Below are 72,089 nucleotides of genomic sequence, written 5' to 3' on the forward strand. Positions count from 1 at the left end.
GGAAGCACATAATAGCATATTTGAATGGACAGAGGAAAGAATTATCAATGTGAAAGACAGTACATCTGAAATCAAACAGATAGTAGAACAGATAGATAAAAAGATAGAAAAATCTAACAGGGACTTAAGGATTTGAATGACAACACAAAATGGACAAACATACACATTATAGGCATCCCAGAGGGAAAAGAGGAGAGAAAGAGAATAAAAGGGGTGTTGGAGGAAACAATGGCTGAAATCTTCCCAACCCTATAGAGGGAGATGGATGTACATGTCCAGAAAGTGCAGTGCACCCAAACAGTATAAATCCCAAAAGGCATACTCCAAGATATATACTTGTCAAGCTCTCCAGTGCTCAAGACAAGGAGAAAATACAAAAGCAGCAAGAGAAAAGAAAACCATCACCTACAAGGGAAGCTCAATAAAATTAAGTGCTGATTTCTCATCTGAAACCATGGAGGCAAGAAAGCAGTGGTATGTCATAGTCAAGGTGCTAAAAGAAAAAACCTTTCAGTCAAGAATTCTCTATCCAGCAAAGCTGGGATTCAAAAATGTTGATGAGTTCAATATATTCACAGATAAACAAAAACTAAGAGAGTATGCCAATAAGAAACCTGCCCATTAAGAATTACTAAGGGACTTCTACAGGTTGAAAGGAAAAAAAAATAGGAAAGAGAGAGTTGGAGGAGAGTGTAAGAACAACTAAAAAGACTAAAAGAGAAATAAAAACAACATATGACATACATAAACCCAAAGAAAATATGGCTAATATAAGGAATTCCTTGAGAGTAATAACATTGAATGTTATTGGGTTAAACTCACCAGTCAAGAGACACAGTTTGGAAGAATGGATAAGGAAATATAACCCATCTATATGCTTTCAACAGGAAACCCATCTTAGGCCCAGGGATGCAAGGAAGCTGAAAATGAATGGTTGAAAAACAATTTTACAAGCAAACAATAGCCAAAAATGGGTGGGAGTAACTATAATAATATGGGACAAAATAGACTTCAAATGCAAAACTATTGTAAGAGACAAAAAGAGACACTATATATTAATAATGGGATAATCTATCAAGAAGAAAGAACAATCATAAGCATTTAAACACCTAACCAGGGTGCCTCATAATACATGAAGCAAACACTGGAAAAACTAAGTGGAGAAATAGATGTCTCTACAATTATAGTGTGTGTGTGTGTGGGGGCTTTAATACACCATTAGACAGAACATCTCAAAAGAGAATCAATAAAGAAACAGAGACTTTGAATAATACGTTAGAGGATCTGGACCTAATAGATACATATAGGACATTACACCCAAACACATTCTTCTTGGGCACACATGGATAATTCTCCAGGATAGATCACAGAACAACTCTCAATGATTTCAGAACGATTGAAATCATACAAAGTAATTTCTCTGACCAGTGGAATGAAGCTGGAAATCAGTAAGGGATAGAGAAACAGATTATGCACAAAGATATGGAAATTGAACAACAAACTTTTGGACAAACAGTGGGTTAAGAAGGAATTTGCAAAAGCAATCAGTAAATGAATGAAAATGAAAACAAAATGTATCAAAACATATGGGATGCAGCAAAAACTGTACTGAGAGGAAAATTCATAGCCATAAATACCTATATTAAAAAAGAAGAAAGACCTAACCACACACCTGGAGGAATTAGAAAAAGAACAATAAACTAACCCCAAAGGAAGTAGAAAGAAGGAAATAAGAAAGGTTGTAGAAAAATAAAATGAAACTGAAAATATAAAAGCAGTAGAAAAAATAAACAAAACAAAAAGCTGATTCTTTGAGATCAATAAAATTGAGAAACCCTTAACTAGACAAACAAAGAAAAAAAGAGAGAGGATGCAAATACATAAAGTAGGAAATGAGGAAGGAGATATCACCACTGACCCCACAGAAATAAAGAGTAACGTAAGAGGATACTTTGAAAAATTATGTCAACAAGATGGATAATTTAGAAGAAATGGACAAATTTCTAGAAACAGCCAAGCAGCCTACATTGATGAAAGAAGAAATTGATGAACTCAACAGACCAATCACAAGTCAAGAGACAGAATCAGTCATCAAAAACTTTCCAACTAAGAAGAGCCCAGGATTAAATGGCTTCAAACATGAATTCTACCAAACATTCTGGAAAGAACTAATATCAATTCTGCTTAAATTCTTCCAAAAAACAGAAGTTGAGGGAATATTGCCTAACTCATTCTATGATCCCTTTAATAACTTAATATGAAAGCCAAACAAAGATGCCACAAGAAAGGAAAACTGTAGACCAATCTCTCTAATGAACATAGATGTTAAAATCCTCAACAAAATAATTTCTGCTCATATTCAACAACACATCAAATGAATTACACACCATGACCAAATGGTTTCATCCCTGGTATGCAAAGATGGTTCAACATACAAGAAAATCAATCAATGTAACACACCACATAAACAGATTAAAAAAAAAATCAAACAATCATCTCTATAGAAGCAGTAAAAACATCCAAAAAATATTACACCCTTTCCTGATAAACACTACAAAAGATAGGAACAGAAAGAAACTTCATCAACAAGATAAAGAGTATATATGAAAAACCCACAGTTAACATCATATTCAATGGAGAAATCCTAAAAGCTTTCTCTCTAAGATCAGGAACTAGACAAGGATGCCCACTTTCACCACTCCTATTTAACATTGTGTTAGAAGTACTTGCTTAAGCACTGAGACAAGAAAAAGATATAAAAGAAGAAGAAAATTGGAAAGTAAGAAGTAAAAATTTCACTGTTTGCAGATGACATGATCCTATATGAAGAAAGCCCTGAGAAATTTACATCAAAGTTTCTTAAGCTTATAAATGAGTTCAGTAAATACTCAGGTTATAAGATCAATGTGCAAAAATAAGTAGCATTTCTGAACACCAATAATGATCAATCTGAGGAGGAAATCAAGGAAAAAATACCATTTAAAATAGCAACTAAAAGAGTCAAATACCTAGGAATAAATTTAACTAAAGATACAAAAGACTTATACACAGAAAACGACACAACACTGTTAAAAGAAATCAAAGAAGACTTAAATATATGGAAGAATATTCCCTTTTCATGGATAGAAAGACTAAATATCATTAAGATGTCTATCCTACCCAAACTGATTTACAGATTTAATGCATTCCCAATAAAATTCACCACAGCATTTTTTACAGAATTGGAAAAAGTAACCACGAAATTTATCTGGAAGGACAAGAAGCCCCAAATAACCAAGAACGTATTGAAAACGAAAAATGAAATCAGAGGAATCATACTACCTGAATTTAAAACATACTATAAAGCTGCATGGTATTGGCACAAGGATAGACATACTGACTAATGGAACAGAATTAAGAGTTTTGATATAGATCCTCGCATATACAGTCAACTGATATTTGACAAGGCCACCAATCCCACTCAACTGGGAGAAAATGTCCTCTTCAACAAATGGTGCTTGGGTATCCATATCCAAAAGAATGAGAGAGGATCACCATCTCACACTTTATATAAAAATTAATGCAAGGTGGATCAAAGATCTAAATATAAGAGCCAAGACCATAAAAACCTTTCAAAGTAATGTAGGGAAGCATCTATAGAATCTTGTAGTAGGAAATGGTTTTGTGAACTTCACACCCAAAATTATAAGCAGCAAAAGAAAAAAAATAGATAAATGGGACCTCCTTAAAATTAAAACCTTTTTTTCTCAGAGAAGTTTGTCAAGAAAGTGAAAAGGCAACCTACCCAATGGGAGATAATATTTTGTAACCATATATCTGATAGGGGCCTAATATCCTGCATATATAAAGAAAGCCTACTCCTCAAAAATAAAAATAAAAATAAAAAGACAAACAACGCATTTAAAAAATGGCAAGTGATTTGAACAGACACTTCTTCAAAGAAGAAATATACATAGCTAAAAAGCACATGAAAAGATGCTCAACATCACTAGCTATTAGGGAAATGCAAGTCAAACCTATAATGAAATATCATCTTACATCCATTAGACTGGTGGCTATTAAAAGAACAGAGTGCTACAATTGTTGGAGAGGATGTGGAGGAATAGGAACCCTCATCCACTGCTGGTGGGAATGTAGAATTGTGCAGCAATGTATGGCTGCTCCTCAGAAAACTAGCTATAGAATTGCCACATGATCCAGCAATTCCACTGCTGGCTATATACCCAGAAGAATTGAAAGCAAGGATATGAACAGTTATATGCACACCAATGTTCATAGTGGCATTATTCTCTATTGTCAAAAATTGGAATCACTCCAAATGCCCTTCAACAGATAAATGGATAAACAAATTGTGATATATACATACAGTAGAATATTCTTTTTCTTCTTTATTTTCTTTTAAATATTACACTCAAGAAATATGAGGTCTCCATATACCCCCCCACCCCACCCACCCCTCCCACATCAACAACCTCTTCCGTCATCACGGCATATACACTGCACCTGGCGAATACATTCTGGAGCACCGCTGCACCACGTGGACAGTGGTCCACATTGTAGTCCATACACTCCCCCAGTCCACCCAGTGGGCCATGGCAGGACACAACACGTCCAGCATCCATCCCTGCAGCACCACCCAGGACAACTCCAAATCCCGAAAATGCCCCACACCATATCTCTTCTTCCATCTCCCTACCATCAGCAGTCACCATAGCCACCCTTTCCACATCACTGCTATAATTTCTTCCCTTACTAATCACAATAGTTACTACCAAGCACCAGCTGATGATGTAACTAGAAAAAGACCTTGAATAAAGTGGTCAGTGGAATATTACTAAGCTTAAGAAAGAATACAGTATTAACACATAGGTTAACATGTGTGGGAGGAGGGGCACCCGGCTTGCCTCAGTGGCAAACAGTGCGGCAAGAGGTGACACCGCCTCTGCCCACTGGGCCTAGACAAGGTGACCACGCCTGACTAGGCCTTTGCTGCTAACGGCTAGCCAGCACCGCCCTCCCCCTTCCTATCTCCTGCCTAGCCCAGCTCTCATTTCCCCTCCCCCCTCCCTTAAACCTAATCTCTTAGTACGCTGTTTGCCCAGCAACAGCTTCAGCCTATCAAGAGTTAGCACATACTCTACTGGCCAATCACTAGCCCAATGCCAGAACATTGCCTTATATGGAAACAGCATTTGCCCTAGCCAATCAGAACCCGCCACACCACTCCCCAATCCTATAAATCTGCATCCCCTTCCACAATAGACCAGACTTGTGCCATCAGCCTGTCTCCGTGACTCCTTCCTGGGTCGTGCACCCTCCACGCCTTCGGAGCCCCCGAGGGAAGCCTCAGCGGCTGTACGAGGCTTTCTTCCCCACGCCAGGGACCTCTCTCGTCCCACAACGGGATCCCACTCGTCCTGCAACAGGGACCCCGCTCATCCCATAACAGGGACCCCGTTTCGTCCCTCAAACATGGATGAATTTTGAGGGCCTTATGTTGAGTGAAGCAAGCCAAGCACTCAAGCACAAATATTATATGACCTCAATGATATGAATTAAGCAAATTGAGCAGACTCACAGAGCTAGAGTCTGGAAGACAGGTTTACGGGAAATAGAAAGGGAGAAGAAGGCTGTGAGCCAATGTTCATATGGGCAAAATCTATGATAAGGTGGAAGTGTGTAGTTATGCTCAAGAAGGGTGTAATAGCCAAAAGAAGGGTGCTGATGCAAAATACAAGAAATCGTGTAGTGTTTATAAAGGGTATTTATTTGGGGTATGAGCTTACAGATACCAGACGATAAAGCATAAGTTAATTCCCTTACCAAGGTCTATTTTCATGTGCTGGAGCAAGACAGCTGCCAATGTCTGTGAGGGTTCAGGCTTCCCAGTTTCCTCTTTTCCAGAGTCTTGCTTCTCTTTCTTCTATGAGCTTACTTCCCAGGCCTCCAACTTAAGGCTTCAGCATCAAACTCCAGTATCAGAACTCCAACATTAAAAACCCTTAACTCTGTCCTTTGCTATGCCTTTTAGCTGTGCCCTACTGGCAGAAGAGGTTTTCATAATTAATTAATCATGTAAGCCTATGAGTTTGATATAATCTAACAAGCCCAGAGAAAAAGATCATTTTACAAACATAATCCAGTATTTCTTTTTGGAGTTCATAAATTATATCAAACTGCTACAAGGGCTATGACCCTGGTGCAGTGATGTTATTGGGTTAGGCAGTGCAGTTTTGTCTGGGGGGTAGTTTGTGGAGCGGTGCTTGGATTGTCCATGGAACTGGGGGAGGATTAGAGCAGGAGTAGGGGAACACTGAGGATTGGGGGACACATAGGTGAAACTACAATGTTGGGAATGCTCTTTTGGCAATACGGCAAGGTAGGGTTGCTGGTTTGGGGTATTGGATGTGGGAGCCATTCTGGACAAGCACTCCTACAGCAGACTTCTAGGGAGTGTGTGAGTGTTCATTTTGACATAATATGTTGTGTCAATGGGTGGAGATCCACAAAATGAGTGGGAAGGTGTTAGACTCCCATCCTGGGGAGGCCTGCTGTGTTTTCAAATAGAGTGGGCAGGAATCTCTTGAGACCATGGGTGGTGCCAATAGGGGAGGACAGAGCAGTGTGTCAAGCCCTCAGTAATTATGAATCTGCTCCTGCAGGGAGTGGAGCCTGGTGGTTGCCATGGGTCCCAGGGGGAGAAGGAGGAAGAATAGAATAGATGGAACGGGTGGCATTTTGAGGGTAATGGAAGAGTTCCTCATGATTTTGCAATTTTGCAATGATGGATAAAGGCCATATTTAAATTTCATCAAAATTTGTAAAAGTGTATGGTCCAAAATGTAAAACATGATGTGGACCATTGACCATGGTTGGTAGCTGTGTTTAAATATTTGTACATCAGTTGTAGCAAGTGTACCATTCACATGCAGAATGTTATTGATGGGGGCGGGGAAAGAGGGAGGGTGTTGGATATATGGTAGTCCCCTGTATTCTGAACATGACTTTGCTGAGACCTAAAACTTCTTTGAAGACAAAATGAAAAAAGTAAGACACTGGAGGAATAAATGGAGATGACTGTTGCTGTGCATACAGGACAACAGATCTTACAGTGATGAAAGGCAAAATGTCAAAAAATTTTTTTTCACATTTTTTCATTAATTTTTATTATCCCAAATTTTTTTTAAGTTTAAAAATTTTTTAAATGATTTTTGTATCTTATTTTAAACCTATAATTATTATTTCATTTTCTTATTCAAAGTTTTTGGCTATTTGATTGGCTTCATTTTTGAAGAAGTTTTGGATCACAGAAGGGTTGCATCTGTGGCAGGGGAGGGCCATTTGTGTGAGGTTTCAGTGGTGGGGGATGTATGGAGGATGTTCACCTGAGCATACATATAAGGCATATAAATGTGTTCAAATGTTCATGGGGTATTGTCACAGAGGGTGAAGATTCACACAGTAACCAAAGGAATATTGAATTCCCATCCTGGGGTGCTCTGCCACATTCTCTAATGGAACAGTAGGAACTCCCAGAGTACGGAGGTGATGGCTGGTGAGGGAGCATGGTCCATTGACAGGCCCTTGATATTGATGACTGTACATGTGAACCTTTACTCTTGAAATTGAAACTTAACCTAGTACTATCAGATGTCTAAATATTACCTCCTGAGAGCCTCCTTGTTGCTCAAATGTGGCCTCACTCTAAACCAAACTCAACATATAATGCAAGAACTTCCCCTCAGTATGGGGCATGGCTCTCAGGGATGAGACTCGCTGGCACTGAGGGATTGCTACCGAGCACCAACTAGCAATGTAGCTGGAAAAAGACCTTGGGGGAAAAGATAAAGACAAATGCATTTATATGGCTAAGAGACTTCAAATTGAGTGGGGAGGTTATGCTTATGCACGTCTCAGTAGGATCTTGTTGACTGCCAAATAAGACACTACCCCAAATAGCAGGGCTCCTGAGGACTCTGGAGACATGCAAGCACTAAGGTCAGGGCAGATAACTCATGAGTTTGGTTCCTTACCAGTGGGCCCTCCTTTGGTGTTTGTGCTCCCCAGTGTGACAGAATTTGACTTAGTTGTAGTTTCCTTACACATGACTCTTCTGGCCCTTCTATTTGAACCTATAGTTGATGCTGGAGTTGATAGGTATACATCCAGGAGTCAAAACTTTGAACTGTCCATGTGCCAGTTGGGCCCTCAGCCTCAAAGGAGTTGCATTGTCCAGTTCTTTGGACTCACCCAGGACAACTAACAAGGAGTTTAGTTGGACAACCATCATACCCAGGAACTGAGAGAGTCTCCAATGGCAAGCAAGAGTACCATCCATCAGCCATATGGGACTGAAGCCCCCCTCTCAATTAGAGTTGGAGTGGGCATCATTATCCCAGGATCCTCAGGATTGGGGAATGAACTATGGACTAGAGTAGACTTACAAGTATTCTACTATAGACTTATTGTGATTCTAGCAATGAAAGAACTTATATCATTGAAGTGGAGGCAGTGGCCACTGGAGGTTCTGAGGTCAAGGAGAGGGAAAACAGGTATAATATGGGGGCATTTTTGGGACTTGGGAGTTGTCCTGAATGACATTACAGTGACAGATATAGGCCATTATATTTCTTGCCCAATCTAGAGAAGTGTGTGGAAGGGAGTATAAACTGTAATGTAAACTATAAACCATGCTTAGTGGCAGTGCTCCAAAACCTGTTCATCAATTGCAATGAATGTACCCCACTAATGAAGGGTGTTGTTAATGTGGGTAAATGTGGGCAGTGTGGGACAGGGCATATGAGAATCCCCTATATTTTTTATGTGACATTTATGTAATCTAAACATCTTTTAAAAAAAGACATGAGGCAAAAATAAATAAAAAGAAATGAAAGAAAAAAAATACAAAATTTCCCCTTGAAAAAATAAAAATACATCCTAAGTGTAGTATACATAATTGTATTAGTGGCTAAAGTTTCCTTATTCTGTTATCTTAGAAGTTATTCAGATAGCCAAAGATTACCCATTAATGAATTCAATTTAACATTAGTAAATATTTAAGTTAACTAAAGGTCTTGGAAATGATATTTAATCTGATACACTTTAGAACATAATTAGTATTCATATAAAAGTGTTTCTTAGGAATATAATTTAATTTCAAAACATAATTTTATATATTATTAATTTTAAATATTTTATGGAAAATACTATTAACTTATCTGAGCACTGAATAAGTATAAGGACGTTAAGATTCATATTAACTATAGGAGCACGGGAAAAACAAACCTAATCTTATAAAAATAAAATAAAATGTATGCTTGTATTATATACCACACTAAAAAGGGGTGATACATATAACTGTTTTTAAACCAATTTTACATACCTCTATGCTTAGTAAAAAGATTCATTTTGATTAGATAGGTACTTAAATTCTCATAAAAAATGTTTCTGAGCTTATACTTTCTTAAGAAAGATACTTTTTTTCTTAAAAATCTAGTACATTTCCTAAAAATCTAGCACATTTCTGGGATTAGTAAATTCATGCAAGCACCTAATCAAAACAGAGCTCCTTCATTTTGAAATTATTTCCAATCTGATTTCATAATACTCTCCACAATAAGAAAATATTTTGCATTTAAACAAGGAGAGGAATGGGATTTCTCCACAACAGAGACACGGACACATGGAGAATGTACATCTTCCGTGCTACACATGGACTTCGGTGGATTTAGCAGGAGGTCAGAGGTAATCTTAAAATCTCAGAATGTACCAGGCCAGAGCTCAAAGAACTTGTCCCCTTTCCAGTGGGTATGGAATCATTTTTAATTCCTCTAAGTCCACAGATATATAAACAGATAAACAGATGAAAATGACTAACAAACTGAATGAGATATGGACAGACCTGGTCAAGAACCAGAAACAAAACCAAAACGACACAGAACTAGAAGGGGCGAGGGAGGGTAGGACAACAGAAAAAACAAGAGCCTGCAAAGAGAAAGTTCTTGTGGCACTTGGCCTTCATTTCTGGAACAACAACAGCAACAAAAATACCTGCTTAGGTTTAAAATAGCTAATGAGATGCATTTCTCAAAAAATGTACTTCAATTTCCTCTGGCAGCTGAGTCAATTTAAGTTATGTCAATGGGACGACCTCCAAAAGCATAATTTTCAAAAAGTTAAAAACATGAACCTCCTATAAATACAGAATATAACATATGCCAACATTTACTTAACTTATTAAATTCTAAATCCAACAGAATGGGAAACCTGATTGAAAAACCTGCATGAACTGGGGTTTGTAGATTTCTTTAAGAACAGCATACTGAAAGTGTTTGCTAAATTAAAGGCAAAAACTGGTGGATATCCTACTGGGCAATGAAATGATAAGATTTTGAGGTATCTTTGCTACCAAATCATTTTCATCTCTACAAGACAGCAAGTGAAACCAAAACTCCCTTAGAGAATCAAATAATCCTTGCATATGCCATTAAACAAGACTCCAGTACGATATTCAGAAGTATGCAGTCATCCTTTTGCTTATTTCCAAGTTTTAGATAATTTTTCTTAACACTGGACAACTAGCATAGAAATCTAGTCAGATCCTCATTTTTCTATGATAGACTAATATGTTTTAATTGTTGATAATAGGAATTTTGTGTGGCCAAGGATTTAAAATTTTACTTTTACTATCAGTCCATATTCATTAAAAAAAGTAGAAATTTCTATTGTACACTCTATAAAAATTGGGGGAAGACCTGGGAGTGAGAATAATTTCATCCTAAACCATATCTTATCTCCTAATAGCAAGACCTCCAGGGAGTGACTGGAAGGCAGCCAGGGCAAATAACTTTGGCTTCAGTCTTTTTTTTGCCATTTTAGCTGTTACTAATTAACCACCTCTGGAAAATGTGTGCCAACTTAAATTCTGTGCTAAAATGTTCATTGCTACTGTGTAATAAATCTGTCCCAAATGCATTTATTTGCAGAAAATAAAGCTACTACCATAAACAGATAATTTTAATACAGATGGTAATGGAATGATATTTTCCTAAACTTTAAATGGTCAGTTAGAAAATTTGTTAAATTTCTCACCCAATGCACATAACTTACACATACCTACACTCATATCCACCCACACAAACCAACTCAAATTCTTTCTAAATTATGTTGGCTATTTTACTGTTATTTGAGTATGTCTGTCCCTATTGCTGAGGTATGGGCATAAATTTCTGGTGAACATCTGTCATTTGTTTAATTAGATGAAATATTAGTCATGAGTTTACTCTGTGTTTCATTTTAATCTCCTTCTACCTGGTTTGACATGTTATACAGAAACGTCAAAAAATTTCCCCAAAGAGTCCCTAAAACACCTGCAAACTGTTTGAGCTTGATTGCATGGCAGCTAATGTTGATTGCTGCAAGAGCACTGGTTGGTTTTCTCAGACTTTGTAACTGACTCATAAAAACTGGAGTTGAGGAACACCGATGAGGTCACTCTTCAATGGTGTCATTATCGTTTCCACAAATGCATTTTCTAGGTTACACAGTTCAAAGGATGCCACTTAAACATTTTGTGGGACAGTTTCCATCTTATTCAAAGGAGTATTATTCTGAGGAAGTTCTCCTCAGGTTACTAAAATGTTTCTTTAACTGCTTTTCTTTCAGTTATTTTCTCCTCAACTTTCTCACATCTTCCTTGCAGATATTTTAGACTTTTTAGTATGTGTAAACTGCCTCCTTGTGTCTTCAGGTGTGTAGCATCATACACAGGAAGAAAAGAAACTAGTTTCAGACCTCAGTCCATATTCACGTGGGCAGGTAGTTGCTTATTCAATCTCAAATATTTCCAAAGAAAGGAGATCTGTCCACTTGACACATTGACTCATCAGAAATAATAAATAGGTATAGTTTTAAGACACTAGGTTTTGGCTGGCTTATACAATAATTGCTAACTGATATATTTGCCTGGGAGAGATTACAGTTTCAGTGTTTAAAGCACAAGTTAGTAAGAAAAAGATCATCTTTCTTGGCTTTTGTTTTCAAAAGTTCAAACTCTCTAAATAGTTTAGAGAAAAGTAGGGGGAGGCACTGCTTGAACAAAAATAGAATGCATTTCAAGAATGGGAGATTCTCCAAGACAGAAAATGGAATGTTGATTTCAGATCCTTTGCATAACACAAGTTCACTCTTCACTCCCTTGTTTTGCCCTAGGAAGTAAAGGTAATTGTCTAGCAAACACAAGTGCTCCTAATCCTTTTTTTTTTTTTTTTAAGATTTTTATTTATTTATTTAATCCACCCCCCCAGTTGTCTGTTCTCTGTGTCTATTTTGCTGCGTCTTGTTTCTTTGTCTGCTTCTGTTGTCAGCAGCACGGGAAGTGTGGGCGGGGCCATTCCTGGGCAGGCTGCACTTTCTTTCGCGCTGGGCGGCTCTCCTTACAGGTGCACTCCTTGCGCGTGCGGCTCCCCTACGCGGGGAACACCCCTGCGTGGCAGGGCACTCCTTGCGCGCATCAGCACTGCGCATGGGCCAGCTCCACACGGGTCAAGGAGGCCCCGGGGTTTGAACCACGGACCTCCCATGTGGTAGACTGACGCCCTAACCACTGGGCCAAGTCTGTTTCCCGAGCGCTCCTAATCTTGAGGAAATTCCCATGCTCAAGCGAAAAACAGGCTCTCCAGAGCTGTTAAACCTCAAGGCACTAGGCAAGCTTGGTCAAATTGTGCTTCAGTAGTTAAACCGGTATGGACTAAAACCCCAAGAGGGCTTCCTGAGTGTTTGCAGTGGTGAAAACCCTGAGCATTCCCATTTACTGGGCATGGAGGAGGAGTCCCCCAAATTACAAGATGGCATTTTTTTTGCTAGTCAGATGTTCTGGGGATTCAAAAATATGTGGAGCAACTGAAACTTGCACACATTGTTGGCGGGAGTAAAAATTGGTAGTCACTTTGGAAAACAACTAGCATTTTAAAAATAAAATTAAACATGAACTTACTATATGGCCCACAGTTGTTCTCCTAGATATTTAGACAAGAGAAATAAAACCGGTGTCAGGAGAAATTCTCATACATGAATTTTCATAGCAGCTTTATTCAAAATATACAAAAACTAGCCATAACTCAGGTGTCCATCAGTAGATGAATGCATAAGCTCAACGTGGTATATCCAAGCAATGAAATACTACTTAGCAATAAAAAGAAATGAGTCACTAATGGACACAACATGGATGAATCTCAAAGCATTATTTTAAGTTAAGAAAGCGAAAGACAAAGATACATATTCTATCATTTTGTTTATAAGAATTGCTAGGGGTAGAAAGCATATCAGTAGGCAGCAAAGAGGGGATTTGATGAAAAGGAAAATGAAGAAATATTGTGATGGTGGTGATATGACTGTTCATTTGTAAAAACTCAACAAATCATACACTTAAAATGGGTGAACTTATGCAACAGTAAACCTGATCAAAAAGAGAAACTTTTTCTTAACTGAAAAGAAGTCACAACCATTTCCTGTCAAAGTTTATGTTAAGTATATAGGCTGAATCCCAAAATAAATCCACAGCAAGCAATAAAATCAGATAATTTGTGATTTATCAACTTATTTATAGTCCTAAATTGCAATTATTGGTATATAACTATTGGCCAACTGTAACACTTCTTAAGCACATCACTTAGTTGCAGAATAAAATTTAATAAGTAAAACATTTGACCTAAATAAGTGATTAAAGAAATGTAAGAAGAAATTTAATAATAAATATATCATGATTTTCCTATAAATACCAAATATTCACTGTTTAATTTTTCATTTAGTCATTTATTTGATTAGGATTTATTCTGCACCTATAGTGTGCAAAGCAGAAATCAGCAAGGTAAAATTATTGTCATTACAAATAAATGAAAATAGAGACAAGTAAGCATATGCTTAAAAACAATGATTTTAAGAAGTGCCACATGGTAAACTGTATAATAGGTATAGTCAGAAGGTCTTTGTGAATAGGGAAAAAGGAGCATTAAAATCTCTCACAAGGAGCAAGGCGTTGGTTTGGTAGGGAGGGAAGTAGACAAAGATTGCAAAGAGAAGGCTACTGGTTGCATTTCATTTTGAATCTTAAGAATGATGATTTAGACTCCTGTTGACATTAGAGAGAGGCATTTGAAGCAGAAGTGTTAAATGTAAGTAAAGGGCCTTGAGTGACATGTTATATACTCTTAACTATGAAATCAGTTTGAAAGAGGAGTTTTATGTCAGGAACAGGGAGAACCATCTATTTTTCCTAGGTTATTTATACAGCTTATATTCCAGGCATTATTAAATGGTGGCTGCTATGAGATAAAGTCATTAAACAATTATATTTAAATTAGAAAAAACCACATTAGAAACCCAAGAATAACTGAATAATTTAAATCCTGCTGTTGTGTCCGCTAAAGGCAGAAGACTACGTCATGTTCTTAAGTATGGCTTTTCAACTGACTTTGTGACTCACTGCAAATTTGAACTAAGCATGAGTCAGGAGAATTGGAGTGGTTTTTAAGCCTCTTCGAAATTGCAAAGTGAGTACTTCTAGCTGGAGACTTACAAATGACCTAATTTTTCTTGTTCCCTCCAAGGAGGGACTTTTCTCCTGTGGTTAAATGGCATGGCTAATGTGGGACTGCATGACTATTGTGATAAAGTGGCATCTCCCATGATAGTCATTTTTCTGTTGGACTTTTTCCATTGATTTTGTACTGATCCTTTTTTGATTAATGAGATACCTGCTATGAATTACAAAGCATTTTTAGGATGCCTTCACATGTCTGTGAATTATATCTGTGACTTAATTTTTGTCTTGTCTGGAGTGATCAGGGACTCTTTGGCTTCTCAAAAGCCTCTCAACACGGAAGCCTCTCTGAACACTGTGTGGAGGTGTTAAGTTGTCCTGAAATAGACTTCTTAGAGAAAGAACCAGAACAGAATGTTCACATAAAAGTGCTAGGTTGGATAATGATCATTTTTAGCACTTATATAGCAGTTTTCATTTTCCAAACACTTTACAATCTACAACTAAATAAACCTTTCACCATTCCCATTAAATAGATAAATAAACATTATTATCTTAGAATTCTGTTTGGGGGAGAAAAAATGTCTTTGCTGGTTTATAACTGCATGAGGAAATTATTTCAGAATAATGATTCCAAGTCCTGAGCTTATAAACCAGTTTCCAGCTTTAGCTGTTCCAATATTCTTTTCAAGGGAACTGATGAATCGTACTAGTGTTAACCATTGTGAAAGTGCAGTCAAAGCCATTTTGCTCCAGCATTGTAAGTTCAAAGTTGCTATGAGATGAGTGCCTGGGAAGTTTCCATTATAGGCCAACTTGATAAAGGAAAAATTGAAAAAGAATACCTGAAATCTACAGAGGGAGTGAACTACCTAGGCTGGTCTCAGTTAGTGATCTCTCCCTGGTTAACATTTATGATGCTTCGTTGCCATATAATTAAACCCTCACAAGACCTGGTGGAAAATAGCATGCTGCTTGCATTTGGCTAGCTTTTGAGATAAAAACTCATTCAACGGCTAGAAGTAAGTTTATTTCCTTTCTTGTTATTCTTACAGGGGCACTCCATACCTGTTCCAGCCTTAGGGAAGATTTTTAATGTGTGTGTTCTGCTTGCTGAATTTTGTGCTGTGCATTTATTTTTTTTCTGAAAAAAAAAGTCAATAACCTCTTTCTATCTAAAGAGACATGAACATACTTTTCTGCAATTGAGTAAGAATTTGTTTACGAATGTTGATGTGGTACAGAAAAAGCCATTAGATGTCATCTTTTATATTTGATGACTTCGTTCTAAAAAACTTTGAAGTACAAAATCAATTCTCATTTATTTTCTTTCATTAATGTGAAAAGCTATCTTGAAATGTATATAGTAGTGGTTGAATGTGTGGATTCTGACATCAGATAGCTTCACCAAGATGTGTGACTCCTCCAAATCTCTGCTTCTTGTCAGTTAATGATATGAATAACAATAACTTGCCTGGGTAGGTTGTTATGAGGATTAAGGAGATGAAAAATTTAATGTGGGAACACAGGGCTGGTTCTGCAGAAGGGCTCAGTAAGTACTTTACTTTACTTACTTTACTACAACCACCACCACCCCACCATTATCATCATCTAGCAATGTTACAAGCACTTTAAGAACAGAAAAGAAGATGTGTGGAGGAAAAGAATATTATCATCTAAATTTCATATTAATTGGAAGCTGCAAAATTCATCTTGGTTTTGCTTGACCTTTCTATACCATACAGTCATCTCCAGAACTGGTTTGGTCACAATCACAAGAGAATCATGGCTTTCTAGAATTTAGGGAGACCTCAAAGATAGTATGCCAAGTTAAGAAAGGCTTTACACAGAAAACTCAAAGAGAACTCAGGTTTATTTTATGTAAGTGCAGGGAATAAGGAAGGAATGAATTTCCTGAAATTCTGGAAAGTTCTAAGATCAAGAAGTAGGTAGAGAGGAACTTCAGATGATGGCAGCTGATAAAACAGATGCCTTACACCCTCATGAACTTCAGGTCAAGATAAATCTGCCGATTAGTAGAAGTGGTAGAGCAAGTGCAAGAGTAGCCTGTGAGCAAGGCAGAGGCTGGCGGTGTGAAGGTGGTCAGTCTCCATCTATATGATGGCTCAGGAAGAGCATGGACATTGTACAGGAGCCTCCGGTCTCTGGAAGCTCAGCAGAGACTGGGCAGGAACAGTGGACACCACTCTGGTTAACCTGAGATGCCCCTTTGCCCTTGGTCATCTTTCAGAAAGCCATAAATAAGGTTCTTGGTGATCTTCCAGAGAGCCATAAATAAGTAGGCAAGGAACTGAACCTGTCCATTTAGGGATAAACTCAATGAGTTTTCACCAAAGATGAATAAAGAGCAGCATGGAAGAATTCAGGTGGCAAAATTTACTACCTTTCAGAGATTCCAAGAAATTTGGGGAACTGAGGTAGAAAATGAACTTTACAAGGATGTGGATTTTTGAGTAAGCAGGTAGGTACTTAAAATTACAAATATTTGGGATTAATTAATTTATTTAAAAATTTTTATTGAACAAAACAATTAGGATCATGTCCAAGAGATGTGTATTACAATTCTACTCAGAAACAGTAATAAATTTAATGTTGTGCATTTAGGAGCTGAAATAGATCAAGATGCACATAAAGGAAATCAGATAGGTCTCTAAAATAGTCTTAGTATCTGCGTTCCTTTACAAGTCATCTTCCAGAATGGTAAGACTTTTAAAAAAAAATATTAGTTTTTGTTAAATTACATAAGAGATAAAGACTCATAATTCTAATTTAACAAGGCTCAAATTATGGATAAACGATTAGAGCAAAACATAAATATCGCTTTTTACTTATTGTCATCTTCCCCACCTGAGTTACTCAATGTCATTATTTCTGTGCAGTGTCAATCTGTACCTGTGTACAAATATATACAAACATACAGATATGTACATGTAAATAAGATCACACAGATGTGTACATGGTAAACAAGATCATATTAAAATATGCACTGATCACCTAGCAATGTGTTTTGTAGATCTTTTCATGAAATATATTTAGACATTTACAGTGTTCCATAGAATCTTTGCACTATAATTTATTGAACTGCCCCTCTTACTAGAGAGTACTTAGGTACCCCACTCCCCTTTTTGCTACTTCAACAAATTATACAAAAACATCTTTATACACACATCTTTAGGTACATATAATGTGGAATTGCTAGCTCATAAGCTAAAGAGAGTTTTAATTTTGATTGATATTGTGGAATTAGCTCCTAAAAGACTTTACCAATGTATAATTACACCAGCAATGTTTGAGAACTGGGAAGGGGTAGATATTATTGGGAATCTGAAAATGCATCTGTGTATTGTTACCAAAAGATAATCTAATTGCAATGACAAATCTGTGAAGTAAACAAATACTGCAAAGACTTAATAATGACTTTTTTCAAAGTATTTACAAGGTTGATTTAGACATGCATTGTTTTTGATCAAAATCTTCTTTGCAGAATGAATGCTCTATAGCAGGGGGTCTTGACAAGGGATCCATGAGCTTGAATTGAAATTTTGAAAAAAATCGAGTGTGATATGTTCATTAAATAATACACTGTATAATGTGGACTTAATGAGGGGTCTGTGGTTTTCACCTGACTGGCAAAGGGGCCCATGGAACAAAAAAGGTTAAGAACCCCTGCTCTACAGGCTCCTGCAATACTTTTCTCTATCTTACTTATAATAAGCTTTACTGTTTTATAAACATATCTTTAATAGCTTTTCCTTTTCCTACCTTTTTAAATGAGAAAACCAAGACCTAGGGGGAGTAGCTGAAATGTACAGAAGACTTTATTGACACCAGAAATAATTCCAGGAAATCCCATCAAATGTCCAGCAGAATCTAGCAATGTTAGCGATTGAGTGAACAGGTCTCTATTTTCATATTTTAAGGATTCTTTATAAATTGGAACATTTGCGGGGATCATAATGGAAGCAAAGAGTGAAAGGGACACTGAGATATGGACAGTACCATTAGATGTAGCACGTAGAAAAACAGGGAAATAGTATGAATCTGAATTAAAAAATTCAAGAATTATGAAATAGACTTAAGAAAAGCAAAGTTAAAAAGAAGTCCTTTAATAATTAAAATGCAATCTGCAGTTACATTATGGCATGATTCACCAGGATGGCTTTAAGTCAATGATGGATAGGAAGGATGACATTGGACTCAGTGGAGACTCATCCCAATTCTCCATACACCAGCAAAAATCCCCTTGCTTCCAAGAAACCAAGAGGACAGATGGAAACTGATGAAAGGATCTATTAATATCCATATTAAATATATCATAAGGAATTAACTATTGTTATTTTGATTTAAGATCATTTACCTATTTTCTTTACATAATGCACAATTCTGTGATATGAATAGCGGGAAGTAGTAGTGTTTTCCATTAACAGATGAAAAAATTGAGGCTTGGGAAAGGTATTGCTTAGACCAGTTATATCATTAATTAACCATACATGGAAACAACTAAATTTAGTTGCTGTTTTTTTTATTCTGAATTGTATGCTTTTTTTCCCCCAATACAAAACCCTGCCTGCTTGACAAAAGCAAAGCTTTTGAGTCAATCAATCAGTTTAAATATCCCCAAATGCCATTGCATGACCCCATTCTTTCCTATAGAATTGAGTTTAATATAACTTGGGTCATCTTTGCACCTCATCACAAGGGACATAGCTATTGAAGTTCAGAAAGGACCTCATTAAAAAGCAGTGTGCCCGGAAGATAGCTAACAGAGTAGGTCACAGGAGAGTTAGCTTCACAGAGTAAGGACTCCAGGAGACAGAAATCGCTCCATTTTTGATAAAAGCAGAGAGCATATCTACTTATAACTCAGGTGGGGTTGTGCAGCCAGATTTGCTTAATTGTCTGATTGTGCATTTTACCCTTGAGGTTTGCCTGAATACTTACTTTCTAGGAGCAATAATGTATCTGCTTGTCCTTTGGGCAGAATGGCTGTTTTCTGAACTTAATTTTGTCTGTCTTGAGATTTTCAGCTATTTTACCATGTTTTGCCAGTTCATAGTGTGTAACCACTGAGCACATTTTTGTGTGTGTGAGTTCTGAGAGATTCCAGAAAATCCCGTGGAATGGGGAATTGGACTCTTATCTAACAGTGACTTATTTTGGAAATGGAGAGGGGTCATCTTGGCCCTGACATCATGTCCCACTTTTGCATGCTTTGATCCCCATGTGCTTGTTGAGATACATTAAAATGACCCTAAAATCTCATGGTACACTGATAGAAAACTAAATCCCTAGGTTCCCTCTTCTATACAACTGAGATTTGGCTGGTGCTCTCTAAGGTCTCTTTGAACCCTAAATCACCCTTGTTCCATTTCTTCTTTCCAATCATGGTATCTCACATTATGTGCATCTAAGAGAAGGACTCAATAACTTCTTATGAATAACAGTTTCTTTGAATGAAAAGTTTAAAATATTTTAAAAATTTTCCCTCCTTCTTTTTTCCTTCTTTCCTTCCTTCCTCTTTGTCCTGCATATTCATTCAACCATTCATCCTTTTGTGCATTCAGTAAATACTTTTTTTTTAATATCTAAGAAGTTTTATTTTATTTTTTCTTTCTTATTGTCTTTTTTTTTTTTAAAGATACATAGATCACAACAAATGTTACATTGAAAAATATGAGAGGTTCCCATATACCTCCGTCCCTCCCCAACATCAGCAACCTCTTTCATCATTGGGGCACATTCATTGCATTTGGTGAATACATTTCGGAGCATTGCTGCACCGCATGGATTATAGTTTGCATTGTATTTTGTGCTCTCCCTCAATCCATTCAGTGGGTTATGGCAATACTTTTTGAGCACCTGCCCTGCACCATCATGTCTTACGTAGCTGGAGGTCCAGGAGCTGGTACAATATCCTAGTAGAGAACAATAATAACCATGACCAGAATTTTATAGCTTACAAAACCCCTTCAATGACGTTTCTATTTAATCCTCCCAACAAATTTTTAGGTAGATTTTGTTAATTCCATCTGGAAAATTTTTAAAAATTGCAAAACAATAAACATGTTCAGGGTCACTGGGGAGTTAGCAGCAAAGCCAAGACTTGTGTACAGTCTAATTCCAAATTCTTGGCTTTTCCCTCTACCATGTTGTCTCCCCACAGCAGAGGCAACCAGAGCCATGACCAAATGTTGCCAGCATTTTCTCTAGGTAAAACTATATAGGCCATGCATTGTCAAGAAAATTACATTGTTTCTTCTCCATTTGAATTTTACTGAAAAGAGGACTGCATATTGGTCTGGTGTACAGAGGAATGTAGTTCTTCCAAGCTGGTTTTGAAAGCTCTTGCTAGCAAATAGCTGTGTTCCTGTCCTCCTGTGAACTTACCAGATGACCCTTCTCTCCCTCTCACCATTGGCCCCATGTGGACACACTTAGCTCAGATCTTCTCCTTCAGTTTCTTAGTTTTTAAATAATTTTTCTACACACCAAGTTGGTATAAATCACTCATTATTGAGTTTTCCTTTCTGGGCAGGCTATTCCTCTAAACTTTAATCCCAGGAATGGGCAGTGGGGAGGTTCTGGATATGTATTGTCCCCACTAAGCACATGTGTCAAAGCTAATAATGCTCTTCAGGGGTTGGAAGAACCTACACTGTTTTCTTTAGTAAAAAGGAGAGAAACTCTTGGTACTAGTTAGTTCTGTATCAGCAGACTTGCACAATTAAATTAGTGTTGAATCTTTTTCTTTTTTTTTCCCCATTATTCTTATAAGAGTTTTCTAAAAAGTCTTACCTGATTTTTCCTTTTAAAATCAAATAGGGCATTTTAAAATGTGAACTATACTTTTTGGAATGGTATACATACTGTAACTATATGAATTCCTGTTAAAATTCAGGTGCAGTTGTTTTGCCTTTTGAATATACTCTAGACCTGCATTGTAAAGTGAGTTTTAATAGTTACTTCTCAACACTGATTACACATTAAGAACACTGGAGGAGATTTTCTTTCAACACCAGTGCCCAATTACTCTCCCAGAGATTTATATTTAACTGGTCTGGAGCAGGACCTACTATTCATGTGTTTTTAAAGTCCCACAGGTAGTGCTTTTGAGAAGCCATGATGGAGGGCTTGTGATGAATGCAGAGTTCTGCTGACTGTGGCATATCTCTGCCCTGAGCATGAAAATCCTACCAAGCCCATTTTGCAGACCAGAGTGTTAGTAAGAAATAGTCTGAAAGGCACTAGTTTCAAATTTAGATATCTCTGCCAGTGTTTCTCCAAGTGGAGACCAAAGTCATACTCTTTCAATGGTGACTCAATTGCTAGTTTCTGAATCAGAATATTGGAGATCAGGGTCTGAAGCTTCACACTTTCAGTATTTTCTATCAGTGATTCTAATACATATGAAAGCCTAGAAACTACTTATGCAGTCTTTACCTGCAGCCAAAGGATCCTTTGTGCTTTCCTAATGTCTCAAATCCTTTTTAATCTAGAGAAGCCCCTGTCTTTTTTTATAAATGACTTTGACCAGCTGGAAAAATCAGACAGGTTGTCAGATAAAGTGCTGTGCCTTTTGAATTTGATTAATCAGGTTTTTTGAATTGTCTTTTAACGTATTCCTTCATTTCCCTATATATCTTGTAAACTGGAAACCAGATCCATAGGCTTATTTGAGTTCAGGTTAGGTGCTTTGGGCATTCATACCTCCGAGGTGATGTGGTAGACTTCTTATTACATCATATCAACAGGCACATCGTGTCTGGCTTCCCCAGTGCATAACGATGTTGTATTAGACCCTGGGTTAAGGTGGTAATGGTCAGGTCCTTCCATTGTTAAATTGAGTTTGTCCTTTTTGCTCAGCAGTGATACTTTGGTACCACCCAAATATCCTCTTCCTGATCACACTTTCAACTAAGGATTTAGAGTCCACTTATGAGTCACTTATTTTATCATGGTTGTAAAATGGTGATAGTCTAACCCTATTATTTCTTCTATTTTATTATCTATTTTTCTTCTGCAAAGAAAGATTCTTTTAGAAGGTAAGATTGCTGTCCTTTTGTTCAAACCCTTCCGATGACTTCTCTCTCAACTCAGAGTCCTCCAAAAATTCTTTATAATGGCTTCCAACACTCCTTCCCCACAGTAATCCTCTTTCCTCACTGATTTTATCTGCTCATACTCTCTTCCTTACCCTCCCTCTTCCATCTCACTTACTGAAGGTAATAAGCATTTACCAATGCCTTGCTGTTCTCTCAGCCTGGAATGCTTCTCCCTAGCTTCTTTCTACCTTTAGTGCAGGGTTCTTCTCAAATATTACCTTATCAAGGAGTCCTTTTATCACGCCCTTATTTAAAATAGCAATCGTTCTAACACACTCTCTCTCTTTTGCCCCACTTTTTCTCTGTAACAATCTTCACTGTTGACTTGCTATATATTTTAATTATATGTTTACCTCTTTGCAGCTTCAATGAGGATTAGGGTGTTTCTAGGTTTTCCTCATGGATTTACATCCCATAATACCTGGCACATAGTAGCTGCTCAAAAATGGTAGGTAAATTTATGTTTCAAGTGAATAGCAATGTTTACAGGGGATAAATAGCATAATCAGTGGCACTCATAAAATAAGAAATGAGAAAGGAGAACTGTCTTGAAAGCTGTCACCTGGCAGCTGGCCTCACATGAACAGTTAGGCTATGGTGTTGTCTTATTGAATAAAAACAATTTCAAAGGATATAGCAACAGAGAAGATCACTCTAAGACCATGAAGGAGATGAAAAAAGTCTCCTCCATAATCATATATCAGCCTAGACATGGGCATGGTGCAAAGCACTAAAATTACTAAAAACCCTCTCTCCTAATTAACAGGAGTAATTGCTAATCCCTTATCGACCATCCTTTAGTTCTGCTCCATTCCCCTCTCCTTTTAGATATAAAATATTAAGTATTAGTGTCCTATGGCTGTGTTGTGGAAGCACCCACCACAAACTGGGTGGCTGAAAACAACAGAAATTTATTATCTTGCAGGTCTGGAGGCCAGAAGTCCAAAATCAGTTTCACTGGGTTGAAATAAAAATGTTGGCAAGATCATGCTCCCTCTGGAGGCTCTAAAGCAGAATCTATCCCTTGCCTTTCCCAGCTCCTGTGGCTGCTGGCTTTCCTTGGCTTATTGCTGCATCAGTCCAATCTCTACCTCAGTGAGTACTTTGCTCTCTCCCTTTCTGTCTTTAGTCAAATCTTCCTCTGCAAATCTCTCAGAAGGACACTTATGATGGCAGTTGGGACTTAATTCAGGGTAATCATTTCCACTCACTATCTTTGAAGTAGCCATTATTCAGCTGCCACAGCATCCAATCCAGAGCAATGCACTGCTTCCTTCCACCCTCCCCCAAGTCACCTAACCTGAGGCAGAATTCTATAACAAAACCCTCCTAACATTCTTTTACTGACATAAGCCAGGTGATGTGGTCTCCCTTGTTGCAATAAGTAATAAAGCCTGGTTGATTGACTACAGGTGGTCTTGCTTGGTCTCTGGCTGGTGACCAGGGATATTAACATATGTATGTCAATGTAATGGATTAACATCTGACACTAGAATTCAGAATTTCAGTTGCTCCAGGTTTTCCTTAAAACATTTTATAATCAGTGAATGTCTTAAGTCAGTGATTTACATGGGGCATGGAGGTGATTATCATTAAAGAAGTTTGCAATTTATGAGCAATTATAGCACATATGAAGGTATTTTATTCTTTTAAAACACTACAAAGAATCTCCCCGATTTTCTGCTAATGGGTATAATTAAGTGTCCCTATACCCTTGGATCAGAAGTAGAAAATATAAAACTACTTTTAAAACTAATTCTGGAAGTTAAAGCTTATCTTCTTTAATGTATTGCTTTGGATAAATGTCAGAGGTCTTCATTCTAAATGGCATTTTGTATGAAGTTATATATTATTTCTGGTACAAGTGCCTTTTTCTCTAAACTTTTATCACTTCAAGTGACCTCTCAATAAAGGCTTTTGCAAACTATAAATCTCTGATGTGAGTGTTGAATTCAATTATAGAAATACGTTTTAAGAAAAGACACTGGTACAGATGTTTAAAAACCCTGCATTAGTATGAAATTGGAGGTAAAGGCACTTAAAAAATGGCCTTGACAAAAAAATTATGTTCTGCCAACTGTGCAATATTACATATCTGAAAATTAGAGAAACAAGAGATTCTGGTAAGAAGTAGTCATGGAGGTACCCATTTATCAATCATGATATATGAAGGATAAATGATTATAAAAGATTTGCAGGTAGCTTCTTGGACTCTTCTCCTGAATGGAGGGAGTGGTAGTATTTCTGATGATCTTACTGTTCCTCTATCATTTGTGTAGTAACTTAATTTAAAAAATCTGAGGGTAAACAATGTGGTCAATATGCATGGATATACACCTCAATCTATGCCTTAATGTTAGTCAGTATTTAGAGAACCCTTAAGAAAAATTCATGCATACAGGTAGATTAAACACTTTAAGTAGTGTTATCAAAATTCACACCAAAGGGTTTGTCCATCAGCTTAGGAGTCATTAGAAATAAGAGGTGTGCATATTTTGTGGCTGGCTAGAACCACTGTTCAGGTTCATAGCAGTGAAATGCAACTGTTAGCAGAAGACCTGGCATGCACTGAGCTCTGTGTTTGCCTGAGGTTCACCATCCCAGCTTTCTGTTAGAACCATCTGTAGGATTTTCATAACACATTAGTCATTAGGCATGCTCCAGACCAGTTGAATCTGAGTCTCTGAGGAGGACTGGGATGAAGGTAGAGGCACTGTGGTCTTGCCACCACATCTCTGGCTAAATGTGTGTGCATATTAAAGGGAAATCTAGAAGAGGATAAATATGTCATTCTTCATTCTTCATTATAGACAAGTTTAAAAAAAAACAACAACAGTGGGAAGCAGAGAGCAAATCTGACCTTTACGGGATATTGATAACTTTGCCTATAGAAAGTATCTTTGTTTAAAATGTGGGACTAGAAGGTTAGAAAGAGTACTGCCATGGATAATGCTAGAATGTTTTCAAATATAGAAAGCAAGAAAAGAAAATAAGAGGAGAAAATAGCTTCTCTAAAAATCCAGGTTGTTTGCAGCTAGAAAGATGATAATCCTTTTAATTCACCAGCAACCGATCCATTGCCCAGGGTTTGTTGATGATGGCCATTGTCCAGGAGAAAGCTACCCATTGAGAAATTAGTAAGGAGATACCACATGATATAGAGAGATGTGACTGAAAAATGAGGAAGAATAGTTTTGACCCTGTCTAGAATTGCAAACCACAGGAAAAGAATATAATCAGAGAAAAAAGAGAGAACTCCTTGTTCAGAATATACATTGAAGATGATGAGAGTAAAAATTAAATTCAAACATTAATTGGTCTCCCCAAGGATGAGAGCTACCAACTTATTTATGATGGTCATTAAGAAGGAAAAGCCTCCATGACTGACGTGGATTTCTACTAGCAGACCATAACAGCTGACTTACAGCTTAAACCAGTGCTTGAATGGAAAACATGGCAAAAGTCAAAGAAGTGTTAAAGAAGCAAGCCTAGAATGAAGGGGCTTCTCAGGAAGCAGAAACCCTTCCTGGAACTAGAGTCAGAGGAAGGGCTTCCTGGGAAAGTCATCTGTAACAGAGGAAATAAACAAACTGTTCCTAAATTATATATGGAAACACAAAGAACTAAAATTAGTCAAAACAACTTTTATGAAAGACCTTCAAAGTTGATGGATTTACTCTACCTGATTTCAAGATTTACCTTGAAGCTACATGGAGAAAATATGGGTGTATTTGTGTAAAGAGAGAGATATAGACCAAGAAAAGAGTCAGGAAATAGCCCTAAAAATGTATTGTCAATTGCTTTTAGAAAAAGATGGAAAGGTAATTCAGTGGAAGAAAGTCTTATTCTTCAATAAATGATGCTGGAATAATTGTCTATCTATAAGGAGAAAATAAAATGATCCTTGACTCTTACCTCAATCTAACATAAAAATTAACTCAATATGCATCATAGATGTAAACTTAATACTAAAATTCTAAACAAATCTTCAAGATGTTGGGGTAAGTAAAATGCTCTTATATAGGATACCAAGTACACATACACATGTATAAAGTGGACCTTATCAAAATTAAAAAGATCTGTTATTTGAAAGACATAATTAAGAATATGAAAAATGCAATCCACAAACTGAGAAATTATTTTTAGTACATATAAATGACAAACGTATATGAATAGGAGATTTTTATAAATCAATAATAAAAAGCAAACACCCCAATTTTGAAAAAGAGACAAAAGATTTCAGCAAACATTTTTTAAAAAGTTACATAAAAATGCCCAACAAGAATGTGAAATGATGTTCAACATGCTAGCCCTGCATCAAGATTTCAAGCAATCAAAAGGTAGCTTTAATTTCAAATGAATGGCCAGACTTAGTCCTTACAGTTAAGAACTCCACTGCATTAACAAATCAAAAGTAAAAATGAACTTGTGATTTAAGACAAATGCTAAAGAAAACTCAACAAGTCTGAGGACAGTTTTTGAAACTGTATTACTTTGTAAATGGAGAATAAAATGGAAACCACCCCATCTGGCCAGTAAAGGAAGTTCAGAGACAGGTCAAAATTCCACTCCATTATAATAAAACATAAAATTACATACTCATGTTTTTTCGATCAATTATTTGTTTATATATTAACAAATATTATTGCATGCTTCACTAGATGCCAACAATTTTCTAGGCACTAGAAAGCAGGGCACATAGGAAGACAAATTTCCCTGCCTTCATGGAGATTACATTCTGTTAAGTAGGAAAGATAGGCAATATACACACAACTGTGTGAACGTATGATGTGTCAGTTGGTACCAAGTGCTAGAGAGTGCCAAGTGGGGTTTGAAATTTGAGACAGAGTGGTCAGGAATTTCTCCTTGAGAAGAAAATTGATCTCATATATGAAGGAAGTACATGTTTTTATTTTTTTGTTTGTTTCTTTATAAAAAAAAGATACAGAAATATTTCTAGAAACCCCTTACCAGTAAATGGATTGTAGGAATTTGATATGTACACATATACCAGATGGAAAGAAATGAAAAATTCTTTTTAGGTTGTTGGTAAAGATGATGCCTAGGATAGTTTTTGGCTAACTTGCAACCATCAGGCTAGAATCACTGGCAGATAATAGTGTCTCCTATACCCCAAGTACATAACGCCAATTGCAATTAATACAAATTAAGACAAGTGTAAAATACTACCATTTTGGTCACCCTCAGCATGAACGTGGAAGTCATTCTGAAATAAAGAAGACAGTATCAAGCTCTAGGTTATCCATTTATTCACCAGGCAAACACACTCTACTGGGTTGTTTCAGGAATATATGACTTTTAGGACTGCATAAAGGGCATATTCTGCATTAAAACACCTCCATGGATAGGACTGCTACAACTAAAACTCACAGAGTTGTCACTTTTAGTGCAGGAACAAGGCAGTGGCACTTTTATTTCATTTACAGGTCTCTGAATCTCCTAACAATCAAAGATATATAACCTATATTTTATAGATGACATTTAATGATACCAATGACATGTGACACAGCAGATTAGGATCACTATGTTCTTGGTACTCCCCGGAAATCCCAGTCCCCTGTAAAGATCCACACTTATTTCCTAGTGTTTTAGTTTGCTAAAGACTGCTTGGAGCAATGTACTAGAAATGTGTTGTGTTTTATAACGGAAATTTTTCAGGTTAAAAGTTTACAGTATTGGCGGCAGACTTGGCCCAGTGGTTAGGGCGTCTGTCTACCACATGGGAGATGCGCGGTTCAAACCCCAGGCCTCCTTGACCCGTTTGGAGCTGGCCCATGCACAGTGTTGATGCGCACAAGGAGTGCCGTGTCATGCAGGGGTGTCCCCGTGTAGGGGAGACCCACGTGCAAGAGTGCGCCCGGTAAGGAGAGCCGCCCAGCGTGAAAGAAAGTGCAGCCTGCCCAGGAATGGTGCCACACACACGGAGAGCTGACACAAGATGATGCAACAAAAAGAAACACAGATTCCCGTGCCGCTGACAACAGAAGCAGACAAAGAAGATGACGCAGCAAATAGCAGAGAACAGACAACCAGGTGGGGGTGGGGAGGGGAGAGAAATAAATAAGTAAATATTTTTTAAAAAAAGCTTACAGTATTGAGGCCATGAAAGTATCCAAATCAAGGCATCAAGAGATGCTATCTCACCAAGTTGCAGCTGTAGGCAATCAAGCATATGGCAGGGTGCAATGCTAGTCTACTTGTCTCTCTCCACTCCTCTGGACCTGTGGCTTTTCTCTCTTCAGGGTTGTCAACTTCTGGAGGTTTATCTCCATCTCTGATGCTTTTCCCCACTGTATCTGAGGCTTTTATTCCTCTCTTCATGAAGGATTCCAGTAAAGGATTAAGATCCACCCTGGGTCATGCTCTACTGAAATCATCTAATGAAAAGATTCCATCTACAATAGGTTTGTAGGCGCAGGAAGGGATTAGTTCTAAAGATAGGATCTTCTGAGATCCACTCAGCTTCAAACTATGACATCTAGAGTACCTACTTATGGAGATTACCCAAAGGATTCCCTGTAATCATTTTCTTATTCATGGATCCTGTCTATTGTACCATTATCTGTTTCAGGTGTTATATTGGTCTCAAGAGAGGACACCATGTCATTGAGGTTTTCAACAAAATATCCCAAAACAAAATGACAAGAGCTCATCATAACAAAGGTAGAAATTGCCAAATTTAGGGCAATTTTATAATACACTGTCCTGAAGTTTTACAGGGACAATTTCTTGGCAGGCATGCTATATCCCTGTGTTCATACTTTAATGAATATTGGTTGTCTAGATTATTTTTGAGACCAAACAGAAGAGAATGAACTGACTGTCCATATGTAGAGCGATGGCAACAGGGGTGGTAGAACAAGTTGGAATTGAATATTAAGATTAGAAGATTATAAATTTGTGATATTCAATCTAGCATCCATTAAATTATATACTTGAACTGTTCAAGACATTCAGGGAATACCCTGGCAGGAGGGTGGCAGTAAGTGAATCGAGCATATTCATACATTTTATTGCACAGGACTCAGTAAGAGCAGTGACTTGGGAATTTTAGAAACAACATGAAACAAATAAGTGAAGTGCTAAAATATAATTTTTCACAGAATGTTATGACAAAACAGGTCCAATGAGAATTTTAAATGGAACAGAGTTGATTGGAGATATGGAGTTAGACATCAGTAAATTTTGTACTGAAATTTAAAGGTAATTAAAGAAGTGAACAGGTTTTCCCCTTTTTCAGTAGGTTCTGTATTTTAGGGTAACTGAATTTCCATTGTCAAAAGGGAAAGCTCTGCTTTATAGAAGTCCAAACAATAATATAGAATGAAAATAGAATTGAAAAACAAAAATGCACATTGTAATCACTGACATAGAATCTTCAAACTATTTAGTGAATAGACAGTTATGTGATACCTAAATAATACTCACAGATCACATTCTTTTTGAAAAGGAGAAGAATAATTTACCATTGGCAATCTTAGCTTGGATAATAGTGAGATATCCTATGTTTTTTTCCAGTTTTAATACAACATGAAGTACAAAGCATCACCTATGAGATGCTTTTATTGAACATTTTTATCTTCAGTCTAACTATGTTTAAATTTCATTTTATAGGAATTACAGGGGATAGAGTAGCCGGCTGTAGTAAGTAGTCTGTAAGATGGATCTCAAAGAGCCCAGCCTCCTAGTGTTCATATTCTGGCTTAGTCCCTCTTCTTGAGTGTGGGCTAGACTTAGTGACTTACATCTATTGAGCAGAATATAGCAAAAGTGATGGCCTGTCACTTTGGAAACCAGATTACAAAAAGACTCTAGCATCTGCCTTGCTTGTCCTCTGTTGCTTGCTTTCTCACTTTCTCTAATGGAATCTAGCTGTCTTATTGTGAGTTACCCTATGAGGAAACCTATACAGCAAGGATCTAAGGGACATCTCCTGCCAATGGCCACTAAAGACCTGGATCCTTAGTCCAATAGCCCAGGAGGAATTAAATCTTGCCAACAATCATGTGTGTAAACTTGGTAGCATATCTTCCCCCATTCAAGACTTGAGATGACTGCATCCCCAATTGACAACTTTATTGCACCCTTATGTGAGACTTCAAGGCACAGTCTCCCAGCTAAATGTCAACCATATTCCCATTCCAAAGATTCTGTGAGATAATTGGTGTGTCTTGTTTTAAGATACTAAGTTTTGGGATAAATTGTTACACAGCAAAAAATAGTTAATCCCAAAACCAAATAACACTATGAGGCAGCAGTCAGACAATTTGGAAGGTGGACCTTTTTTACAGAAACATTAATATGCCTTTTTCATCAAGACAGATAGATTGTCATCACCCAAGCATATGTTGCACATTGGGAGACATATGAAAATCAGCATAAAGTCTTGATTTGTATCCTGATTTGCATAGAGTAGAGACAAAGTACATTTCTGGGACATTTGGAAAATTGTGAGTATTGATTTGGGCATTAAATATTATGTTATTTTGGCTCTAGAAGAGGATATTTTCTTCTCTTAAACATGTGTAAAATATAAAAGTGAAATAGTATATTTTTTGAATAGTACTTTAAAAATAATTCAATATAAAGATTGTGATGTATATTTGGGTATATTTCATTAACTCAAATCTAATTCTTAAAGTTGGTCAACTAGCAATTGAGATACCATAATCATGAATCCTCTTTTTGGTGGTGGCTACAAATACTGCCAGAGAAATCTGACTAAAAAGGTGTTTTATTAGCTAATGGGTTCTTAAAAAAATATTTTTATTAGTGGCAGTTAAGTGATGTGTTTTAGTTTGCTAAAGGCTGCCAATGCAATATAACAGAAATGGGTTGGCTTTTATAATGGAGATTTATTATCTTATAAGCTTACAATTCCAAGGCTGTGAAAAAGACCAAATCAGGGCCTCAACAGGGAATGATTTTCTTCTCGAAAATTGGCTGCTGGTGATTCTGGATTCCTCTCTCATCTGGCAAGGCATGTAGTAAAGCTCATGGCAGTGTCTGTGGGTCTCTGCATTCTCCTCCAGAATCCATTGCTTTCTGCTTGTCTGTAGCTTATTCTCAGCTTTTGGGCATTTCTCTCTGTGTCTTTATATCATTCCATTAACAAAGGATTCCAGTAAAAGGATTAAGACCCATGCTGAGCTACACCCTACTTGAGTAATCTAATTGAATGCCCCCTATCTAGATCTAACCTAATCAAAGATTCTCACTAGGCTCACACTCTCAGTAATGGACCAGTTTAAGAACATAATTTTCTGGGGTCCACAAAATACTCAAACTATCCCATCATGTGAAAGACATACTATTGACTGGAATAATTACATGCAGTACACCATTCTTGCATGGAAATGAAAAGTAAGTATTCAGGTGGCCCAGCTGCCAAATACTTCCAGAAGCAACCCTCATAGTCTAGATTCCTGTGGTTTTATTGGTCACTCTTAGTAGCCTTATCCAATAACAGAGGTGGATGTTTTTTCTAGTGGACACATCATAGCATCTGGCTTGTAGTGAAATTTCCATGACAAGTAATTACTACAGTGCCTGAAAACAGAGAATGGGATTCCCTAAGCTTACAGAGAAAAGTGATTTGACATTTGGGGGGACCTGCCTGCTAACAAATGTTATGTTTGGCAGGATTTGGTTGAAAATTTGCTTTCATTGTAATAAACCATCTGGTAGCCAGGTTCTGGAGGAGGAGACATGTTCTTCCCAGCTCACTCTAATCGCTGGAGGATACCATTGTGAAGGACTATGTCACTATTTGGTAAATATTCTCCTTCTGGTGGGAGTCTTATGCTTCTCCAGTATGTTGAATTCAAACAGGGCAATGCAACTTGCTATGGCTAATAAAAGCAGAAGTGACATGTGTCACTTCTAGACAGATGCTTCCACAGCCAGTGCATGATTCACATGATGTATTCTACTTTTCTGCCCTTCAAACATGAAGCATGTGACAAGGTGACATATCTGTCCACTTGGGTGCCTCAGTGACCATGAGAAGCAGAGATTCTTTGACAACACATGATAGACATGAGGCATGAATGAGAAATAAACTTTGATATTTTAAGCCACTGAAGTTTTGATTCCACCAAAGAGCCCATCTTCTCAAGATAGATCCAGTGATTTTTGGTATATAAATGGACCTGACATTGGTTGACTAGTGTGAGTGGCTGAGATCAGTTTGTAGAACAAGCTCAAGATGAATGGACAATGAAATTTAGAAATGTACAAACCAAGAGTATGTGAAAGGATTATATTTGTGAACTAGTCTATTACTCTGGGTGTATTATATTGGACTGGATTCAAAAGTGTCACCCTTACTTGATTAAATTATGATTAAGGCATTGATTGGGCCATGTCAGTAGGATGTTGAGTCCCCACCCCTTTGGTTGGCAGGGACTCACAGAGAAAATGACATGGAAGAAGAGAAAGTTTTGATGCTGGTATTTTAATGCTGGAGCCCTGAGAAGTAAACACACAGAGAAGCAGATATGTGAGGAAGAAGGTAAGCCTTCATTAGACATGGCAGAGGCCCCAGGAAGAGAGATGAACCATTCACCTGACATTTTACAGCTGGCCTTGTGGAGAGAGCAGAGTACCTGAGCCCAGAAAGAAATGAGCCCCAGGAGAGAGACAAGACTTATCACCACCTGCAGCAGAGATTGGAAGAAGCTGGGACCATGGAGCCTTGGGAGGAGGAGGAAGACTGAACTCTTGCAGATGTTGGCAGCCATCTTGCTCCAACACATGGCAACAGACTTTGGTGAGGGAAGTAACTTATACTTTATGGCCTGGTAACTGTAAGCTTCTATCCCAAATAAATACACTTTGTAAAACGCGACAGAGTTCTGGTATTTTGCATCAGCACCTCTTTGGCTGACTAATATAGAAAGAGCAATCAATAACAGCATTTGTCAAAGGAATCAGCTTATTCTTATGCTTTAAGCACCTTGTTTACCTTTGGCATTCCTTCTACCTTGCTAAGAAAATTGGGAGAAAAAAAACCCCAATGTTCGCAAATCTCCATCACCACCTTTATCTGCCTTCCGACTTCGGTACCCACACCCTCTGAATCCCCTTTTGTTAATGAGGTGAACTGACAGTACATTTGTCTGAGAGAAACCTCCATCTGTGTGCTAAAATCCATTTCTTCTAGCCTTCTCTAGACTCCTCAAGAATTGAAACTCTCCGTCTTTTCTCCTATATCATTGTTTTTCTCTCTTTCAACTGGTTCATCTCATCAGCTTTTAATATGGTTCTTTCATCATATCCTGTTTCTCTCATGAATAGCCTGTTACATGGACCAATTTTCACTTGAGCATGCAATTAATTGCCATGATCCCATACCTTACTTGAGCTGTTAGTCCTCTGCCTTAAAAGATAACTAACCCTGCTGTTCCTCAACCAAGGTAAACATAGTTTGCTTCACAGTCTGCTCATGCATAAATAGTGTGTCCAACTGCCAGCTCTGTGACGTGTTCTCTAATTTCCCAAAGTGGAATGAATTGCTCTCTATTTTTTCTCCCAACAGTCCTCTCTTTAGTCATTCACTATCTATTGAGTGCCTAGGATGTCCCAATCACTGAATAAGATATAATTATGATGTTAGAGAAATTGTGGGAAGATGGTGTCACAGTAAAAGCAGAGTTCAGTGCTCTCACAAAAACAATGGAGAAAGAGCAAAATCTATCAGAGGGACCAACTTTCAGGGTCAGAAGACCAGGGCAGTGCTACACAACTCCTAGGAGGGCGAGGGACAGAGAGATGAAGAAGCTGGAACAGCAAATGTGAGTTATCAAGCCTCATGGCAGCCAGGAAAACTTCCCTCCCATGCCCCCAAGATGTTAAGATGGGGTCAAACCTGCAGCTCACTGATATGAACAGAAAGTGGGACAGACATCTTCCTCACTGTTAGTTGTTTCAAGGGAAAAAGGAGGGGAAGACAGACGGCTTTTCTACATTAATTTGGCCAGCAGAGACTGCTTTTGAATCTCCACTTTGGAGATTCAGCACAGGAACACAGAAAAGCCCAGACTGAAACATCTCTGTGGAAAGGTGCTCTGACAAGCACCTTCTGCTGGCCTGTCTGGAAATTTAATGGGCAGAACTGTTCTCTGTTCTATCTGTATCCTAATTCTTGGGAGAGAAACTGCACCCTACTAGTGAGTCCCTGGCATGATTTTGATAACTTAAGCTGGGCAACTTCAAAGAGAGAGAATAAGTTGAATCAAATATCAAAGAAGAGCTGTGAAAAAAAATAGGCAAGAGAGAGAAATTAACCATCAGAGTAAATTCACCAATATATTCAGATGCCTAAACATCAGAAAAAAAATTATACACCATGCTAGGAAACAGGAAGAGATGTCTCAGCCAGAATAACTAAACAGACAGCCTGAAGAGATACAGGATTTAAGACAATTCATCAGTGAGAATCACAGAACTCTCCTAAGTCACTTCAAAGAACTTAAAAAAAATATGACTAAAGAAATAAAAAATACTAAGAAGACTCTGGGAAAGCATAAAGAACAATTTGAAACCCTGCAGAGAAAAGTAACACTCTTATGGAAATTGAAGACATGATAAATGAGATTAAAATAAATTAGAGGCAGGTAAGAGTAGAGTTGAAATGCTTGAAGACAGAATTAGTGATATCAAAGACAGAGCATCTGAACTGGAAAAGACAGGAGAACAGAAAAAGAAAAGAATGGAAAAAATGGAACAGAATCTCAGCGAATTGAATGACAATGGGAAGTGCACAAATGTTCACATTATTGCTGTCCCAGAAGGAAAAAAGAATGGAAAAGGGGCAGAAAGAATATTTGAAGAAATAATGACTGAAAACTTTCCAATGCTTATGAAAAACATAAATATCAATATCCATGTAGGAAAACACACCCCAAACAGAATAAATCCAAACAGACCTACCCCAAGACACTATTCAGAATGGCAAATATCAAAAATAGAGAATTCTGAAATCAGCAAGAGAAAAACAAAGCATCACATAAAAGGGAAACTCAATAAGATTAAGTGCTGACCTCTCATCAGAAACCACTGAGGTGAGAAGAGAGATGTATGATGTATTTAAGCTACTGAAAGAGAAAAACTGCCAGTCAAGAATTCTTTATCCAGCAAAACTGTCCTTCAAAAGTGAGGGTGAGTTCAAAATTTTCGCAAACAAAAACTGAGAGATTATATTACTCAAAGACTAGAATTACAAGAGTATTACAAGGTAATACTGCAGCCTGAAGGGAAAAAACAAGGGCAAGAGATTTGGAGAAGAGTATAGAAGTGAAGATTATTAGGAAGGGTAAACTAAAGGGTAAGAAGATAGACACTAGAATGATATGACAACAGAGAGCTGAAAGACAAAATGGATGAAGTAAGCAATGCTTTTACAGTAATAACATTGAATGTACATGGATTGAACTACCCAATCAAAAGACATAGACTGAGAGAATGGTTTAAAAAGTATGAGCCATCTATGTGTTGTAGAGACCCATCTCAGATATAAGGACACAACCAGGTTAAAAGTGAAAGATTGGAAAAGGAATTCTACACAAATGATAACCAAAAAAGAGCTGTACTATTAGTAGTCATACTAATATTGGACAAAATAGATTTCAAAAGCAAAACTGTTATAAAGGATGAGAATGTCATTATGTAGAATAAAGGGGGCAATTAACCAAGAAGATGTAACTATACTAAATATTTATTCACCTAACCTGAATGCTCCAAGATACCTGAAACACACACTGGTAAAACTGAAGGGAGAAATATACGTCACTACAATAATAGTTGGAGAGTTCAATACACCACTCTCAGTATTGGATAGAACAACTGGACAGAGGATAATTAAAGAAACAGAGAACATGAATAATATGATAAATGAATTAGACTTAATAGACTTCTATAGAGCATCACACTACAAAACAGAACAATATACTTTCTTTTTTTTTTTTTTTCTTTCCACTCTAATCCATATTTTATTCCTCCATTCTGTGGACCCCGGGATGGTGATTTCCACTCCACCTCTAGATCAAGAGGGGTTTTACATTCCAGATAGATGATGGATGCAATTCCTCTGTTTGCAGTTGTTGGCACTTCTGATTCCCTGTTGTGGAGGTTGATCATCTTCACCTCCCTGTTAGCTGACCTGGGTAAGTCCAATGAACTGGAGAGTAGGAGCCGCAACTCTGCTGAGTTGCCTGGCTGGCACATGGGCAGTCCAGACATTCAAGTCCCCTCAGTATGCAGCATCCCTAGCACCAACCACAGGCTCAGTAAAAGTGACAGAAGAGGCATGTGTAAGAAGGTCACATTTGAGTGCAGCTCCATCACACTCAGGAGCACAAATTCCTCTGACATGGCACAGAACTCTGTGCCCTCTGACATGGCACAGAACTCAAAATCCATCTGCCATGACTGTATATCCTGTGAATCTCTGTAGCCTTCAGGAGAACCAGTACCAAGGGTCGTAACTACTTTGTCTCTCTCTGGGGTCCTGCTGAGGTGTGCGTAAGCACGAACCCTCTGATGACCTCCCGATTCTTTTTTGAAGACTCTTAGCCATATCAACTCATTTGTCTTTGCCATTTCCCCCTTTTATTCAAGGTCAAAAAGCAATTTTTAACACTTGATCCAGCATGTGTACACTGGGATATTCTGCTGGTCTGAGGTGACCCTTTCATTCAAGATCTCTTTGTAGTTGCATCACCAGTTAGTGATTGGTAGTAATCCCTCAGCATCAGGGATGCTCATCCCCAGGAGTCATGTCCCATGCTGGGGAGAAGGTAATGCATTTACATGCTGAGTTTGGCTTAGAGAGTGGCCACATTTGAGCAACATGGAGGCTCTCAGAAGGTAACACTTAGGCACCCTGCAGCTCTAGGCCTAGTTTATATTTCAGGCACACAGGCTCATAAGCATAGCCATCAGTATCAAGGGCTCATTATTGGACCATCCTTCCTTGTTGGTCTTTGCCGTTGCACTTGGGAGATTATTGTTGTTCCATTGGGGAATGTGACAGATCTCCTCTGGGTAGGAACTCAGCACTCCCTCCGTTGATGTTTGTAACTGTAACTACTATAAAAATACCCAGCATATAACAGAACATTTTTATGTACCCTGTATACCTGCCCTGGAGAACTACCCCCCTCCAATCATGTGCCTCCCATCAATAACACCCCACACCAGTGTTCCTCCCCTGCCATAGTTGAACCTTTTTGTGGTCCAAAACTTCTTCAACAATGAAGCCTAATATATTGCCAAATTAAATTAATAGGAAATTTAAATATAGCGATAGGTTTAAAGTTTAGAAATAGAATACATAATAATTTGGAAATACTACAATAAAGTAAAAATAAATTGGTGTATTAATAAAATGAAAAATATTATAAAGCTTTGTTTCAAACATTTTGCCTTTCACCACTGTAATAGGTTTTGCCCTGTATGTACAGTGGCAATGCACTTTCTTTTATTTCTTCCTTAGTGTCTACATCTTTTTTTTTCTAATTTTTAAATTTTGTCTTCAAAAAGTTTTAGATCACAGTAATTCACATACACAATATAGGGGACTCCCATATATCCAACATTAAACCCTTTTCCCCTTTCCCCAGCAATGATCTTTTTACATGCTCATGTTATTTTTGCTGCAGCTGATGTACAGATTTTGAAACATAGCTATCAAACATGGTTCCATTTTTGTTTACATTATGGTTTATATTTTAGACTGTACAAATTTCTAAATTTTTAGCTTCCTTATGTTTTATATTATGGTTTACATTTTAGCTTATAGACTTTTATACACTTTTGGTGTAAGTTAACATATCCTGTATCCATCATTGCATGATCTTGTGGAGCACTTCCATTGCTCCGCCCCCCCCCCCAGTTGCCCTGCTTCCATCTATTCTATACTTCTCTTCCCCTCTCCTCAGGGACCACAGTGACAATCAGTCTTCACTACTTGATGGACCAGTTAAAGATACTGTAACAAGCTGAGGACTTGATATACTAGATTGCCCTAACTAATTGGGAGCCACTGATTCTCTCAAGAGACAGAATTCTCTCTATTCGGGAACATGAGGTCTCCCCAGGATGTGGGTACACATTCATGCTCATTGTATGTGTCTTCACCCAAAGATATAACACACTATGACAAAACAAGGACTCAGACACACTCCCTAGAAGCTTGCCCCTGCACCAGATGCCCCCCCCCCTTAAGCACCTTAAATATGTAATCCTTCCTTATTATATTTTCTAAAGAGTTTTCTCAATATTATAGCTTCAAACATATACCTGACATTCTCCCATATTCAACTGTTTCCCCTGGCCCTCCCCCCAATTCCTTGGGCCATCTGACCATCCTTCCAACCCTAGCCCCCCTCAAGCTCACAAATCCCCACCCAAATGTATTCTTATGCCCCCTCTTATCCCTTCCCTGTACAAATACTTACCTCCAACTTACCATAGACTTCACCCATGTAGGAGTTAGCTTGCAATTTTCCTCTCCCCTCCAAATTCCTTTAAGCCTATTTTCCATCTCTAGCTCTCTGAGACAGCTCAGTTTGCTTATTTCATATCAGAGAGGTCATGTAGTATTTGTCCTTCAATGTCTGACTTGCTTCACTCAACATATACTTTCTTTTCAAGTGCTCATGGATCCTTTTCTAAGAAAGATCATATGTTGGGTCACAAGACTAGCCTCAATAAATTTTAAAAGATTGAAATCATACAGAACACTTTCTCTGATCATAATGGAAAGAAGCTGGAAATCAATAATGGATGATAAAAGGGAAAATTCATAACTATATGGAGATTTAACTATACTCTTAAATAATCAGTGGGTTAAAGAAGAAATTACAAGAGAATTCAGCAATTATATTGAAACAAATGAAAATGAGAACACAGCATACCAAACATATGGGCAACTGCAAAGGCAGTGCTGAGAGGAAACGCTATAACCCTCAATGCTTACATTTAAAAAAAGAGAGCTAAAATTGAAGATCTAACTGCACACCTGTAGGAACTAGAAAAAGAACAGCAAGCTAATCCCAAACCAAGTGAAGGAAAGAGATACTAAAGATCAGAGCAGAAATAAATGAAATTGAGAAAAAAAAGCCCAATAGAGTGAATCAACAAAATCAAAAATTCATTCTTTGAGAAGATCAACAAAATAGACAAACTCTTAGCTAGACTGACAAAGAAAAAAAGAGAGAAGATGGAAGTAAATAAAATTAGAAATGAGAGGGGAAAATAACCTCTGGCCCAGCAGAAATAAGAGCGATCATAAGAGGATACTTTCAACAACTGTATGCCAAAAAACTAGACAATGTGGATGAGATGGACAAGGTTTTAAAAACACACAAACCACCTACAATGACCCTAGAAGAAATAGAACAAACCAATCACAAGTGAAGAGATTGAAACAGTCATCAAAAACTTCCCAATTCCAAAGATGAAAAGTCTGGGACCAGATGGCGTCAAGGTAAATTTTACCAATCATTCAAAGATGATCTAATTCCAATCTTGTTCAAGCTCTGCCAAGAAACTGAACAGGAAAGAACACTACCAAACTCATTCTATGGAGCCAACATCATCCTAATACCAAAATGAGATAAAGATACTTCAAAAAAGAGAAAATTACAGATTAATATCTCTAATGAATATAGACGCAAAAATCCTCTACAAAATACTTACAAACAAAATACAAAAGCACATTAAAAGAATTACATACCACTATCAGTGAGTTTCATCCCAGGTATGCAAAGGTGGTTCAACACAAGAAAATCAATTAGTATAATAAACCATGTTGATCAATTGAAGACAAAAAAATCACATGACCCTCTCAATTGATGCAGAAGAGGCATTTGACAAAATACAGCATGATTTCTTGATAAAAACACTCGAAAAGATAGGAATAGAAGGAAGCTTTATCAATATGGGAAAGTGCATATATGAAAAACTTACAGCTAGCATAGCACTAGTGAAAGACTGACAGCTTTCCTGCTGATATCAGAAACAAGACAACAATGCCCACTGTCACTATTGTTATTCAATATTGTGATAGAGATTCTAGCTAAAACAATTAGGCTAGATAAAGAAATAAAAGACACCCAAATAGGAAAGCAGGAAGTAAAACTTTCACTATTTGCTGATGATAAGATCCTATACCTAGAATCTCCTGAAAAATCCTACAACAAAGCTATCATAACTAATCGATGAGTTCATCAAACTGTCGGGATACAAGATTAATGCACAGCAATCAATAGCATTTCTACACTCTACTGATGTGTAGGTTGAGGAGGAAATTAGAAAAAAAAATCCATTCATAATAGCAATTAAAAAAATCAAACATTTAGGAATAAACTTAGCCAAGGACATAAAGGATCTGTATTATGAAAACTATAAAACATTACTAAAAGAAACTAAAGAAGACATAAGTAAATGGAAGGACATTCTGTGTTCATGGCTTGGAAGACTAAATAGCATTAAGACATCATTCTATCCCAAGTGATTTACATATTCAACACAATCCCAGTAGAAATACCAACAGCATTTTTTTTGCAAAAGTGGAAAAACCACTTATCAAATTTATTTGGAAGGGTAATAGCACTTTCAAATAGCCAAAAAAGATTTTTAAAAAAAGAACAAACTTGAAGGACTCTCACTTCTAGACTTTAAAACATGCTACTTAGCTACAGTGGTAAAAACAGCATGATACTGGCACAAAGACAGACACATTGACTGATGGCACTGATTCAAGAATTCAGAAATAGACCTTCACATCTGCAGTCAAGTGATTTTTCCCAAGGTGGTTAAGCTCTCCCCACTGGGCCAGAAAACTCTATTCAGCAAATGGTGCTAGGAGAACTGGTCATCCATATCTAAAAGAAAGAAAGAAGATCCCCATCTCAAACCATATACAATAATTAACTCAAAATTTATCAAAGATCTAAATATAAAAACAACAATATAAAACTCCTAGAAGAGAATGTAGGAAAACATCTTCAATATCTTGTGGTAGGCAGTCGTTTCTTAAACCTTGCACCCTAAGCATGCAACAACAGAAAAAGTAGATAAATGTGACCTCCTCAAAATTAAACACTTTTGCACCTCAAAGGACTTTGTCAAAAGGGTGAAAAGGCAATCACATATTGGATAAGAGTTTAATATCCATGATATACAAAGAGACCATATAAATTAACAATAGAAAGAGAACAACCCTATTAAAATATGTGCAAAATACTTGAAAAGACAATTGTCCAAAGAAGAAATACAAAATGGTGAAGAAACACATGAAAAAATGTTCAACATCACTGGCAATTAGGGAAATGTAAATCAAAACTACAATGAGATATCATTTCACACCTATCAGACTGGCTGCTATTAAAAAGTTGAAAAACCGTAAATGTTGGAGAATATGTGGAGAGATAGGAACACTTATTCACTGTTGGTGGGACTGTAGAATAGCACAGCCACTGTGGAGGTTTGTTTGACAGTGGCTGAGGAAGTTAAATATTGACTTTCCATGTGACCCTGCAATACCTTTACTAGGTATATATCCAGAAGAACTGAGAGGAGAGACATGAACAGACATCTGCACACTGATGTTCATAGCAGCATTATTCATGATTGCCAAAAGTTGGAGACAACCTAGAAGTCCAACAACTGATGAATGGATAAACAAATTGTGGTGTATGGCATGTGATGGAATATTATGCAACAATAAGAAGAAATGAAGTTGTGAAGCATATGACAACAGGGATGAACCTAGAGGACATTATGCTGAGTGAAGCAAGTGAGGCAGAAAAGAACAAACTTATGATTGTGCTATTACGAACTAAATATATTGGTGTTGGTAACTACCAGTACTATTGTATGAGTATAATAGTTGAAAGGGAAAGTCTAAGGTCATGTATATTACCGAAAGGAAAGCTAAAAACTGTAACATGGTACTGTTTATGACAGTAAAACCTCACGAAAAACAAGAATATGGGTTATATTGCATATATAAGACTTTTTTTACAAAATATAAATACAAAGAAGACATGGACATATTTGGGAAGTTAGATGGACAAAATCAACATAAAATTATTATTATAATTACATGTTAGAATGAATCCCAAAACATAATCTCTTGTGGATAAATAGGAGGAGGAGTATTTGAGCAATAGGAGGAGTAATATTTGAGCAATTCTAATATGTATTTTTATTATCTATTTATTCACCTTTACTTCTAGGCTGAATGTTAATGTAGGATAGAAGCCCTATTGCCCCAAGAGCTTTCTTTTCCACTGGGAGTTTAGTGAAAAATGGTTAAGACCATGAGGTTCAGAGTCAAGTAGATGTGACTTCAAGTCCTGCTCTTTTGGTTACTATCCATCTCTTCAGCTCTCTAAAACTTTTATTCCTTGGGCAAAGGGATTCATGATATTTGCAAAGATTAAATGCATATAGCACTTTTAGCACAGTTTTTGGCACACGGTTTCCCCATAAATATTATACATTACTTGTGATATTAGTATTGTTTTATTGTTACCATTAATTTTGTTTTCCCAGTACTAATGCAGCGCCTAGCATTAATGCTCAGTAAACATGTAATGAATGAATGAATGAATAAATGTGCTTACCTAACTTCAGTTACTTTCCCATCTGCAAGTTATGTTTTCAGCTTTCCTATTTGAAAAAAAATAGTTAACTGAAAACATGATAAATTAATATGGTCACTATTATCAAGGAAAGGAAAGCCTAAAGTATTTAATGGTCAATTTTAGCATTTTCTGGAAAGAACAGCAAGGGATAATTTTAAGCAGTCCACATGATTATGATTTGACCATAAAAAAATATGAGGCCCCCACTTCCCAAACCAAGGAAAGGGAATGGAGAGGGAGGTAGAACATGACACAAGAAGTTCTGAAAGATTTCTTTCAGTTACTTGTAAAACAAACAAAATAGAAATAGACACTGAACACTGACAGGACTTTTGCTGGGCTTGGAAGAATAGGACAAACACGAGAGTAGGTATATAAAGTTTATACCTAACAGCTGAAACATATTTGACTTCATTACCTTGAAGGAGGTAATGTAAAAAAAAGTCATCATAAATTAGTTTTTGCCAGTTTTTTAACATATTACCTTATGTAAGTATCAACATTCTCATTTAATTGAAGAGGGAACTGAGTGCCATCCCTTGCTTAGTACACACTAGTAGGAAGTTGCAGAGATTGTCTTTATCTCCAGTGTTTTTTCCAGAGACCATGTGTTTTATTGCCACTATGGATGAAAATCAGCTTATCTAACTGGTACAGAAAAATTTAGAACAGTTATTTAGTAATTGTACTTTTCATCTGCTATGCAATCCAAAGTTCCACCCCTGTTGTCCAGTCCAGGTTCAACCAAGAAGGTCAGGTCCCTGAGCTCTCAAACATTCTCTCATTCTTGGTTCAAAAATAACAGATATGGAATAAGTGGCAATTACTACTTATTTTCATAACTATGCTTTTAAATAGAAAGGATGTGGACACTGAGGAAGAAATGAAAGAAATTGCCTTGCCTCTGTACATACAGGGAAACACCTATTATAGTGATGAAAGGCAAAACATCAAAAACAAAGTTTTATAGTATTTTTCATTTTTTAATACCTCAATTTATTTTTACCTTATTTTAGTTTTTCTAAACTAGTATGTATTCTATTTCTAATCTTTAAGCCTATCTTTACAATTTCATTTTCCTATTAATTGAATTTGGCAATATATTAGGCTTCATTTTTGAAGAAGTTTTGAACCACAGAGGTTCAACTATGGCAAGGGAGGAACACTGGTGTGGGGTGTTATTGATGGGGGACACATGGTTCAGAGGGAGTTCTCCAAGGCATGTATATAGGGTACATAAAAATGTTTGGATATATGTTGGATATTTTCATAGTAGTTACAGTTACAAATGACAACTGAGGGAGTGCTGAGTTCCTACTGAGGGGAGCTCTGTCACATTCCCCAAAGGAAGAACAGCATTCCCCAAGTGTAATTACAAAGACCAATGAAGAAGGATGGTCCAATAATGAGTCCCTGATACTGATGACTATGCTTATGAGCCTGTGTGCCTGAAATATGAACTAGGCCATGTTGTTTAAATGTGGCCACTCTCTAAGCCAAACTCAACATGTTAATAAATTACCTTCCCCCCACCATGGGACATGACTCCCGGGGGTGAGCCTCCCTGATGCCAAGGGATTACTACCAATCATTAACTGGAGATGCAACTACAAAGAGACCTTGAATAAAAGGGACAACTCAGACCAGCAGAATATCCCAGCCTACACATGTTGGATTGAGTGTTAAAGACTGCTTTTTGACCTTGAATAAAAGGGGGAAATGGCAAAGACAAATGAGTTGATATGGCTAAGAGTCTTCAAAAAAAGAGTCAGGAGGTCATCAGAGGGTTCATGCTTATGCATGCCTCAGCAGGACTCCAGAGACAGCCATAGTAGATACAACCCTAGGTACTGGTGATCCTAAGGGTTACGGAGACCTACAGGTTCTATGGTCATGGCAGATGGCTCTGGAATTCTGTGCCATATCAGTGGGTCGTACTTTGGAATTTGTGTTCCTGGGTGTGATGGAGTTTGACTCAGCTGTGATCTTCCTACACATGCCTCTTCTGTCACTTTTACTGAACCTGTGGTTGACACTAGGGTTGATGTACACTCAGGAGACTTTAATCTCTGGACTGTCCATGTGCCAGCTGGGCCCTGAACCTCAGTAGAGTTGCAGCTTCTACTCTCCTGTTTGTTGGACTTACCTAGGTGAGCTAACAAGGAGGCGAAGATGGTCAAGCACCACACCAGGGAACTGCGAGTGCCTAAAACTGCAAGCTTGTGGGATCTAAGCCCCCTCTCGATATAGAGTTGGAGTGGACATCACCATCCAAGGATCCACAGGATGGAGAAATAAAATATGAAATAGAGTGGGCTTACTGATATTCTACTATAGAACTATTGTGACTAGTAATGGCAGAAATTGTAGCACTGATGTGGAGAAAGTGGCCACATAGTTGCTGAGGGCTGGAAAGGGAAGAAGAGATGTGATGTGGGGACATTCTCAGGACTTGTGGTTGTCCTAAATGATATTGCAGGGATAGATGCTGGACATTATACATCATGCCATAACCCCCTGAATATACTGAGAGAGAGTGTAAACTACATTGTAAACTACAATGTAAACTATTATTCATGGGGTGCAGTAGTGCTCCAAAATGTGTTCACTAAATGCAATGAATATGCCACAATGATGAAAGAGGTTGTTGATGTAGGAGGAGTGGGGTGGGGTGGGGGTATATGGGAACATCTTATATTTTTTAATGTAACATTTTTTTGTGATCTATGTATCTTCAAAAAAATACAATAAAACATGATGGGGTGGGGGGGTGGGAAGTGGGGTATATGGGAACCTCTTATGTTTTTTAATATAGCATTTTGTGTGATCTATTAACTTTAATAAAAGATAATTAAAATAATAAAATTTAATTTAATTTAAAAAATAGTCAAATAATAATAATAAATAAATAACTTGGGACAGTTTGGATGATGCTCCAGGTATTGTCTGCACCATGTAGGTTCATGGAATCCTCCTAATTTGACCCTTTAGCTCTTGCAGAGATGGTGGCATATTGAGGTATGGATGCTACAGGATTTTGTTTTTGTTGTTCTTTCGTGACTTGTGAAAACCATGAGCCTTGAACAGAGTGGGAATAAATACAGTCTTAATTCCTCCATCCATGCTTTCCTCCATCCATGTTTTCAAAGGAAAACATATAAAACTTCCTTTTAAAATTTTGCATAATGGTAATGATGATCAGAATGATGGTGTGGCAGTTTGACATTATTTATGAATCCCAAAAAGAGAAAGATTATGTTTGTAAATTAATATATTCCTCTGGGTATGATACCTTTTGAATGCATTAGATTTAGCTGACATGTCCTGATTAAATTACCTGCTAATATTAGGACTTTGATTCAACCACTCAGTAGGGCACGACTCAGATTGAGTCCCAGTCCCCTTGGTGGGCTGAAATAAATGGACACTAACTCAAGAAGACACAGGAAGAGAGAGCGCTCCATAGACACCAGAGAAGAGAACTTTGTCATTTTGATGCTGCCTGCCATATGACAGAAAGGAGAAGGCACAAACAGCTAAAGCCCCAGGGAGAGATGGCCCATTTGCCTGATAGCTTACAGATGACCTTGGGAAGACAACTGAGACTGATATAGGAAGCTCTGAAATTCAAGCCTAGAGTGGGAGCCCAAACACTTGCAGAGATCAGTGGTCAGCTTGCTTCAACATGTGACAACTGACTTTGGTAAGAAAGCAACCTTGAGTTGGACTCTTTAGGGTCATGTAACTGTAAAATTTTCCCCCAAATAAATATCCTTTATAAAAGCCAACAGATATTTTGTACTTTGCATCAGCAAATTGCTGACCCTTTGGCTGACTAATACAAATGGTTTAATGGTCTCACAGTTTTAGAAGCTAGAAGGCTTGCTTTCATCCATTTTGGTAGCATTCTGTCTGACCAGCCCACAACCCTTGGATACCCTGGATTTCCTGTCACATGGTGATGTAATTTCCTTTATTTTCTAGGTTCCATTGACTTCTAGCTTCTAGTTCTTTCTGCGTCTTTTTTCTATATTGCCTCCAGTTAGTAGGATTAAGGCTCATCCTGATTCAGTTGATCAGACCTTAACTAAAAATGGCATCTTCAAAAGATCTTATTTACAATGGATCCAAGAATGGATTAAGATTAAGGACATTTTTTCCCCAGGGTGCATAACTCAACCTGTCATCCTTCCTAGAGTGAGATGGATTGCAGCACATTTCAGTGCAAGATTTCAAGTACATCACTGATCCAAGTGAACACTTTCCAACTAGGTCTCTCCCAGTCTGCTATCACATGTCAGCAGTAACTTTGAGATTTGAGTCATTATCCCCATTTCAAAATCCATACAGATATGAATTGCTTGCTATTAGATTAACAATAAACATTGGTTAGAACTGAATATGGCTTGCTAGCCACAACGACCAAATCCAAGGTATCTTAAGCCAAACAGGGAATTTTTGGTTTCAGGTTTCCAGAAAGTTCAAGATATGAATTTGGCTTCGAGTAAAGCTGGACCCAATAGTTTACTTAAGTTTCCATAAGACCATCTCTTTGCTCTCCTTCACCCTGGGTGAGTTGGAAGCTTTCTCAATACCATAGCAAAGCAGGCTCTGGAAACTCCAGGTTTATTGGCCTTTGGCACCCAGGGTCAAGAAAAAGAAAAAGCCTCCTTATTCACTCTTCCAGCAATGTGTCTCAGAGCCTAGAAGGTCACATCAGTCCCAGCTGAACCACAGTGGCATGGGTACCCCAAAAGGAAGAAAGGATGTGTAGCTAAATAGAAGAATGGATGCCTGGAAACCGATGAACAAGTCCTGAGCACTTACTGGGGCCAGGATCTGTGATAGGGTACACCACATATCTTATTTTATATGGTTCCCAATATATGGCTTATAATGTTATTATTATTGTTGTTATCCCCATTTTAAAATTTAGGGACCTAAATCTAGGTGGGATTAAGGGACTTGTGTAAATTACTCATAAGTAGCAGAGTTGGAATTTGACTTCATGTTTCCTTTTCTCCACAGCCCAGTCTTTGAAATGTTGTTTGACACAAAAAATAGCTTAATCTTTCAGTTTCAAAGGTGAGTCTGAAAATGTATATTTCACTTTCTTCTGTATGAAGAGTCCTTCTGAGGACCTTTTATCTTCTTCCTGCCATTTGGTTATTTCCACCCTCCCCAAAATATTTTCCAAAGAGAACTGGAGAACAGAAGTATAATTTGCATTTAATTACTATGAAATCTCCTTTCTCTTTACTAAACTTAATTTCCAGAATATTACGGTAAGAAATACTTTTTATTTTCCTTCCAGGCAAGGCAAACCAAGTTTGTAACTCCTAGTTTGTATTAATCTAAGGACCTGGAGGAGGATTGGTCTGATAGCAGTAGCTAGTTCTCTCTACCAAGATTTTTCTAACAGCTGAGCCGGTGTGTGCAAACTCAAAATGTATACAAAATCCACCTCTCTTAAAACTCCATGCACCTCTGTTTGCAATTAAATGGTTGCCTTAACGCTTGCAAAATATGATGTATTCTGAACTGAAAACTGGGGGAAATTTTTTAAGTTCTTTGAACATAATTTCTTAGGGCATGAAATTATGATTATAAATATGTGGAATTAAAGTATTAAAAATATATTTCCTCTGAGAAAGGATAACTGCTAATGGGAGTTTTACATACTAGTGGGTTTTGTTAGAATATTTGAATCGCTGGAATGACATTCACCTTTTTTTTCCATTCTTATACAAAATGAAAACTGGTACATTGAATTTCTCTATTATTCTAGCCATTGACCTGTTAAAATATTATGGGATGGTTTACCTAAAAAAATAGCATTAAGTGAAAAATGACAAGAAACCATGTAAACTTTACTATTTCCAGAATTATAAAAATTGCATAGGCATTTATTTCAATTTTTCATTTAGAGTGGCAGGGAAGTGTGGATTGAAATCAAACTCATCCCCCAATTGTTAAATGAAAATGCACTCTAGCTGGCTGGTTCTGGGAGAGATGCGTAAATACAAGATTGCCCATTCTGAGCCTAAATTATTGTCTTTGCCTAAATTTATTTTCTTCCCTTAATTCTTGAGTTCACTTCTGGCCTTGTTTGAGATGCACTCTGAATAAAGAAAGACTGAGCTGATCTTCAGATTTCCTCAAGTAACATCACTATAAACTCATGATTGCAGAATTATTGCATCTTGTAATTTCTTAGCCCTTTAACAGCCATTATTTTTTTTAAAGGCCATTGAAAACGCAAAAGCAACAGCATTTTCCCAGGTAGCATTGTGGTAAAAGAAAGAAAGAGAGAAAGAGAGAGAGCAAGCAAAAAGAAGATCCATTTCAAGTTTACCAAAAAAATGTAGTACACTTTTCAGTGTATAGAGGGCTTTCATGTATTTTAGAATACTTCTGACATTAATCCTTGCAACATCCTCACCAAGTTTATGACAGCATTAATACATATGAAGTTTTTTTTTCCCAACTGAGAAAGGAATGTGAAATACATTAATGTAGCTGATGAGTTTTAATTCATAGTAGTAATATATCATTTTTGCGAGAGAAGAAAAGAGTCCTCAAGAGAAATAAGTGGCTTAAATAAGGACATGAAGTAAGGAAAGTGTAGAGATGGGACCTGATGAAAATCTTCTGATTCCCATGTCCTACACATTATCAAGGTGTTTCTATGTCAGGTCTGAATCATGCCTCATAGTCAGTTGCCCTATTTGTGTATAACACCAATTTGGAGGTTTCCTCCTCTTGAGTGGTTCCTTAAATATTCCATCTTAGTCCTCAGTTCGAAACCTCCATGGAGAATTTAGTCATACCCACAGGTTATGTTTCGCTATTCTAGATATGTATCTGAATTCATCCTTGCCTAATCAGGTACATTTGACTTTGTCATGTCTCCCTAGTTAGATTGTATGCCCATTGATGCCGTAACTCTATTTACTACTTCTGTATCTTTCCACAACAGAAAATAAAGTGTTAGCAACATAAAAGGTGTATAAAAATATGTGTACGTCAGTCCATACTGTAATGACACACTTTACTTTACTGAAATCTAGCTACTATAATTTCACAGCATAGTCTTTTTTTTTTAAAGATTTATTTATTTTTCTCCCCTCCCCCTCCCCTGCCCCAGTTGTCTGTTCTCTGTGTCCATTTCTTTTTATCTGCTTCTGTTGTCAGCAGCACGGGAATCTGTGTTTCTTTTTGTTGCATCATTTTGCTGCATCAGCTCTCTGTGCGTACGGCACCATTCTTGGGCAGGTTGCACTTTCTTTCACGCTGGGCGGTTCTCCTTACGGGGTGCACTCCTTGCGCGTGGGGCTCCCCTATGCAGGGACACCCATGGGTGGCACGGCACTCCTTGTGCGCATCAGCACTGCTCATGGACCAGCTCCACACTGGTCAAGGAGGTCCGGGGTTTGAGCCGCAGACCTCTCATGTGGTAGGCGGACGCTTATCCACTGGGCCAAGTCTGCTTCCCCATAGCATAGTCTTTTAAATATTTCCAAAGAAAGGAAGAATAAAAAAAAAATTTAACCATTGTTATTTCAAATGTACTAATAGTCTTCTTAACACGAAGGCCCAATCATTTTTAGTGCAACAACTGAAAATGCCTACTAAAAAGGCAGCATAAATACCTGCTAGAAATAAATATTGTTCTAAAATGCAAAAAATTTATTTCAAGCACAATAGGAAGAATAAAATCATATTAGTGTTTGCCGTGGAAAAACTTGATTTTAATATCTCTTTGAAAGACAACTCAAACTCTAGTTGCAACATGTACCTACTTACATTTTTAAATAGCATCTTATATGGATTTCTTCAATCTACTCTGTTAAAATTCCAGAGCTTTGGCCAACTTTGATACTTAATGCAGTTCCTCCTTATCAGACAAATTCAATCTCCTTTCTAAAGGCTTTCCTTCTGTGTCTTCTTTTCTCTTGAATTTAGGATCCTTTATTATATTAAGGGTAAGTCTCAGATGGTCTCCCCCATTTCTTACTTCCTGCCTCTTTCTCCTCTTCTGTGCTGTCTCTCTTCCTGTTGAGATACTACTTTCATGCATACCTCTACCAACAACACCCTCTGCACAACATTCTTTAAGTTCTTTCTCAGGCCATAGGTGTTCAATGAGCCCAGAAAGAAGCAGGGTGCTTTATACACCTTTATGAGGAATGAAAATTCAAGGAGTAAATTTGATGCTAACCTGCTTGACAGATTTCCTAGATCCAATTCAGGGCTGCTAAGCAATATAAAAGTTACACCAAGTTAAAGCTAGCTGAGATATCATGTGTTTTAATTTATAGATATGTGTGTACAGACACACACACATATATATATATATATATATCTGTATTATTAAATATCAATAGAAAAATAGTAATATACTGACCATCCATGATACAAAAAATAAATATCAAATGGCCCAAAGTGTTAATGAAGAAGCAGAAGCACCAAACAACTTCAGGAACACACAGATAGATACTTCGTCTGATTTAATATCAGGCAAGTTCCAAAACACAATGAATGAAATCAGATACAGGTTATTTTCTCCTATAATATGTTCAGCAAATAAAAGGAATTATAAATAAATATTAATAGAAAACTTGGGCAAATATTTTGTTGAAAAGTATTTATTAAATGAATAAATGAAGGCATTTTCACAAGAAAGGCTATCTTAGCACATGCTTGACTGGGACATAGAAGTTGACCCAGGGAGCACAGAATGTAAGACAGAAATAATTTATTTCTAAAATAAATAAAATAGGGAATGTTACATATTGACACCCCCTCCCTACTCCCATCTTTTTTCAAGGCAGTCTACAATTTTCTGGCATGTGTGTTTTCATTTTGCAGATGAGAAAAACTGAGGCTTATAAATGCCTGCTGATTTTCCTGATTACCTACCTCTAAAGTTTTCATTTTTTTCCGTGAAATAGTGCTGCTGTTTTAACAGTTGCCACTGCTACAGTTGTATCAGAGTTTGACAGTTTGAAGATTTTTTGTGAATGCCTGAAAAGATTAATGTTCTTAAACTAATCCATTCCTGTGGATGTGGGGTCTTTTGATTGCATCAAGGGATCTTTTGATTAGATCACTTGATTAGAAAACTTTAGGGCCTTTGATTGGACTATGTCAGTAAGGTGGGTCTCAGTATGGGCTTCCATCCTCTTGCTGGGGTCATATATGAATTGAGGATTGGAAGCAGAAATACAGAGAGAAAGTTGCCATTTTTCACCCTGCCATGTGAAAGAGGACTCCAGGATCAGCTACAAAGGAGAGAGGGGCCAAAACCTGGAATCAATGGAGAAGCTGAAAGACAGGCCTGGGAACAGACAGACAAGCCTTATTTGATGGCCCACATCTGAGCTTGAGGAGAAGGTGAGCCTGAAGGGGAAGACAGGGATCTCACAGAGATCAGCCACCATCTTGCCTTGCCATACAGTAGATCTGTCAGCATCTGACCTTTGGTGAGGAATCATGTCTGATGGTGCCTTGATTTGGACATTTCATAGCCTTGGAATTATAAGATTTTCCCTTAATAAAATTCCAATTATAAAAGCTGGCCCTTTTCTGGTATACTGCATTGGCAGCCCCGTGGCAAACTAAAACGCACAGGTAATTTCATTTGTAATAGAGCTAACCGTGTTCAATCACTCATTTTATAGATTTTAGAAACTTCTGTCTCAAAGAACTCTGAGTTAATGCTGTAGGTAGAAGTATGGACAGAGTAATAACTGACTGGACTGATATTTCTGTCAAAATTTTGGTCCCCAAGGTATCCAGTCAAATAAGGTAGCTGACAGAATGGAGCCCCAGAGAGGCTAATTCCTGTCTGTGGGTGTCAAAGTGGCCCAGATGCATATATTGTTTTTTGCTTTTTTTTAAAGTTCAGATTTCAGAGCACCAAAATGAGCTGTTAAAAATGTCTCCCCTATACCCTGCTCTTTCCCCCTCATTACTGTTTTTCTTCTCAAAACCCACTCCTAGGGCAATAGCCCATCTTCCTGCTTCTTCCAGGAACTGTGTCAACACGGTTAGAAAAGCCCCTAGCTTTACAAATGAGAAGCCATAGGTTCTCCAAAGTTAGAGGACCCACACTTTTCATTTGAGGTCTCTAAGGCCATGATCAGAAGAGAACAGCAGCAACTAATATGAAAACAGGAATTGAGTTACGCAACAACACTTTGTGGAAACCAAATATCAGTGATTCCCAAACACTTGTCTGGCCATGTCAGAATCTTCAGGGTAGTTTTGAAATATGCAGGTGTCTGGATAATAACCCCAGAGAATTTGAGTCAGTGGGTCTGGGGTAGATCTTGGAATCTGTTTTTGAAATCAGATTAACTTGTTTGTTAAAACTAACAAACAAAACCAAAACAACTCTCCAGGTCATTCTAATTATTTACCACATAGGGGACCGCATGCCCCAAGCAACATAGTAATCAACTTCTCTATCATCACGAGAGACCAGCATTTTCCTTCTATGTTTTTAACTTGGATTCTTCCTGTGTAAAAGGGGTACAGCAGAGTGTGTTCCATGAGAGACAGTCTGAGTGGCAAGGAACAACTCAGTTAAGGGCTAAGAGCACAGATACTAGGTGCCTAGGGGCCTACCTGGGGCCACTTACCAGCTCTGTGAATTTAGCAATGTGCTTAAAACTTTTATGCCTCAATTTCTACATCTGTAATATGGAGCTAATAATAACAATGCCTCGATAAGATGTCTGATATGAAATTTAAATGAGCAAATTTTATAGACTTCTTGGAATGTTAATCAGCATATCATAAGTACAATAGGTATATTTGTTAATTAAAATGATTCCATATATTTATTTTAAGGCTTAACCCTCAAAATGCAAAACTTTCTTTTCTATCTATTATACTGTAAAAAAAATCCTCTGTATCTGTTGCCAGTCATTTACAGTAGCTAAGGAATTTAGCTTTTCTCAAAAGAAATACAAATTGTCTTCCTATTTCTCTGCAGGGATCTTGATTCAGGCAGGTTGGTGGCCTAGGTTTTAACTCATCTCCATTAAACAGATAAAGCACAGAGATACATCAAATATCGGCCTCATCCTACAGCATTTCAGGTCCTGTCAATCAAGCCCAGGGCCACACAAGCACATAGATTTCCCCACTCACATACTTGAGCCTTTCCACTCCCTTAACGCCAGCCGCTTATCCTCTGGGTGGCTGAATCAACCAAAAGCAACCACATCAGGGGCTTTACCGGGGCCCTCAGTTTTGAACACAGAAAGCCCATAATACCCTGGTCCCAATTTAATAAGACAGTAATGCTCAGAGAGGATTTGGCTGCATTTTTTAAGGGCTGAAAGTGATTTATTATTGATTCTCCGTCACCGCTACGAAGTCTCCAAAATATAAGCAGGTAGTCTGAGCCTACCCCGTGGGGAAATGGGTGGGTGCATGGCCTTGTACTTGGCTGCTCCGTGAGGGTGGTTCAAATGCAAGCACATTTTCAGATTCAATGAGAAGAAATTAAAACTCAAAAATAAAATCAATACTTATCTCTTTGTGCCTACTCAGTGACTGTAGATGGCGGCTTTCATGTGTAATAGATTCAAGCACTGCTGCAATGGAACGCTGAAATTTATGGACTTCTCCATAGTCATTAATTAATAGTGTGCGCACACAGAAAAATAACCAGGCGGAACACTTAGAAATGAAATTATTGCCAAAGCACTGACTACATAATTTTTAAGTGGTCAGTCAGGTGGATAAAATGAATAATTGAATATGCTTTACAAGCCAACAGTAAGGACAAGCAACCTAACAGGTTTTTAATTCTCTCCAAAGAAAACTCATCTTATATGGGAATCTGCATTGATTTTGCTCTTATCTCTTTGCCAAGGCTGTTTCATAGCTGTGTATTCTCTGCATGGGTTAAGAAGATCCCTGCATCAGAGTGTACAATCTTCTGAAGGATGCTTTGGGGAGTCTTTTGCAGTAAGTAGCTTAGGACTTAATGTTAGTCTGGAAAGCTGCAGAGAAGAACAAAAGAATGTGGCTTTAGCCAAGGTGGAATTATTCTATATCTTGGCCCAGTTTACACTTTTTTACAAAATAATTTCCATGGGGAACTTCTCATAGAAAATGTATGTCTTGTCAGGGGTGTCTATTATCAACCGGAACCATGCTGATTTCTGAGTATAATTCTTGGGAGAATTTCACTTCTTGTTTCAAAACAGAAAAAAAAAAAAAAAAGATCCTAACCAGACGACTGGGAGCTAAATTAGATTCCATTTTGAATCCAGGTCTATGTTTTGCTTTCTTTTTCTCCTTTTCTTTTCCTCTCAACAAGCTTTGTTGATAGAGAGCCAGATAGTAAATAGTTTAGGCTTTTTAGACACTAAGGTCTCCATTTCAATTACTTTGCCAGTATTGAACTTAAAAGCAGTCATAGGCAATGCATAAACAAATGGGTGTAACTGTGTGCCAATAAAACTCCTTTCCAAAACAGGTGGCAAGCCCACAAGCTGCAGTTTGTTTATACCTGATCTCCAAGTTCTACAACCTCAGTGACACACTAGCAAAGGCTTGGAATGGTTGGCATGCCTGGGTAGAGCCTGTGGGCTAACACGATGTGGCGATGAAGCGGGTACAGCCTTCTCCCCCTCCTTTTTTCCTTGGCTTGGTTGCTTTCCTTCCAATACTGGGTAGGTTTGCTTCAGCACTGCATGCCTAGGGCTGACCAGAGGGGGGCATTGAAGAGTTATTTTACCTGCTTTGTCTTTAGATTTGGGAATTTTTTTTTTTTTTCCTTTCTTATGGAAGGTCTCTCGGAACTCCCGTAAAGAGAATTGAAGCCAGAGCTCATATTCTCTTATGTTTTGTTGGTATCTTTTCTCTTTCACTTCCCCTAAAGGTCAAAATCATTAGCCCTGAGGCCCTACACTTGGGGTAAAAGAGACTTAGTACCCTGGCTGATCACTGCACAACTCAAGAGAAAGATGGGAAGGAGGAGGGAGAATGAGGACTGATATTCCCCAGGCTGAATGCAACAAGAACAGAAGGAAATGTTTTCTTCAGATGATGATCCAAGGATGTGGTGAGCCCAGACACAAGGGTAGCTGAGAACACATGCCACAGGCCTCTGCTGAAAGCATTTTGGCTTGCACAGGTTTGCCAGACCCCCAAACTAATCAGGACCAGACAGCAAGAAGCTCAACATTCCACAGCCTGGCTAGTCCCCTTAAAGTAATGCTTCTTTGAAGTCTGAGAATAGCCCATTGTTTATTTAAGCTTCAGCTCTCACCTTTCCCCAAAAGGATTTGAAGGAGCTTAAATATCAATCAAAATACAAATTAAGACTATCAGTAATGAGTCAAAACGAAGCCTATCCAAAGGAATAAAATGGAATAGAATGGATGTGGCCAGAGGTGGGAGAAAAGCTGATTGCTGCATTTGGGTCCTGGATTGGGCACAAATGGAGAATATTTCTTGGATTGTCCCTAGGGAAGGTCAGAGGCCAGGATTGTGTCTATTGGAAGACCCTTGGTAAAAGTACAGTTTCAACCAACTCCCACCTCCCCTCCCCTAACTCCTGGGATTATTTTTATTCTATGTCATTTTATTTAATAAGCATCACCTTTAGGAGATGGTTGTGATGGTGGTGGTGGCGGTTACACACCAGAAATTCCTCTTGATGGTGTATATGGAAAGAAGCCGCACTCTTAATTTATTCGCATTAATGGCATTTGGGACGAGTGCACATATAAATGCATAAACTTCAGCGCCTTCTTTTTCTCCATGAACAGCAAAGAACAAAGAATCTTTCCTCTCTCCTTGGACCTGCCTCTCTCAGTCTGTGACTGCCCAAACAGCCACTGTACTGATTCTACTCCTTCCCCAGCATGCCCATGTCTAGTGTGTGAGGCACCTGGCCTGCTCCACCCCATTCCAGATGGATAAGCAGATTCTTGGGCAATATAAGACACAAGAAAAATTGTACTAAAATATGCATGTGTTAAATGTAAGTTATTAGGCAAAATTAAATTTAAAATGAACTTAGTAACAACAACAGAAACCTACATATGTCTGAAATTCTGTGCTATGTGCCGGCAACTTCTCCGGTTACTTTTCCATTTGTTGTGGTCTTCACTGTAAATTTGATGGATCTCTGGCAAAGGCATTCAAGAATTCCATATTAATGAATTCGATGGGGAGATGACTACAAATTCAGCCAGGTCAGATCATAAAGGCTGGTCCTGGTTTTCAGACTGGTAGAAATGACAACTCTGACTTGTTGATTACCAAGACAGAAAGTAAAAGAAAACCCACAAGAACAAGTTCCAAAGTGAAGGATGGTATTCTGAAACATCTCAGGGAGGCTGTAAAAAATTAGCTGTTGCCATAACACAACTAAATCTTCCACTCCCAAACCCCAACTCAGTGGCTTACAACAACAAAATGTGTTTCTCTCTCATGCATCTCTGGGTCAGCTGGCGTTTGACTGGTGTGGTCTGGATTCCACTGAGTTTGGACTTCAGGCTGCAGATTGGGGCCAGGTCTAGTCCATGTGCCTCTCATTCTTCTATAATTAGTAGGCACCCTCTTAAGTTTCTCTCATAGCAACAGTAAAAGTATAAGAAGAAAAGCCCAGTCTTCCATGCGCATTTCAAATCTCTGCTTGTCTCAATTCTACTAACATTCCAATTTCTAGAACAAGTCAAATGGTCAAGTCTGAGTTCAAATTCAGTGGCCGGGAAAGCACATTTTGCTCATGATGAGTCCATGGCAAGGATGTGCATGGTTAATGCGATCAGGAGAGCATGAAAAAGTGTCATAGAGGCATACCTACTATTTGGTGGGTTCAGCAGTTCATGTGGAATGTGGAAATTGCTTGATAGAAAAGTCCAGAACCAGAGACCTATTGTTGTAGACTAGTGGATGGGGTAAGGTGAGGAATCAGGTCTATCCTTAATGTCATATAGACATGAGTGTGTACTGTAATTCAGTTACAGCCTTTCATGATCTATGTTTAATTGAATCATCAGGACTGACTGAGGTTTTAGTATAGCAGGACAGACTGAGGCTTTCCAAATGCCTTATACATATTTATCTAAAACAGTCATTTCTCTCATGAATGCTTTGTTACACAAGCTAAGGGCCAGAAAAGAGTTTATTTCTATTAATGAAATTAGTAGGCTTCTTTGTATAGATTATTTTCACTTTATAGATCTCTTATTTCATTCTTTTGTGGGCCTTCCAGAATGCTCACTATGACGTTTAGGCTAATGTATCTATTTGGCCAGGTAATGGGTACCCAGTTCTTTGGTCAAGCAAACACTGGGCTAATTGTAATGCAAGGGCATTGTGTGGACTTTAATCATCAGAGAGTTTGCATCTATGGCTGATTATATCTACAGTCAACTGAGGAGAATGCCACCAGCCATTAGCGATGTCTCATCCAATCATTGAAGGTCTTAAAAGAAGTGATTTCAGCATTCGGGGAGAGAATTCCCATCAACACTTCAGGCAGACAGTGTCTCCTGGGGAAGTCATTGAGGCCCGTCATCGGTGCTCCTGGCTTGCAGCCAGTCTTAAGGAATTTGGACTTGCGCACCCCCTCGGTCACATGAGACAATTTATAAAATCTCACACTGTACAGATATGAGATATTCAGGTATTTCCTGTTGGTTTTGTTTCCCTAGAGAACACTGACTAATACACTCATGGATAGATTTTATACTTAACTGCTATAGTAAAACAGTTGTTTTACTAGAATGTCTGTTTCCTCTTTACACTGTGACTTTTATATTTAACTGGATGTTTTTTTAGTTTGTGACTGAATGTTCATTGCAGGTGGCCTGCAATTTTGGTAAGCAGACAAAAATTTTGAAAGCAGTTAAGGAAGGAAGGAGGATAGGAGAGAGGGAGAGGGGGGGAGGGACAGAAGGAATGAAGGAAAGGAAAAGAAAGGGGATGGGAGGGAGGAAGAAATGGGAAAAGGAGAAGAGGAAGAAAGGAAAGAGAAAAAAGAACTCAATTTTACATAATACTGTCTCTAAATTAAACAATATTAGGATGTGGCATATTTCTCTGTCCCTAATAATGAACAGTTCTAAGAGCAAGCAACAATGGCTTAGTTTCTGGAAGCTATTTACTCTTGGAATAAAAGACTTAGAAACACCTAATAGCTTGCTCATCAAAACTTGTATCCAGAACCTCATATTCCTGTTCCCACCAACGCAAAGCTATTATGTCATTAAGTTTGCTTTGCAAGACCCACTTTAGAACCACCTAGCCTAGGCCCTAAAACTCTATAAACCCCCTCCCTTCTTTGTCCCCTTGACTCTGTTAGGGTGGGATTTTCTCTCACTGCAACAAATCTAATAAACTTAGTTTAAATTCATCAACAGATCTGAGGTCTTTAGGGAAGTCGTTAAACAGAAAAAAACAAATACACACATACGCATTTATTTACCTGCATATGTGCAACAGAAAACACTTTAGCAAGAATTTAAAATTCTACCAATATTAACTCTGTCAAATAAATTTGTTGCCTTTGTTCCTAATAGGTAAAGTAAAACAAATATAACAACTGATAGAAGTAAAGAAATTAATCAAAATCTATGAAGATTATTGAGAAAGATTTTTAATAATCTAGTAAATTGGTTTGAAATATTTTGACCTAAAATGATGAGTTGGTAAATCTTGAGTAATGTTTTCTTCTCTATCACCTTTAGTCAAAGAGCATGGCAACAAGCTGTCCATGAAATTGACTTCCATCCATTCTGTGAGCCCTGCCCTTGTCACCTGTTTACATTTTTTGGCCTCCATCCATTAAATTCAAGCTTAATAGAGCCTACAACAGTCTCCATGGCTAATTACCTGGCTTGCTCGCTCTGTTAGGACTGGAAAAATTACTTATGGGTTGATATTTGTGCACCCATCATTGCGTTTGCATAGGTGATAACTGTTGGTAAGGGAACAGGCAGGTGATCAGCTTATCAGGTAACCAGAACATCCGAAACCTCTCCTCTCTTTCAGCTTTACTTTTAAGAGGTATGGGGTAGTTGGTTTTGTCCTTGATTTCAGTTTAAAGATGACCCTACATTGCCATTTCCTGAATTAATTTTCCTCATTTATCATTTTAACAAGATGTGCTATGAGAGGATACTTCCTGCATATGCTCTTTATTAATGATGGTCTTTGTGTTGCAGCTTCCACCTTCCCATCTATCTAATGTCCAACTGTAAAGGATCTGTCAGACTTGAGACTTCAAAATTTTTAACCCTATTGGGGATTTTAGAACCAACTGATTTGAATAGATGTCTCTGAAGAAAATTAAGTGACCTTTTAGTTTTAAATTTGAAAGAAGTAAAGCCCAATGACCAAAGTATATAATGTTTTTTTGTCATTAAAGGGCAAAAACAAACAAACAAACAAAAACAGATCATCTATACTGCAGATAATTTTTGAATCTGACAGTCTTTTAAAAGAGGTGTTACTAAGCAGGAGGTAGGGAGGGAAGGCTCCCAGACCTTTGAAGAAAACAATACAGATCCCTCTTTCATAATGAAAAGCAATTATTCAGTAAGCAAACATTGTGAAGATGTCCATGTACCTAACCCTGAGATGGTAATCAGAATTTCTCATTCCCTCCAAATTCCTACTGATTTCCCAATAAGAAAACACAAACCAGCAGTACCCTGGGTGGAGAAGATGGGTTGAATGGTTTTATTTAGCATTTGGACAACATTAAAAACATGGGTTCTCCATCCAGTCTCCAACTGTGTGTAAAGAACTGGGGGATTAACTTATCATTGTCCTTTTTTTCCTGATGGTTACAATCAATAAGCAATAGATAGTTCCAATGAGCAGAAACTCTGGCAGGCTCTGAGATACAGGAGTGTAAGGGGAATAAAACATGTATGGAAAATATAGTCATTGTCTTTAAAGAATATAAGCTAATAGAGGGAATTAAAAATTCATCTTTGAAATATAGAATGTATTTCAGCTTTTGGAGTATGTCACTAATTTTTAACAGTAAGTATGAAGACTTAGGCTATAGTCTAAGAGACGCTAGCATACAAATAGAATTGGGAAGCAAGGAAGTTGGGAAGTAAGGTCAAGGAGTGGGACAGCATATGGATCATTCAAGAAATATGTGTTCATAGGTTGAGTTCTTTATTTCATTTCATTCTACATTTTGTGAATAACCAGAACATCCACATTCTTTAATATTTATGATCCTATCTGTAAATTTTGATTATGGTGATTTCACTTTGTTCCATAAGTGCACTATGTCCATTGGCTCCCAGCACATAATATATAAAACCCTTGATAAAAGGTATTCTTCAAAACAGCAGCATTAACAGCATCAAATATTTTCACTACACTTCAGAATTTACTTAAGACTTTTCTTATGAATTATCTCCCTGTGTATTTTCTGTAAACTGATGAGATTACCATTATAACTAAGATCATTTTCAAAAAGTAATAATATGTTGCCCTTTTATAGCACTTCATGTATACTTACACACTTAGGATGTAGTAGCTATTATTTTCTCCATTTCAAAGATTGAGTTTACATCCCTTGCCCAAGGTGACCTGCTTCATCTGTGGTGAAGTTGGGAATTTGCTCCCAGGGGGCTGCAGGTCGCTGCTCCTTACGTTCCTCTTCTCCTCAGAGAAGTAAATACCTCAGTGATTTACACAGACCTCCTACTCAGGTAATAAATGCAGAACTAAGCTTGGAATTCAGGCCATCTGACTCTAAATCCCATTTTCTGTCTACTGCATCACAAAGTCTATTTATTTGTAGGTAGCAAGTTAACAAATTTCAAAGCCAGAAGAATAGCAGTGAAATTGCTTTTAGGAGGGAAAATGTAATAATGGATTTTTGGATTCTGAGATCTGTTTCTCCCTTTTCCTCCCACCTTCCCTCCCAACAGTCCCTGTGAGATTTCTTACTCCTTCCCTACTCCCATACTGTACCTGTACTTGCCTTCATAGCTCCTATTTAATCTTCTAACCCCAACTCAGTTCTTCTAGAACAACCATCTTAGATCACTCCTGCTCCTATATGCACACACAGAGGGAATCATATCTCTATTCTTTGTAGATATTTCTATTACAAAACTGCATTAGTCTTGTCTACATATGTCCCATCACAGTATTGCAAGAATCTTGAGGGCCAGAGAAGTGTTTCATTCTTCCAGATACACCACACACACATACACACACTTGGTATTTAGCAGATGTTTATAGAATTAAAATAGAGAAAAAGAAAAAGGTGCATGTATATGTATTCCTGCAGCAGCTTCTACTCATTTTCCGTATAGGTAATAAAAGTTAGGAGATTATACTTGGCTATTTAGTATTTGCACCAAAGGTTGGGGTGCTTGTTGATGACTGCTTTATTTTGACCTAAGAGAAAAGTCATATATGCTCTAAGGACAAAAGTCTTGGAAGTCAGGTAAATGCTACAGAAACCCACCCCAGGGAGGATACTGCTCATTATTCCTTAAAGGTTTCTTAGAGGCTAGGGGACTCTGATGTTCTTTAAAGGAAAAACATGGAGAGCTGAATTGCTAGAGAAACAGGATGCTCTAAGCCAAATGGTGAGCTTTCATCAAAAGATTGATCTTAGGCTAGCTCTCCCCCTATATTGATCTTCTTTTCTCCATGTTATCACTGTCAAGCTGATCTCCAACACATTTCTGTGTCAAAGCTTATACAAACAATACAACTTGAAACATGCAAAAATGTGTGTCTTATTTCCATAAGATGTGTTATGTTTTTTTTCAATTTTCTCAATGAATAAGTTGAAGCTTTATTAGCTATCTTATGGGAAGCTATATGGACCTTAGAACTGTTGTTTTGGTGCATCAAACAAGCAAGCAAACACATATGTATCAGAAAGAATGACGTATAGGAAGTCATTTACAATGGAGTGGAATAGAACCTGCAGCTGTTTTCTTCTGTTATCTGAAATTAATTTGTCGGTGTCAAAAGAAAGTTGAATATTTGTAAGTGTGAGTGTGTGTGTGTGCATGTGCATAAGCATGCATACACTTGGGCATAACAAGCAGAGGCAGTCGGTATAGAATGGAGTGGTTAGAGCTTATCAGAAGTATAAGAAAACTGGGAGAAACTTGCATATTGTCCCTTTGAAAATAAGTCTTGCCTAGAGATTCACTCCTACTATTATTGGTTTCATTTTCACTGTTATTTCTCTAGTACCATGTACTCCCCATTCTTGAGTTCTCTGTGTCTGTTGTTTCTCAGATGGCTGGCTTTATCAAGTAATATTTTGGGAAGGGTACGCATGTGGGTGGGATTATAGACTCTTTTTCTTGTTTGAATGTTATAATTTTTCCACCATAAAGATAGATTATTTTAAGGAATATATTAGATAGTTAACATAATCTCTGACAAAATCATAGAAACAGAACTTTTGCCTTTAGAATGTGCAAGAGTTTTAGAAATAGTGGTGGTGATCTCCTCTTTCATTTGATGAAAGGACCAATGACCCTAGAGGTTAAGTGACTAGATCAAGGTCACACAGAACCAGAAAGGAAATCCAAATGAATGACTGGGATCAATATAGATCAAGCAAATGCAATCTCCTGCAGTCTCAGTATTCAGTTCAATGCTGGAACTCACAGTCAGTTTTAGACTCTCATTTGAACTGACTCTCAAAAGTATTGCGTTTAGAAGTCAGTTCCTCCTCCAACCTCACTGTTTCATTGATCAAAGACTCTTCTCCTTCACTGTCCTTTGTAAATATCTAGCACTTCCCACATAAAGAACCAGTGGCCTTACCAGGATCAAGAAATGGGACTATAAAAACATATTCTGAGAATATCACAGCTTTAATATAAAGAATATTTCTTGGCAGATTTTTGACTTGGGTTACCACTAAAATTAGGAACACTGAATGAACTCACATGGCCCTAACTATATGTATGGGTGATACAGAAAAATAAGAAAATCAGAAGGAACTCCCTGCATTTAAGTCTTGGGTCTGCCTCATGACACTTGTGTGACTTTGGAAAGGCCACTGAATATCAGTCTCCTCACATGCAAAACGGGGAGGGGGGAGGAATCATCACCTTTAACTCATAGTCTTGATGTTTCAACTATATCTTGATATCCAGTAAGCATTCAGAAAATGTTTATATATTCATTCATGTTTTTGAAAATACTCCAAAAAATAATTATTTCATCTCAATGCTTCCATAAGCAGATGGCTTTCAGACAAAACTAAGTTGAATTGGTCTCTGTCTTTTATTAGTTATATGAACTTAGGCATGTATCCCTACATTTTTGGTTTCTTCCTCCCTTAAAAATGGGAAGAAAAAGAGTTCATACCTACAGGGGTCTCCTGAGGGCTACATGCCATAATCCATGTGAAGTACTGAGGCCTTAGCAAGCTCTCAATTTAGGACATTTACTAATATTGTAGTTGCTGTTACCTACTATCTCAGCACTATATTGGGGCTTATCTATTTTTCAAGTGTTTTATTTTATTCAAGACATTCTTTCTCAAAGCAATAAATGATTCCACTCACTTTTTCTCATATTCCATTAAAAAAGGGTAAAACTGCTTTCTCAAGGTGTTTCATCATTTAAAACTTCAAATGAGTCCTGATTGATCTTAAAAAATCTAAACAGATGCTGAAAGATTAGTTTGGACTCTGTACTCTACCATACTTAACTTTTGTTACCAGATATTGAGTAAAAATGGAATGGATAAAGAATTACACAATGAAGAAGACTCTATGTCCTATATATTATTCTTGTCCTGATGTACTCCTTTTTGAATTCCAAAGCTGAGGATCCTCAAGGTTCTTTCATCTATAAAAAACAATAATAATAATTATTATTATCTTACTGGATAATTAAATAATAACACTCATAGTAATGAAAATGTGTGTAAGCTTTAAAACACAGGAACACCCAGTTATCTGTAAATTGACTACCAAAAAGATACTTCCTTGAGTAACAGCATATCACAATTAGGACGAAAAGGAGAAATTAAAAGAAGATGCAAAGAAGGAAAAATGTATATTTATAGAGATTCTCCTTTCCCATATAGTGTTTACTTCATGCTTTCAAATAGGTGTTTATTTAATCTTTATAACAACTGTGGGGTGTTGTGATTACTAATATCTTGAACTTGGGAAAAGTGAAATACAGGGTTAGGAAAATCACTTGAATTTCCATTGTTGGTCAATAGGGACTTAACTTCTAGCTACATCTTTTAAGATAGCAAACTGAACATGAAGTACATACTTTCCCCTTTTTCCTAAATCCCAAATGTAAATTAAAACTACAATCAGTTATCATTTCCCTCCACATACTGTTTGGCAAAAAAAAGAGATCCTTTTAGACAATAGACAGATACATACTTTTGGATGGAGTATTTGGTAATCTCTATTAAAATTAAAATGCATAAACTGTTTGATCCAAAGATCTTACCTTTAAGAATAACTATTAAAAAAATACATATGGGTATAATCATTACTTTTATCATTAAAAATTTTTATTATAAAAAATAGACTTGATTAGGTCTATTATTTCCTCTAAACCATGCTATTTCACTATCCATATGATTATGGTCTCTCCTGTGTATTTCTATAACACCTACAAGTGAACAAATTGAGCTTAATAGTCATTATTATAACTTAATAGTCATGGCATAACTTTCTCCATTTTAATCAAAGGAGGGAAATCATCCTGATTATTCAAGGGACTTCGTAAATTTAATTATCTCTTCAGGTCCTTTTATCTACCTGAGACAATAACGTAGTTTCCACTTAACTTAACTGCACTCATGCTCTTTCAAATTAGGGTTTCCAGATTTAGAAAACAGAATTATAGGATTCCCTGTTAAATTTGAATTTCAGATAAACAATGGATTATTTTTAGTATAAGTATGTTTCACATAATACTTGGAATATACTTATACTAAAAATGTTATTTATATGAAATTCAAATGTAACTGGGCATCCTGCTTTTATATGGCAACTTCCTTAAATACATATCTGAATTGATGATTATTGCTTTGTCCTTCAAGCAGAATTGGACGTGTTACTCCTTGGATCTGAAAAATTCCCCTCTAACGTTTACATCAACCAAAACATCATATTGTTTCATTTTTTTCTAAAGAGATCATAAACTATAGAAAATGTCTAAAATCTTGTCATATCTTAACTTTGAATCATCCATGGGGTGGTTGGGAAGACATTACACCCTTTTTATCAATGGAGAATATGGTTTTTGGTATTGCATGGCTCACTCATTAGTGTGTATTTGATAGGGTGAAAATTTGAGTCCAGCATCGGTCTTTTGCCTTCTGTTAACAGAACTCTACTTTGTTGGAAGAAATTTAAAACTTTGTGGCATAAGTACCCTCAAACATTATAAATATAGGTGCATTATTTAGGGTTCTTGGTTGCAAACAACTGCCAACTTCTACTTAAGCAAAACATGATTTTTTGAAGGATTATTGGGAGTTCATAGAATTGACTGCAAGCTGAGAGAACAGACTTGGGAATGGAAAGCAATCAATGACTTACAAAGTGTTGAGAAGTAGTAATTAAGAAACATAGCAACATCTTGTAGCTGAAACAACATGGTCAGATGATACAGCCACTCCTGCCTCTGCCTGCACTATGAATGACTCCAACCATGTTATCTTGCATCAGAGACTCAGGATTCAGATGTTCCAGGAAAGGTGTCTGCATGGCCAAGTTCAAGTCACATGCTCCCAAGTCCTACCTGTACTGGGGAGGGGAGTAACAGATCCTGAAATCTTCAGCTTTCCCATATGTTTACCTTCAGAGGATTCTTCCATAGAAATTAGGGCAGGAAAATGAATGCTTGTTACTAAAATATCAACAATTATCCATTGAATGTCTAAGTATGTAAGGCCCTTTGACATCTTCCCTAACTTGATTTCCAATGTTCTTTTCAACAAAACGCATACCCTACAGAAATGAAGAAGTAACAGCAACATTTACTGAAGCAATACATCCAGCCCTGTGAGTCATTCTCAAAGTAGAAGTCATTCTCTGTCTGAGGATCCTTCATGATGGACTTCAGGATTTTAACCTCTTTAGTCTCCCTGCTCAAAGCACAATTTCAGTCATCTTGGAGATTGAACCTAGATACAAAGCTTGTCAGTATTATCCCAGTCTGAGTTCTTATGGGTAATAACACCCCACTCTTTTTTTTTCAATTAAAAGCAAGTATTTATTTTCTTTGAAAGAAAGTATTTATTTTCTTTGAAAGAAAAGAAACAGGAACAGTTTGCCAGTTGCACTAATTAATGTTCATATACTATAATGTTGTCGTTTTACATGTATTTGGTTTATTCCAGTTCTTTTTTGTTACTTTTTGCATGGAATACCTTTTCTCAACCTTTCACTTTTAACCTGGTTGTGACCTTACATTTGAGGCGGGTCTCTTGTAGACATCATATAGACCATTCTATCAGTCTATGTCTTTTGATTGGGGAGTTCAATCCATTAACATTCGGTGTTATTACTATAAAAGCATTACTTACTTCATCCATTTTGTCCTTAGGCTCTCTGTTGTCATACCACTCTCTTGTCTGTCTTCTTGTCCTTTAGTTTACCCTTCCTAATTATCTTCATTTCTAAACTCTCCTCCAAATCTCTTGCCCTAGCTTTTTCCTTTCAGGATGTAGCACCCCCTTTAGTATCTCTTGCAAATCTGGTCTTTTGGTAACATGTCTATCAGTTTTGTTTTGAAGGACAGCTTTGCCAGATACAGAATTCTTGACTGGCAGTTTTTTTCGTTCAGTGTCTTAAATACATCATACCACTTTCTGCTCTCTTCCATGGTTTCTGATGAGAGGTTGGCGCTTAATTTTATCGAGTTTCCCTTGTATGTGATGTTTTGCTTTTCTCTTGCTGCTTTCAGAATCCTCTATCTCTTATATTTGTCATTCTGAATAGTTGGTATCTTGGGGTAGGTCTTTTTTGTTTTATTCTGTCTGGGGTGTGTTGTTGTTTTTGGATATTTATGTCCTTCATAAAGGTTGGGAAGGTTTTAGTCATTATTTCTTCATATATTCTTTCTGCCCATTTTCCATTCTCTTCTCCTTCTGGGATACCAATAATGTGAATGTTTGTGCATTTCACACTTTCATTCAATTCCCTGAGACTGTGTTCCATTTTTTTCCCATTCTCTTCTCTTTCTGTTCTCCTGTCTTTTCCAGTTCAGATGTTCTTCTTCAAAATCATTAATTCTGTCTTCAAGCAATTCAAATCAGCTCTTATGTGCCTCTAATGTATTTTTAATCTCATCCATTTGTCTTTCATACCCTTAAGTTCTGTTACTTTTCTTTGCAGGCCTTCAAATTGTTCTTTATGCTCCCCCAGTATCTTCCTAATATTCTTTATTTCTTTAGTCACATTTTCTTTAAATATTTTGAAGTGATTTAGAAGAGTTTTGTGATTCTCACTGATTATTTTAATTCCTTTATCTCTTCAGGATATTTGTTTAGTTTATTTGGTGGGCCATCTCTTCCTGTTTTCTAGCACACCTTGAAATTTGTTGCTGATGTCTAGGCACCTGAATACGATGGTGAATTTACTCCAATTGCTAATTTCTCTCTCTTGCCTATTTTTTTTTTCACAGCTCTTCTTTGATATTTCTTTCAACTTATTTTCAGTCTTTAAAATTTCCCAGCTTAAGTTTTCAGAGTCAGACCAGGGACTCACTAGTGTGTCACAGATTTTCTCCCAGGAGTTGGATACAGAGAATGGAGACAACAGATTTGCCCACGAAATTTCCAGAATGGCCAGGATATGGCCCTAGTCAGCACACCTTTCAACAGAGGTGTTTCATTCTCAGCTTTCCTGTGTTCTTGTGTTGAATCTTCAGATCTGAGGTTCAAAACAGGCTCTGCTATCCCAATTCACTGAAGAAAAGTCCCCTCACTCCCTCTTCCTTTTCCCTTGAAACAGCTGAGAGTGAGGAAGATGTCTGTTCCCCTCTCAGTCAGCTGTAGTGAGTCAAGTGTTTTACCCCAGTTTAATATCTTGAGAAAAGGGAAAGGGGAGCCCTTCCCAGCTGTTAGGGGGCTTGGTAACTCAACATTTGTTATTTTGGCTTCTTTGTCTCTTTGTCCCTCACCCTCCTGGGAGTTGTATAGCACTCTCCTGGTCTGCTGACCCCCAAAGCTGAGGGTCAGCTTTTGGCTCATTCTCTGTTGTTTTTGTGAGAGCATTCAGCTCTGCCTGTTAGTCTACCACCATCTTCCCACAAGCTTCTCCCCACTCTTCTTGATACAAATTTATAATCACTATCACCTGGATAAGTGGCTCAATGCTTGGGATGCTGCATAGATTTTAAGCTGTCAGAGAAACCCATACAATTTGAACTCCCTATAATTTAGTGCAGTTTTAAAATAATTTTTTTCTTGCATATTCCTACAGACAGTGATTTACAGTTCTAAAAGTGTAAATTCTCAAAGGGGTCTATTAAGGAAAATAGGGTTCAATGGCATAAATGAAACCATGAATATTAAATGACTTTGCTATTTTCAAATGGCTTGTTAATAGCAAAATCAAGACATTTAGTTCCCATTTAGTTTATGAAATTATTTGAGTTTTGTACCCATAATGCATGTGTTTTTGGAGGCAAAAATAAAAGATATAAACATATCTTCTCACTTAATATGCCCTTCATCTTGAGAATCCCACAAGTGGTATTAGCTTCACATCAAGTTGATCTTGCACCTCATATTCTAGTGAACCTTGCAGAAAACAACTGACCAAGTATATAACTAGGAACCGTTCTTCCATGATTACATATTTGAAGAAATGCCTTAAGTTATTAATAAAATAGTTTGTCAAAAGATGTGTTGCTCCTGATGGTTTCTTGGTATTTCCTACTTGTTATCTTCTCATAAAACTTAGGCAAGATTTCTTTTCAAGCCTTGATTTACTCTTTGGTCTTTGTGCAAAGTTTGACTAACTAGAAGGAGTCTTGCTTAGTGGTAGCAGACATCTGTGATCATCACTTTCTAGAAAATTTCTAACAAATCAACTGAAGTCCCTTATTAATTTAAAGACTACTGTCTTTTGAAAATTTTTCTAGATTTTAAATAGTACTCAAAATGTATCTTGAGTTATAACTAATAGAGACTTTGACAAGATTCTATAGAAAACAGAAATTGAGGCAAGGATTAATGGGAAGATACTTTATTCAGGAAATGAAAATTAATGGCAATGAAGGATGGTCAAGAGGAAGAGAAGGATGTCAAGCAATGCAAAGAAATTCATTATTAAGTTGGCTACCCCTTCATGGAAAACCACGATGAGATAAAACAGGTTCTTCAAGAGGTATGCTTGTTAGGCAGATGCAACTTTTCAAGTAGGCTTAGTGCACAAACCATGATAAAGTCTAAGTGAGAGAAGAAGGAGAGGTTTTGAACTTGCCAGAGCCCTCCTATCTTCTATTTCCCATGGATCATAATAGTTGGCCCCATGGGGAGATAGTGCCTTACATCACCATCTGGTTCCCTCAAACATTGCTCTCCAAATGAGAGGCACAAACTTTGTGATGGAGTTTTCATATAGTTCTGGAAACAATGGAAGAAACCCAAAATTGGGCAGTAGATACATCCTGGCTGAGCAAACAGGCAATGAAGGAGGACATAGCATTGTCAGGACAAGGCTTCCAGAGTCACCGGGGCAGGGAAGTGGCTGAGCAGGTCCAGGAGTGGGTAGTATCAAGGGAATCTGAAGAGTTGTACATGGTGTGCGTTTAATACAAGCAATATTTGAAGTTTTGTTTCTGCTATAAGCTATTTGTGGGATGTTGGGAAAGGTATTTACTCTCTTGGGGTATCAGAATAATCAATACAATAAGGGAATGCAGAAACCTTAAAGGCCTAAAATTCTATGATTTGCATGAAACAACAGGGAAGCATTTTGCATCTGAGATTTATTCCCCTCTAGAAACAAGTTCTCAGTGTTGATCTGGTGGCAATACCAATTTATACCTCTGCAGGATTAGACATGTATATTTAATACGACCCTGAATATGTGAAAGATGACTAGTAATGTAATAATGGGAAGTTTTCACATCGTCAGTATGTAGCAAGGCATAAAAATTCACTAAAACATATAGAACAGTTATAAGCAGTGTTAATTTATATAGATGTTTCTTTTATTCTAAACAAACACATTATTTAATAGAATATGCATTCAGAATATACTGTTTCTTTACATTAAGATAGTTCATCTTTAGAAGAAATATATTGTAATCAAGCATGCTGGACGCATTTTGATGTGTAGACAGAACAATTCAGTTTCCTCATGACTCCATATAAAACACTCATGCCAAAGGGTATGCTAAATATGACATGGTTAATCTTTTTCAAGATCACTGTTCTGATCTGATATTATTTGACATATATTTCCTGAGAAATACGAACCATAAAATTTCCTTAAAAGATGTGTATCTATATTAGATTACCTATACTCCTCTCATGAAGGTTGTAATTTAGAGTGAAACAGATCACAGAGAGCATCTCTCTTCAACAGAATCTTGCATACAAACTATGTTTCCATGAGTTTGGGGAGCTGTGTTTTCTGTTAGTTACATTTTTAACTTTAATATTGAAAGTCTCTTTTTTAATTGGGCTTTGTCTGCTGGTATATACCTGTCAGATCTCAAATGTTGCCCCATAATTCTGGATACTGATTAAATGGTAACCAA

The sequence above is a fragment of the Dasypus novemcinctus genome, chromosome 3 (genome assembly GCF_030445035.2).
Source record: "Dasypus novemcinctus isolate mDasNov1 chromosome 3, mDasNov1.1.hap2, whole genome shotgun sequence".
In the NCBI taxonomy this organism is placed as follows: Eukaryota; Metazoa; Chordata; class Mammalia; order Cingulata; family Dasypodidae; genus Dasypus; species Dasypus novemcinctus.